The sequence below is a fragment of the Rhodamnia argentea genome, chromosome 6 (genome assembly GCF_020921035.1).
Source record: "Rhodamnia argentea isolate NSW1041297 chromosome 6, ASM2092103v1, whole genome shotgun sequence".
Classification (NCBI taxonomy): domain Eukaryota; kingdom Viridiplantae; phylum Streptophyta; class Magnoliopsida; order Myrtales; family Myrtaceae; genus Rhodamnia; species Rhodamnia argentea.
The window spans coordinates 16243104-16304051 of NC_063155.1; the positions used below are offsets into that span (position 1 = coordinate 16243104).

General features: G+C 40.8%; 5 protein-coding genes across 5 annotated transcripts; 3 read left to right on the plus strand and 2 right to left on the minus strand.

Moving 5' to 3' along the window:
- The first annotated feature begins 30549 nt into the window (after positions 1-30549).
- On the plus strand, positions 30550-33319 carry LOC115751203 (RNA pseudouridine synthase 1). Its single transcript, XM_030688965.2, has 2 exons — positions 30550-30949; positions 31905-33319. The coding sequence occupies exons 1-2, from the start codon at positions 30580-30582 to the stop codon at positions 32612-32614; spliced, it is 1080 nt and encodes a 359-aa protein (XP_030544825.1). The 5' UTR covers positions 30550-30579; the 3' UTR covers positions 32615-33319.
- Positions 33320-34636: 1317 nt separating this feature from the next.
- On the plus strand, positions 34637-39507 carry LOC115751202 (pyrophosphate-energized vacuolar membrane proton pump-like). The gene is made up of 8 exons (XM_030688964.2): positions 34637-35199; positions 36260-36834; positions 36946-37325; positions 37420-37506; positions 37890-38220; positions 38362-38772; positions 38926-38985; positions 39113-39507. The coding sequence occupies exons 1-8, from the start codon at positions 34971-34973 to the stop codon at positions 39317-39319; spliced, it is 2280 nt and encodes a 759-aa protein (XP_030544824.1). The 5' UTR covers positions 34637-34970; the 3' UTR covers positions 39320-39507.
- A 3943-nt stretch (positions 39508-43450) lies between these two features.
- LOC115751241 (calreticulin-like) lies at positions 43451-47483 on the plus strand. The gene is made up of 14 exons (XM_030689018.2): positions 43451-43630; positions 44655-44762; positions 44877-45069; positions 45191-45449; positions 45523-45579; positions 45671-45718; positions 45822-45908; positions 45981-46038; positions 46148-46215; positions 46304-46399; positions 46484-46531; positions 46927-46956; positions 47038-47148; positions 47252-47483. The coding sequence occupies exons 1-14, from the start codon at positions 43525-43527 to the stop codon at positions 47261-47263; spliced, it is 1281 nt and encodes a 426-aa protein (XP_030544878.1). The 5' UTR covers positions 43451-43524; the 3' UTR covers positions 47264-47483.
- Positions 47484-47719: 236 nt separating this feature from the next.
- On the minus strand, positions 47720-49157 carry LOC115751243 (universal stress protein A-like protein). The gene is made up of 4 exons (XM_048280011.1): positions 48740-49157; positions 48526-48632; positions 48298-48416; positions 47720-48019 (listed from the first exon to the last, which is right to left on the minus strand). Exons 1-4 carry the CDS (start codon positions 48915-48917, stop codon positions 47926-47928), a joined length of 498 nt encoding a protein of 165 aa, XP_048135968.1. The 5' UTR covers positions 48918-49157; the 3' UTR covers positions 47720-47925.
- Positions 49158-54660: 5503 nt separating this feature from the next.
- Positions 54661-58605, minus strand: LOC125315506 (disease resistance protein L6-like). Its single transcript, XM_048280668.1, has 5 exons — positions 57830-58605; positions 56492-57629; positions 56112-56381; positions 54756-56012; positions 54661-54669 (listed from the first exon to the last, which is right to left on the minus strand). Exons 1-5 carry the CDS (start codon positions 58501-58503, stop codon positions 54661-54663), a joined length of 3348 nt encoding a protein of 1115 aa, XP_048136625.1. The 5' UTR covers positions 58504-58605.
- Positions 58606-60948: the final 2343 nt, after the last annotated feature.

Here is a 60948-nt window from a genome sequence, read left to right on the forward strand (position 1 = left end):
GTGCTACACATCAAAGTTTAGAGATTTTAGAGATTCTAATCGTTCTTGTTCAGACCGCGATTATAAAGTTTCAAAATAGATTTCATTATTTTTCTTCATGCATTTTTCTCTTCATTATTGAGCATTTACTCAATTGGAGTTTGGGTACTGCTGTATGCTTCGGACCATGTCTAAGGAGAAAGCGATATGCCAATAATCATAAGTTGAGTCAATCTATTTCGAAAATCACATGATAATATAACTAAAACCCCTTGTATTGGAAATATAATTGTAGACGGGAAAATGAAAATTCGTCACTTTTAAAATAGTAAAAATACAAAATCTCCGGATGCTTCAAAGTAAAAAAAAATAAATAAATAAGAGTGGGCTAAGAGCGTGTATGGCAACACTTACGCTTCAGAAATCAACTTACGGCCAAAAGTTGATTATTCTACTTCTACTTAGAAGCAGCAAATGATTTTTCTAGTTCATATCTAGAAGTTGATTTCTTACCGGACTAATTCGTTTGGTAACGGTATAAACTTTCTACTTCAAGAACATTATTAACACAAAATCTTTTATGAAAAATTATTGTCGCATACTGAGAAACATTTTTTATTTTTTAAATTTCTTTAAAAAATAATTTATTAATAAAAAATATTATTTAATTTTTAAAATAAAAATTATTATTTATTTTTTACTCCAGTAGTTGGAGATAGCAACTCAGCGGCCTCAAGCGAAGGGCGGCGGCTGTCGGTGAAGGTCGTAGTGGGCAGCGACGACAGAGGCATGGTTGGGAGAGAGAAGCGCCGAAAATGAAAAAGAGGGTCAAATGAGAGAGATGTTGATGTTGAGAGATTTCTACTTCTGAAAGAGAAATAACGGTTTTTTTCAATTTTTGGAATTGGCTTAAAAACAACTTTGAAAGTAGAAATTTGCTTTAGAAATAAAAATGTAATGTTGCGTAACCAAACAAATTTATATTTCAGAAGTTGCATTACCAAACAATTTCTACTCCATAAGTACTTTTGGAGAAGAAATTTATTTTCAGAAATATTACCATGGTGCCCTAAGCAACAAAATATCCCTTTTGGCACAACTCCTGCATTTATTCCTTGTGGACTGAGGAGAAAGGGCGTACAAGAAGAGATTTGTATTAAGGACAGAGATCAACCTCTTTCTTTAATAAATAAATATGCAACATGGATTCAAACAATAAGTCGGACTCTCATATAGATATGAATGAATCATTCTTTCTATATGGGAGATCTTTACTTACTAGGTGAGAGGATAACAGGTTACAAGTTCTCTATTGTTGTGAAATTCATTGATGAGGTAGTTACTTGGTGATTTGTTGCCTTAGTCCAAATTTTGTCGTCTAAAGCAAAGGCGATAAAATTCTTTGTTGCTGAATATTTATTGCTTTACTCTGTTGCCTTTACATTGACTGATTATTCTTTTTTTTTTTTTTTAAGTTGGTCTTTGATGCTTGAGAATTGATTTTGTAGCTGGCGAATATAAGACTAACAGTCTATTTTGAGTCACAAAAATAAATAAATAATCAAAATGATTGTGGTCACTCTTTTAAGAACTTGTGGCTCATAATATACTGTTATTCTCACAGTCACTCAAAAATTGTTATGCTAGTAAAGTCCTCAGTGATTAGGGCAATAGTATTTTGTGCCCCCTAGACATTGAAGGCGACAGAACAAGGTGAACTTTCTGTAATGCTAGATTGGAAGCTTTTCTTGCTCAATTATGAACACTAGAATTTGAGAACTTCTCCTTTTTCTTTATGTAGAGAAATATAACTTCTGTTTCGTTTTGTTTATAGTACTTGAGCACGTCTCCACATCAGAAACGCCTATAGTATGTATTTTCTTCTTTTTTTACGAAGAGATTACATCGAGGGAAATTTACAATTTTCAATCACTAAATTTAACAAAATGAAAATTCAAAAACGAAGAGCTTTTTAACAACTATGCTTGGCAAGCAAAATTTGTACTTTCGAGTGGTACTTTTTTTTCATGTTTTCACTAATCCATACTTTAAAATTAGAAATATTCCTGAATAAGTATGCTAGTATGCTTAACAAGCGCCAAGATGCTTAATTAAATGGATCATATTAGGCACGCAATAACAATATAGTTATGACTTCATTTAATAAACTGATTTTGAAATTCAAAATTTGCATTCTACTTTTATTTAAATGGTTCATATTAGACACAAAATAACAATATTGGTGGATATCCTCAAATTTCACTAATTAAGATTCAAGGAAAACAACAACTTGAAGAAACATATATTATAGGGTTGCATTTGCTTACAGGCAAGCAAATTACACCGAGTGAGATTAAAATAGTCAATAGTTTTTTGCGATTAAAAAAATGAAAACAGCCTAAAGGAAAGAATATCAAATTTCTATAGTTACAAGGATGAAATAGAGTGGCAAATCATCTCATTTTGTTAAATTAGTGTTGACTATTCGTGTCATTTTGTTTCGTGATCAAAATATTCCAATGTGACTACAAACAGTTAGTTTTTACTGAAAATTTGTGAAAGATTGTGAAACTCCATGTCAATTTTAAATTAACCCTGTCGTTCTATATCATGTTCAATTCAAATTCGTGTTTCTCAATAGATTCATACCCGAATTGAAAAAATCATGTTTTCTTTTTGTATAAAAAAAATATGATCCCAAGTATACTAATGTGAATTTTAGAACACTTTCTAAAACAATGAAACTCCAATGTATATATATGATATGCGTATAAATCAGTCAGTGTTATCTACTTATGATTTCTCATATATGATTGATTCCACCATTTAAATTTTTCTGTAAATTACCCCAGGGATTTATTTTTCTTGAGCAATGTCATTGGTCCGGTTGCCCTCTGCAGAAGGTGGTTAAAGTTGCATTATTACTCATGGAAAGTAACGGTACGGTTATACCAGTCACTCAGGAGTCCAATGAAATTAAAACTGAAATCAAAAAGTAGTTTACCTCAAATTTGTTTTCAACTTCTTGTTCCCTCCAAAGTTGCGTTGCTTCGTCTGCGAGTGGGGATTTTCTCTAGCTTTCTTGCTAGGGTTCTTGAGAGTTTCTGTAACTCTACTTCTGATTCTTCTTGCGGAAGTTTTCTTTTCAGAAGTGGAGGAATTCGATCAGCACAGGAGGTGAAGAAGATTTTTGAAATTGTGGAGTGATATAGAGTCTCGATCAATTCATGCATTAGAGGATTTTCCGAATAATACTCATAATTCGATGGTGAATCCTCCGAATGACGACGGCCATCTGGTTCAGAACTTCAGACCCACAAGCGCATCAGTTTCTGTCCTTAGGATCGGCCAATACCAGGTAAACTTATACCTTATATGCCCATGTCAAGATATATATGAAAGAATTTCATTCTATCATCGAATTGTCTTTCGTGCTTCAAGACACTCTTATGCCATTTATGTGGAAACATGTGCAGATACGGTCTCAAAACAAAACTCATATGACGGCAAGGTGGTACTACGTGAGGAAGCAACTTAACTGGGAGATATTGGAAGATGGTTGGAAGAAGAAAATCAAGATAGATTGGTCGAACATTTCAGCCATAAGAGTTTATCATGGCGGGGATAAAAAAACTCTTGAAATTGAGGTCCAACACATAATCTTAATTACGGTTTTGATCAGTTGTGTTCATGACATAATTTTTAGTTCATATTTTTCCGTGTCATTTTTCTATAGTTGGGTAAGGAAGAAAGAATATCTACCTTGTCAACTTGTCGAGAAGGAAATCAAATTTTGAATTTTCATCATTGTAGACTTTGTTCTCATGTTCACAAACTTGAGTATAGACGTACATAGGTCTAGAACACATTCGATATTCGACGTATGTGTACGTATACAGACATGCTAACATATTCAACTTTTGTTTCAGCTACGCATGCCGCCTAATTTTTATGGCAAGGATGAACTACGCCTCAAGAGGGGTCCCTTGTGGCAGGCGATTTCAGATTTTACTGACGGTGAAGCTTCCACTTACAGGTAACACCGTGTCCTCCAGATCGAAGCTATGCGACCTCTTGATATAGGATGACACAAGCCCTCTAATCATTTCTTATGACATGTGTATGGTGATTTGATTTGTTTTAATTAGGATTCACCATCTTGAGTTTTCTAATAACACACCACTGGAGAGAAACATGGAACCGCTCTTCATCTTGGACTCTTGCGGAAGGCCCTTCTCCGAAAGTCCACTTTTCGTGAGTTATATTGCTGGTGCACCACAAGCACCACCGCCATTGATGAACTCTCAGTTGCTTCAACATCATCAGATTCCTCCTGATCATTCAAGTGTTCCTACATGCTCGAGCAATAGTAACCTCATGCGAGAAACAGCAAATCACTTGTCGCCTTCTCTTGAAGATTCACAGATCTCAGGTACAAAATTTGTTGCCTTCTCTTGAAGATTCATTTGCTTATGAGAAAGTTTCAGTTCATACACTTTCCCTTGGCTATATTTGCTGGACTGTTCTTACCCTTTTCTGTGACAAAAAATAAAATAAAATGCAAGCTTTTCATGTCATTTTGTTTCTGGCACAGGCATTACATTCAATTTCTTGAGATGAACTGTTATATGTAGAAAACTTTGGGTATCTGAATATTTTTAAAGCAATTTCCAAGGGAAACTACTAATTTAGTGGTGACTTCACATATATGTATATAGTTATAAAAAATTTAATAGTGGCTTTAGATTATTAACATAGAATTAAGTACATGTCATTAGTTTGCATATAGTTCTAGATTAGTTTAGATTTTGCCACTTTACTACTCTGTATACTATATGCATGATGCGTTTGTTCTGTTTCCATGCTTTCATATCAAATTCAAAGCTACACAAAACGCAAAAAGAGTGAAACTTACCTGTCTGTTTGTGCCTTTGGGAACCAGATGACAGCAACCTACAGCCGTCATCGCCGTTGCCATGGAGCGGAACAACACTCGATGTAGAACCGAAAGTCGGACATTCAGCAGACAAAGCGACATCTGCGAGTTATAATCCCGACAACAGGAGGCATGGGCATGAGGGATATCAACATGACAACCGCCCCAACATGAGGATGGCCAAGGACAACCCATCATGCATGAGAGCTCATACAAGGAACAACCAAGCCATCTTCAATCAAGTCGACATGGACCGTCGTTCCAGCTCAAGTTATACCCCATGGCAGATGATGTTGGGAAGTTGGTGATGAGGACACGCAACGAGCCACGCGCAAATGATCTTGATGCTCACGATGGTCATGATGGACCAATTGATGCGGACGTTGTTTCTAATCCTCATCAAGAACAATCGTCAAACTCATCAATTCATGCTGAATCACGTCACAAGTGATTACTCACCAAGCCAACACATGAATGGAGACGAGTGAGAGAGATGGGAGTTGTTTCTGTCATAAGGACAGCAATGGTTTAACGAATTGGTTTGTAATGTTCAAGAGAAAGACCTTTTGTAGGTGTGAAATGAGAGAGTACTCCAAAAGGATTTGCCTTTCAGCAAGTGGTGAGTGCACGGTTTAGCTTTTGACTCTTTTCTTTCTAAGTTTGTCATGCGAGTTATTTCTTCTTACCTCCAACGCGCAAGATCTTTTTGCATAAATCACGAATTGAATGATTAATTGTGACTTTGATTTTAAATGGTCTTTTCTTCTTGTTAATTGTACTGTGGCCGTGCAAATACAAACGATTGCCAGAACGTGCCTGGTAAATTATTAAAGAGGACTTGATTTGCATTAAATTTATTAACCCATTATTATCCATCATTTTCTTTAATTTTTGAGCAATTATTCGATATGCATGTGTGAGAGCAGTGCGGCAAAGAAATGTAACGCCCCGCTTCCCTTACGAGCACGTACATCCATAACACGCCATAAGTACTATCCCAGGATATTCTTCATGTACGGCGAATGAAATGAAATTTGCAAGTGAAAAGCGAAAGAAAATAAACCCAACTCCAGTCCATCGTCTCAATACATCCACTTAATGAGATGCGGGGAAAATAAAAAAACTTTATCTATAAAAAAGAATACAAATAAATAAATAAATACAGGTCCGTACAAACTATACCAAAAAAAAAAAACTAACAATAAACACAACCGAGGTCAAGGAGACAAGACGGCAAATCAAAAATGAAATCACCAAGCCCTAACCTAACATCGTCTCCAACAAAAAGTAGCATCAAAGTCAACCAACAACGGAGACTCTAGAAAGTACTAGTGTCCTCGGCTTGACTCACGTCCTCGTCGGGATCATACTCAGAGAAAGACTCCAACCGCACTTCGATTGAATCCTCGTCCATCTCATCATCCTCTGAATCTGAAATCTCTATTACTTCTATATTCTCCTCTCCCACAGGTTCTTTTTCGGGTATATTCCTTGAACCTACAGTGGACGCTTCAACTTCTATCTCATCCCTGGTAGGGTGGCAACAAGAAGGTACAACCCCTTCTGATACGTCTTGGGGCCTCAACCGTTCAGATACGACCCCGTTTACTCTACGGAACCATGCCTCAAACCTATGAGGCTTATAACATGCTTCAGGCTCATCTACCCAAACCACGGTCGTCCTTCTAACATATACTACATCTCCTCCTTCAAGAAACTCCTCAATATACCTAGTCATTTCTTGGGGTTCACCCAGTTGGACGAGCACCATCTTCAATTTCTGAGATCTGAAAAAGAAAGGTCCCACGACAGGGTGAGATTTACATCTCGGTAAGGCAAGTTTTATCCCTAGTTTAGACCGACAGTTCATTCCCGTAAAAGCAACATAAGCTCAATGTGCACAGGAACGTGATGCATACAACAACCATATAAAGTACATGTATAACGATAAGTATCAATTACTCAATCATGGCAATATATCTCATCACTTTACTTAAGACAGGTGCACATAACGAAACCAAGCCATGTCTTCCTTTCTTTCCCCCTTCATTCGATTCAAGCTTGCGTGTGAAATGCCTCAGGCTATGTCCGCGTAATTACGCATCAAACCGTCTTATCGATAAAACCCACGTAAAACGCCTCAGGTTTTCAAAATCATCTCGGACATGTGTCGATATTTGATAATTTCTGTCCCGCGTCACTTACGCATCGGGACGTTGGCCATTTCCACCCCGCGTCTTTACGCATCGTGGTACCACAATTTCTCAAGCATGCCAAGAATTCATCATAATCATGACTTCAAGTTCAAATATAGCTCACCCATAGAGCTAACAATAAAAGGCATGCGAGAACATAAATTTTCAACAAACAAGAGGCAATCAATACATATCAAGGCTATTCAATGAGTCTTTAAGCAATTGGCACAACACGAGATCATATATCAAACAACATCACCGTAACTCACCGAAATTTGCATAATCCTCATCGTATTCACCCAATTAAGCCCAATCGTTCTAGCCAAGATATAAGAACTTGCTTACCTTAAGCTTAATCAGCAAAAAACTTCTTTCCTAGCCCTTAAACACCTCGGCTCCCACAATTTCAGAATACGGTAGGAGGCAGCCTAGAGAAAATCAATCAATTCATCAATATTCCTTCGCCTAAACACCAAATCATCGATCATACACTTCCTCAACATATCACTCCACACCCTAACATGCCTCAATGATCAAATTAAATCTCAATTACATCACAAACAGCCCCCTCTAACTCAGGAAGAACATAACCGAAACAGGGTACCCCCTGTTCTGTTTCAATCCAGCTCAAACAGTCCACAACTCAACCTAATCCTTCAATTTATCCATCAATATCCTTGCTAACACCAAGTTCTATGTATTAAGGGGCCTCACCGAAAATTTTGGCTCAAGGCGACACCGGTTGGTCTTCGTTTGGCGCTAATTCCTTCTGATCCGCCATTGGACAGTTTCTGCTCCTTTGAACACAACAGTGGTTCAAGGTCAAGATATCATTCATTTCGCCCAAATATTTACAGCAACATCATATACATGTTTACTAAACATCACCAAAATTTGAGCTCAAAATTCTTCCGTTTGGTGGTCCAATAAAATACTAGCAGCAACCTACCTCTAGTTGAGTCGGTTTCCGGCGACTTGCGGGAGATTGGCCGTCCTGAATTCCACAGTGGCTTAAACAGTGCACTTCCACCGGGAAAAGTTCGCCAATAGGCTGATCTTCGCAGTGGTAGGTGGCTCACCGGCTGGTTGTCGACTGTTGAAAAGTTGGACGGCCGGGAAGTTGGCGATCAGAACTGGTTGGGGCGGATCTGTTTATGTGCGTAGGGGAGTGAAGGAAGGAGAAAATGGAGGTGATGGTGGTGCTTTTCTGTTCTTGAACGTAAGTATCCAGAAAGAAGAAATAGAAGATGGCTCATTCTCATCCCAAATTCTCTTAGGTGTTAAGTTCATTAATTGAGCACCATGGATTAATGACATTTGGCATTGTACACATAATATCACACTTTCCTTCCAATTTTGCCCCTCCAATTTCAGCTGATATAAAAGGAATAATCAAATGACAAGAATGCCCTTGTCCAATTAATAAAAATAGGGTCGAAGCTCTAGGGGAAAAATCGTCTTTTCACACCCTTCGTTCGAAAATCCAATTTTTTTTTTTTACAAATCTTCATTTCCATTTTTTTTCCATTTCTGAGATCCCATTTCGTGATCGATTTCTCGTCGTCCGTAATTTCAATTTATCTCGAACTAACGGGCGGCTTTTGCGAACATTACACGTATTGACTCTGTAATTCTCATCACACTTAGGAAAATTCAAATCACGGCTATCTTGGTTGTCATGAAATTGCAAGGGTCTATTACTAGCCCCGACGGCTACGATCGTCATAAATTGATTTAGGGAAATTCACAAATCATACGTTGGTTATGCAGCATCACCCGCATCCGAATCGTATAACACTAGCAATGAATTCCTTAATCGTTTTCGGATCGGCCTCGGCTCTAAATATTCCCTCAACGACCCTTATGGTCAAAATGCCGTTTTCGAATTGAATTTCCTAGGTGCACGTATCTCGTCAAGCGTTAGCCTTTCCCATTCGGTTAGTTAACTCGCGATTGATTAGATCCGAGCGAGATATAACAAAAATTCTTCAATGGATATCTTACGGTCAAAGATCTCGAAATGACAAGAAAATCAGATTGTCATAATTCTTCCCCCCTTACAAAAATTTCGTCCTCGAAATTTAGTACACAACTACTATTCAAAAAAATGGGGGTATTGACGCCTCATTGTCTCTTCGTTTTCTCGTGTAGCGCCTTCCGTTCCATGGTGCTCCCAAACTACTTTAACTAGCGATATCGTCTTATTCCTCAAAACGTGGTTCTTACGCTCTTCAATCCCGATGGGCCTTTCCACATACGAAACTTTATCGTCCAGTTCTATAGTCTCGTAATCCAGAATATGTGTCGGGTCCGGCTCGTGCTTTCTTAACATCAACACGTGAAATATATTGTGCACTTGGGACAGATTCGGCGGTAAAGCAAGTCGATAAGCTAAAGTCTCAATCTGTTCCAAAATTTCAAAAGGGCCTATATATCTCGGACTCAGCTTTCCTTTCCTTCCGAACCGAGATATACCTCGCATCGGCGATACCTTGAGGAAGACATGATCACCGGCTTGAAATTCCAAGGGCTTATGTCGCTTGTCAGCATAACTCTTTTGGCGACTTTGTGCAGTTTTCAACCTATATCTGATTACTTTTCTTGCCTCGACAGACTGTTCTACCAATTGCGGGCCCGTGATGCTCCGTTCTCCCACTTCGTCCCAGCATAGAGAAGTTTTGCACGCTCCGCCATACAATGCTTCAAATGGTGTCATTCTAATACATTGCTGGTAACTGTTATTGTACGCGAACTCTACTAAATGCAATTGATTTTCCCATCCGCCTTTAAAATCTATGACGCACGCTCGCAGCATGTCCTCAAGCGTTTGAATAATCCTTTCCGATTATCCGTCCATCTACGGATGATACGCCGTACTAAACCGTAATCTAGTTCCCAAGGCATCCTGAAGACTTTTCCAAAAGTTCGCCGTAAACTTAGGATCTCGATCCAAGGTAATTGTTATAGGCACACCATGCAACCATACAATATACCGCATATACAACTCCACATATTTATCCATTGCAAAATCGTTCCTCACCGGAATGAAGTGCGCAAACTTCGTCATTACGTCCACGACCACCCAAATCGAATCATGTCCTCTTTGACTCTGCGGTAATCCCATAACAAAATCCATCATTACGTGTTCCCATTTCCATTCCGGAATCTCCAAAGGTTGTAATAATCCACCAGGCTTACAATGTTGCGCTTTTACTTGCTGGCAAGTTAAACACTTTGCCACATGTTTGGCTACGTTCACCTTCATACCACTTCGCCAATAATGCCGACGCAAATTCTGATACATCTTCGTGCTGCCCGGGTGAATGTTGTAGTTACTCCGGTGAGCTTCTGACAATATTCTTTCCTTGAGCTCTTCATCCTTAGGGACACATAAACGTCCGCGAAATTTTAATAGCCCATCCTCGGTCACTTGGAAATCATCTTTCCTCTTCGTTGCATCCAAACTAAGAATTTTCTAAACTTCCGGGTTCGTGGATCGTAGAACTTTTATTCTTTCTTGAACTTTTGGTTCAACTCTCAAAGTCGCTATCAAACTCGTTAGCCGACTTATTTCTAATTTAAACTCAGAGTCCCTCAATTCTTCCAATATTGACCATCCTTTGACTATTAAATGTGCCATACTAAACTTTCGACTAAGTGCATCGACAACTCTATTCGCCTTCCCAGGATGGTACAAGATGTCGCAATCATAGTCTTTGAGTAATTCCATCCATCGACGATGTCTCATATTTAATTCTTTCTGAGAGAACAAATATTTCAAACTCCGGTGATTCGTATAAATTTGAATCTTTTCGCCACATAAGTAGTGCCTCCAGATCTTCAAGGCGAAAACAATCGCAGCTAACTCCAAATCATGTGTCGGATAATTTAACTCGTGAGGCCTTAGTTGTCGCGAAGCATAAGCTACTACCTTTCCGTGCTGCATTAGTACACATCCCAATCCTTTCAATGACGCGTCACTATAAATCTCAAAACCTCCAGGCCCAGAAGGTATTGTGAGAATCGGCGCAGTCATCAAACGATGCTTAAGCTTGCGAAAACTTCGCTCGCATTTATCTGTCCATTCGAACTTCGTAAGCTTCTTAGTCAACTGCGTCAATGGCATAGCTATAGATGAAAACTTTTCCACGAAGCGCCTATAATATCCAGCCAATCCCAAGAAACTTCAAACCTCAAGAATCGTCGTTGGTCGAGGCCAATTGATCACCGCCTCGATTTTCGCGGGGTCCACGGAGATTTCTTCTCTAGATATTATGTGTCCGAGAAATGCCACTTTGTTCAACCAAAACTCGCATTTACTAAACTTGGCATATAGCGAGTGTTTCCTCAAGGTCCGCAAAACAATTCTTAGGTGCTTTTCATGTTTTTCATTACTTCTTAAGTAGATTAGAATATCGTCAATAAACACTATAACAAAACGATCGAGGTATTCCTTAAACACTCGATGCATCATATCCATAAATGCAGTTGGGGCATTAGTCAATTCGAAAGGCATCACCGTAAACTCATAATGTTCATATCTCGTCCCGAAAACCGTTTTCGGAATATCCTCTTGTTTAATCTTCAATCGATGATATCCCGTTCTCAAGTCTATTTTGGAGAACACTGAAGTTCCTCGCAATCGATCAAACAGATCATCGATCCTTGGCAATGGATATTTATTCTTAACAATCACTTGATTCAATTGCCTATAATCTATACACTGACGTAAGGATCCATCCTTTTTCCTCACGAATAATACCGGTGCTCCCCATGGGGATGCACTAGGTCTAATGAATCCTTTGTCAAGCGGTTCCTGCAGCTGTACTTTCAACTCTGATAACGCCATCCCGTAAGGCGCTTTCGATATTGGCTCCGTCCTAGGGGCTAGCTCAATTACAAACTCAATCTCACCCTCGGGTGGTAATCCTAGCAATTCTTGAGGAAAAACATCGGGAAAATCTCGCACCACAATTATATTTTCCAATTTCGGTTCCTCGATCGTCATATCAACTGTCGTAGCCAAATAAGCTTGGCATCCCTCATCTAACATCTTTATCGCTTCGAGCGACGAAACCAAAGGAATGGAAGTCCCTCCACGACTTCCCTTAAACTCATAGCTAGGGCGACCTTCCGGATAAAAACGAATTACTCTTTCACCACAGTCGAATACAGCTCTTTGTCTATTCAACCAATCCATTCCAATGATAACATCAAAGTCATATATAGGTAATACCGCCAAGTCTATCATTTCCTCTCTACCATCAATAATTATCTTACAATTCGCGCAACCTAACGACACTATCTCTTTATCCTTTAGCGGAGTAGTAACATGCAAAGTCACATTCAAAGACTTCAAATCCAATCCGACCATATCAGCAAACCGAGCAGACACAAAGGAGTGCGAAGCTCCAGGATCAAATAACGCATAAGCAACTTGGTCACATAAATAAACCATACCCGTGATCACCCGGGGGTATTCTCTGCCTCACCTTGAGCTATAGCATAAACTCGTCCCTAAACTGGCGGTCGAACTACTTCATTCTGCGGGGCAGCAGCTGAAGGTCTTGTCTATGGCCTCGGTCCTTGGGGTCTAGCCATTTGAGCTTGGTTGGGGCAAAATCTCATTTGATGGCCGACTTGCCCACACTTAAAGCACGCGCCCGTCCTAATCGAGCAAGGTTTGTTTCCATGCCTTCTTCCACACAAGCGATAGTTCAAGCTTGATTGAAGCGGCGGTTTGCCAATATCTCTCCTCACGAGCGGAACAAATCGCCTATGATTAGTCATTGGTCTCTTACCCCATTGGTGATTGTCTCGCGGTACAGGGAATTGCGATCCCGATACGCTTGACCTCTTTCTCATATCTCGTTCTATCATCCGGCCCCATTCGTAAACTTCCTTATAAGTTCTCGGATTCATCGCTATCATCTAACAAGAAGTTCGGGCCATAACCCATCTCGAAACCTCCGCATATTTTCTAGAAGATCCTCCACATAACGTGGTGCATGCATAGACAGCCTTGCAAACTCTGTTTCATATTGATCAACAATCAAATGACCCCGACGTAAGTTCCGGAACTCCACTAACTTACTTTCTCGCGCAGTCTCCGAGAAATACTTATCATTGAAGACCTCCGTGAACGTAGTCCAACTCAAAGCAGTGCCTTCGGGAAATACTCCGTTTTTTGTGGCCTTCACCAGTCATTTGCCGTACTATCCAATTGGTACATTGCTAGAAGCACTTTCTTCTCATCCGTACATCTTAGGATTCCAAAAATTTTCTCGAGCTTCTCTATCCATCCGGGCGCTAACTCTGGGTCACCAATTCCATTAAATTGGGGTGGTCTCAACTTCATAAACTGTTCCACTAATTGGCCCATGTCTTGAGGTGTAATGCCATTACCTGGTATATTGCCAACTCCCACACTTTGACCAGCATTTACATTAACTTGTGTATTACTAGTTCCTGTGCCCTGGCCATTGCTACAACTACCACCGCCCTCTGCATTAGTACCCATCGTTGCATTCACCGCAGTTAGGGCGACGCCCACCGCTTAAGTTATGGCAGCATCCCTATCCCGAGCCTGTCCGTCAATCAGATTTCCAATCGGTTCCAAGGCTCTCAATACATCGCTCATTCTAGGATTCTCTGCCGCAGGTGGTCTCGAGCTAGAAACCCTAACACTGGGTCTTCTGCATCTCACAAGTTAATCGCTTATCCTCAAACTCCCTGTAATACTTTAATTCCACCACGGAATAAAAACTTAATTCAACCATTCCAACCTCGGGATTCCATGCCACACAACTAGCAGCATCACTTCAAAACAAATATTCCCAAACAATCTCAAAAGTACAACATTCCAGAATACACAATCATGTTTCGAACTTAGTGGAACAATCAACGCGTCATCAAGTAAGCATTCACATTCAATGCACATGCTCAATACGAAGCTTGATTGATTCAATCATCATAACAATGCCACTTTCATGATGCCAAACACATGCGCCACTTATATGTCATGCATTACCTAACTTACTCTCGTGAACGCTTCCTACGGTCTCGCTACCCGCATTACCCGGATCTCATTCCTCCTTATTACTCCGATCCTCAATCAACTTGGATCGAGCAAACCATGCTCTGATACCATTTAACTAGGATGTAACGCCCCGCTTCCCTTACGAGCACGTACATCCATAACACGCCATAAGTACTATCCCAGGATACTCTTCACGTACGGCGAATGAAATGAAACTTGCAAGCGAAAAGCGAAAGAAAATAAACCCAACTCCAGTCCATCGTCTCAATACATCCACTTAATGAGATGCGGAGAAACTAAAAGACTTTATCCATAAAAAAAATATAAATAAATAAATAAATACAGGTTCGCATTAACGATACCAAAAAAAAAACTAACAATATACACAACCGAGGTTAAGGAGACAAGACGGCAAACCAAAAATGAAATCACTAAGCCCTAACCTAACACCGTCTCCAACAAAAAGTAGCATCAAAGTCAACCTACAACGGAGACTCTAGAAAGTACTAGTGTCCTCAGCTTGACTCACGTTCTCGTCGGGATCATACTCAGAGAAAGACTCCAACTGCACTTCGATTGAATCCTCGTCCATCTCGTCATCCTCTGAATCTGAAATCTCTATTACTTCTATATTCTCCTCTCCCACGGGTTCTTTTTCGGGTATATTCCTTGAACCTACAGTGGACGCTTCAACTTCTATCTCATCCCTAGTAGGCTGGCACAAAAAAAGTACAACCCCTTCCGGCACATCTTGGGACCTTAAATGTTCAAATACGACCTCATTTACTCTACGGAACCATGCCTCAAACCTATGAGGCTTATAAGATGCTTCAGGCTCATCTACCCAAACCATGGTCGTCCTTCTAACATATACTACATCTCCTCCTTCAGGAAACTCCTCAATATACCTAGTCATTTCTTGGGGTTCACCCGATCGGACAAGCAACATCTTCAATTTCTAGGATCTAAAAAAGAAAGGTCCCACGATGGGGTGAGATTTACATCTCGGTAAGGCAATTCCTATCCCTAGTTTAGACCGACAATTCATTCCGGTAAAAGCAACATAAGCTCAATATGCACGATAACGTGATGCATACAATAACCATACAAAGTACATGTATAACGATAAATATCAATTACTCAATCATGGCAATATATCTCATAACTTTATTTAAGACAAGTGCACATAACGAAACCAAGCCACGCTTTCCTTTCTTTCCACCTTCATTCGATTCAAGCCCGCATGTGAAACGCCTTAGGCTAGGTCCGCGTACTTACGCATCAAACCGTCTCATCGATAAAACCCACGTAAAACGCCTCAGGTTTTCAAAATCATCTCGGGCATGTGTCGATACATCATAATTTCCGTCCCGCGTCACTTACGCATCGGGACGTTGGCCATTTCCACCCCGCGTCTTTACGCATCGTGGTACCACAATTTCTCAAGCATGCCAGCAATTCATCATAATCATGGCTTCAAGTTCAAATATAGCTCACCCATAGAGCTAACAATAAAAGGCATGCGAGAACATAAATTTTCAACAAACAAGAGGCAATCAATACATATCAAGGCTATTCAATGAGTCTTTAAGCAATTGGCACAGCACGAAATCATATATCAAACAGCATCACCGTAACTCACCGAAATTTGCATAATCCTCATCGTATTCACCCAATTGAGCCCAATCGTTCTAGCCAAGATATAAGAACTTGCTTACCTTAAGCTTAATCAGCAAAACACTTCTTTCCTAACCCTTAAACACCTCGGCTCCCACAATTTCAAAATACGGCAGGAGGTAGCCTAGAGAAAATCAATCAATTCATCAATATTCCTTCGCCTAAACACCAAATCATCGATCATACATTTCCTCAACATATCACTCCACACCCTAACATGCCTCAAGGATCAAATTAAATATCAATTCCATCACAAACAGCCCCCTCTAACTCAGTAAGAGCAGAACCAAAACAGGTTACCTCCTGTTCTGTTTCAATCCAGCTCAAACAGTCCACAACTCAACCTAATCCTTCAATTTATCCATCAATATCCTTGCTAACACCAAGTTCTATGTATTAAGGGGCCTCACTGAAAATTTTGGCTCAAGGCGACACCGGTTGGTCTTTGTTTGGCGCTAATTCCTTCTGATCCGCCATTGGACAGTTTCTGCTCCTTTGAACACAATAGTGGTTCAAGGTCAAGATATCATTCATTCCACCCAAATATTTACAGCAACATCATATACATGTCTACTAAACGTCACCAAAATTTGAACTCAAAATTCGTCCGTTTGGTGGTCCAATAAAATACCAGCAGCAACCTACCTCCGGTTGAGTCGGTTTCCGGCGACTCGCGGGAGATTGGCCGTCCTGAATTCCACAGTGGCTCAAACGGTGCACTTCCACCTGGAAAAGTTCAACAACATGCTGATCTTCGCAGTGGTAGGTGGCTCACTGGCTGGTTGTCGACTGTTGAAAAGTTGGACGGCCGGGAAGTTGGCGATCAGAACTAGTTGGGGCAGATTGTTTCTGTGCATGAGGGAGTGAAGGAAGGAGAAAATGGAGGTGATGGTGGTGCTATTCTGTTCTTGAACATAAGTATCCAGAAGGAAGAAAGAGAAGATGGCTCATTCTCATCCCAAATTTTCTTAGGTGTCAAGTTCATTAATTAAGCACCATGGATTAATGACATTTGGCATTGTACACATAATATCACACTTTCCTTCCAATTTTGCCCCTCCAATTTCAGCTGATATAAAAGGAATAATCAAATGACAAGAAAGCCCTTGTCCGATTAATAAAAATAGGGTCAAAGCTCCAGGGGCAAAATCGTCTTTTCACATCCTTCGTTCGAAAATCCAATTTTTTTTTTTTTTACAAATCATCATTTCCATTTTTTTTTCCATTTCTGAGATCCTATTTCCTGATCGATTTCTCGTCGTCCGTAATTTCAATTTATCTCGAACTAACGGGCGGCTTTTGCGAACATTACGGGTATTGACTCCGTGATTCTCATCACACTTAGAAAAATTCAAATCACGGCTATCTTGGTTATCATGAAATCGCAAGGGTCTATTACTAGCCCCTACGGCTGCAATCGTCATAAATCGATTTAGGGAAATTCGCAAATCATATGTTGGTTATGCGGCATCACCCGCGTCCCAATCGTATAACACTAGCAATGAATCTCTTAATCGTTCTCATATTAGTCTTGGCTCTAAATATTCCCTCAAAGACCCTTATGGTCAAAATGCCGTTTTCGAATTGAATTTCCTAGGTCCACGTATCTCGTCACGCGTTAGCCTTTCCCCTTCGGTTAGTTAACTCATGATTGATTAGATCCGAGCGAGATATAACTAAAATACTTCAACGGATATCTTACAGTCAAAGATCTCGAAATGACAGGAAAATCAGACTTTCACATTAAGAGTCTCTATAGCGTGTGCTAATATATCAAGCTTTCTTTCAATTATACAAGCCACCTCTTCTATATGGCGAGACCGAAGTGCGCCCCAAGAAGCAAACCTCTTGGAAGCCGAGTTTTGATTTCACTGATGGTCAAGTTTGCTCTTATAGGTATATTATCTGCTCTGATCAGAACTGTGCAACCTCTTGATGACTACCTATTGTCAAATATCCGGTTCGACATAGAGAAGAAAAAAATGAATAATGAAACATGTTTGATTATTCCCAAGTTAATTTAATATGTTAGCAAATTAGCACCACATATATGGTGATTTATTTTGTTTTCTTTTTTCCCTAATAAGGAGGCACTATCTTGAGTTTTCTCGTGGCATACTAGAGAGAAATATGGAGCCACTCTTCTCCTTGGACTCTCGCTTGAGGGAGTTGAGCAGAAGGCCCTTCCCAAGTTCGGAAAGTCCATTCTTTGTTGAAGATGAGGTTGCACCACAAGCACCGCCATTGATTAACTCTCGATTGCTTCATCGTCACCATCAACATCTTCATCATCTTCATCCTCAGCTTCCTCCAAATCATTCAAGTGTTCCTACGTGGTTGGCCCATAACGAACCAATGGGTTTAATCCAAGAACATGCAAGACCATCGGAGAATTGTCAAATCCTGTCTTTCGGAATTTCGCCGACTTCACAAGTTTTGGGTACGTAACAGTTAGAAAATTCCCATTCATTTTATATTGCCTTTTCTTCGGTTTATTTGCTTACCAGAAAGATGCAATTCATGTTCAGAATGCGATTGATAAAAATGTGTGCCGTATACGTACCTAAAGAAAGGTTATAATGAAGTCAGAGAAATTCTACTAAAAGTAACGCATGTATTCTCATCAACCAAACTTAAAACGGAATGTCAGTTTAATTGGTATTTGAAAATTAAAAAGAGATCACAAACAATGGTCATTACTATAGAAGTAAAAATATAAATCACCAAAAATTCCTTCTCAATTCTTCAACATCAGCAAGAATTTGGTTAGATAGTCTTAACATTTTACTACATAAGTTATTACATCTTACTTTGTTTGAGGCAGGACGATAGGAGTGAGTGTAATGTAATTAACAGATAGGCTCTTATTCAGTTTGCATTTGTGTACTTATTATATCTAACCAAAGCAAATCCAAAAGAAAAAAAGTTTCTCTTTTATGTCTTCTGAAACCAGGTTATGGTGACGCACCATCACCGCCGTTGCCGAGGAACGGAACGATCTTCAATCGACAGTTGATGGGACACTCACCAGGAGAACAAATCGTAGCACCCTCGAGTTACGACCCCGGCAAAGGCACGGCGCGCACAGGCCATGGACAGGAGGGATATCACCACAACAGCAACCCCAACCCCGCCGTGATGATGGCGAGCGAGGACCCTTTATGCATGAGTGCTGGAACGACCAACGTTGCTCATGGTGCCCATTGGCGGATCAGTCCAGCAATCTTCAGTCAAGGCGTGGGGCATCATCATTCGGGAACAGCTCCGTCCTCGAATTCCCCGGTGATGGACGCGCCTTCACGCCCAAGTTATTATCCGATTACCAACGATCATGCAGGCCAGAGATATAGCAACAACAGTGAGCCATGCATGATCTACCCGGGGCTTGTGTCTAACCCTTCTCAGGATCATCAAGGTGATCAATTCATGGGGTGTTTGGATTACATCACAGACAATTTCCGTCCAAACGAGCAGATCAATGAAGATGAGATGAGAAACAGTAGTTCTTGGGGTGGCAAGCCACCCCATTTTATGCCTTAGAAGAGTGTGAGGCGCACCCATGACATTGGTTCTATTGTATAAATTCTCCTTTTCTAATGGTGAAGAAATTCAATTTTACTCTCCAATCATGACGATGGAAAGCCTTTCTCGTGTAACTTCTGCTTTATATATAGTCAATAAATAAGTGAAGAAAGAAGCAAACTTTTAGAGGGAGAAGTGTAAAAAAAGTCCTAAACCTATTGTATTAGTGCCAATTCAGTCATAAACCTTTTTTTTATGCCAATTCAGTCCTAAACATTTTGCATTGGTGTCAATTAAGTCCTAAATATTTTATTGATGCCAATTCAGTCTTAAACTTTTTGCATTTGTGCCAATTCAGTTCTAAATCTTTTGTATTTATGCTAATTGAGTTAATACTGCCAATTTTGCCCCAAAAACGCTGATACGGATGTCGATTGTCCTACGTAGTAAGGCGCTAACTTGGACTGTTTTGAAGAATATGCGACAACATAGCTAGAAATCCCTTGTAATGAATATCTAAAAGTTTCACATGGAGAAGAATCTATCGTGACTTTTTAAATAGTACTGCTTGCACTAACAATTGACCAGGTCATCTATATGGATAAACAAGTGACTAGAACCTAAGATATTACTACACACGTGATCTAGTAGTGACGTCCACAAAAGTTATTATCAGCATTGACGCATATCAAGGACAATTATTAAGCATTTGTCGATATAGGACGACGAATGATCGACGATGGTCAACGAGAATATCGATTAGTAAAGGCAACAGGTTACTGAATGGAGCATCAACCACTATACGTACCATCATTCGATTACTAAAGAATCCCTTCGTACACAAATAATCAAATCTATTATCTTTCAGTTATCTTTACTTTCCTGTGCATACCGATGTGTTTCCTAGCGGTAGATTATAGATCCGTGTTGTCAATTAAATGTGGGCATGTATCTCTATTATGGGTGTTGCACCGTCTATTAAATTCTAGCATAGTATTTACGTGTTCTCAAGCTTTTTCGTTGATTAAATTCCAGCATGGTTTGTTATATTTGGTTCCATTGAAATGGCCGCATGTTTCAAGCTTTATTGTCGATTAAATTCCAGCACAGTTTATATACATACACTTCTGTTCGAAATAAAGTTATCATTTCTCTTGTTTAAATGTGATATTTTCTATTGGGAATCTCCATAAAATCTATCTCCTATCATGGGATACATTTAGTGTGAAACATGACTGGCACACCTGGTGGGACAGTGTAGTCGATTTGAGGAGATATGATGAGAACAAGAAATCAACTGGATCCTTAGAATGCTGGCAGTAACAACTCGTGTTCGCATCTTAGTGGTAGGACGCCCAGGGTCATCCACTACACAGCCAGTGGCGGAGCAAGAGCAAGGTGGAAATGTCGGCATCCCAAGACAACTAACCGATGAGCAAAGAAGGTAGTTGGAGCCAGGTCATGTGTTATTGGCCACCATGAGAAGAATGTTCCAGGAACACTAGATGAGACAAAGAATCACATGATGAAGTACCTCATCGATGTGGTTAAACCAGCTATCTTCCACACTTTTCATGAAGTTATGCACGGGCCAGGAAGATCGAGCCATTCAGTCCATATACAAGTAAATCCTACTAACCCTGCACCTGCCGAGCTATGTTCATTCATGTAATGTTGCTCAAGTTACTTTTGGTACTTTACGACAAATTGTACCACCTTCACCACTGATTAGGATTTTACAGAGTGACGAAACGGATGGTACAAACTAGACAAGTGGGGTTGTATATGTTGTCGGGGTGTGGTTCATACTCCGCAATGACAAGAAAACACGTGGACCCGAGAATAATTATTGTTATATATACTCTTTTCCGCTTATAAATTGAGTGATGTAACGAGAAATGCAATGTGCTAATTATATTAGAGTCATTTGCTAGACGTAACCTTAGTTTAAGGGTGAATCAAATCACGTGTCGTTTGCTGTTTCTTGCTTTTACGCTTTACTTGGTGATAACATATTTCAATGAATGAGTCTGTATATTTATGGATATTAAAGAATTCCGTATGAGAGAATATTCTTAGAGATATTTTTATATATTAGGTATGTTATTTGATATTTCGTGATTTTTTAAGATAGATAATTTCCTTGCTAGATTAGCTTATTTCCTTTCCTATACATATTGTTCGGGTATAAATACCCTCCAATTGAGTAAAGATGTAGTCTTTCTTGATTCTCTCTCCCTTTCTCTTGAAGATCCTAGAATGATTTTATAGAGTCCAGGACGAATTTGGCTTTCCTCAAAGTCGTAATGGGATTACCATTGACAAAATTACATTGGAGCACCTAGAAAAATTGAGACACCTTGGACACATAGTGTTCCTTGGGCATATAATGTTTTAACAGTATATGCTCATGATCGTTAGGAAAAGGTTTTCTCGTCAAGTACAGATTTTCAACGTTATTCCAATTTCATATGATGTCTCTGAAGAGACATGGATTCTTATATATTGACGTCGAGGTAATATGCAGATGAACATGCATAAGATTAAAGGATTACTTGTCCTATTGCCAGTCACTGAAGGAAAAAATTATTCCGGTTATCATGTGCCTTTGTGCGTAGTTTTATGCTTCGCAAAACTTCAACTATATGATCATTCATATCAAAAGTACGAGGAATATGCTTGAATTTTACGTACTCAAAAGAGAGACATTCGACCACCATGGCGGTGGTCATCATTGCTCTTGGGGTCGCTTGAGGAGGGCGGGGATGGGGACGGCAGCTTAAAATAGGTTTCCATTTTAAAGCATTTTATATGGTCATATCATCTATCAAGTATTTTGTTGGGCCTATCACCCTTAAAAAAAAAAAAACAAACAAACAAACAAACTTTAGCTCCCATTCCAATTCTATCCTAAACTTTTTTTGTCTCACAAAACTCTCAGCTTTTGGTCCAGTTTGAATTCTGCCCTAAACTTTTTCTTCTTTTTCATAAAATAAAAAAAAAAACACCAAATTTAGGTCCAGCCCAAATTTTACCTTAAATTTTTTTTTTGTCTCATAAAAAAAAACTACAAACTTTTATTTAGCGGAGGATATGTGTAAAACCAAATCACATCAAATCCTATTTCACTTTAAGTTTTGACAAACCGAATTCTTTAATTTATTAGAAGAGAGGATGAGAGCAAGTAACTTATGAAAGTAACTTCAAGTTAATGGATAGTAGCTTGTTCATATGCATACATTGCAGATACGGTATATTTTCAGGAGGGTTCTCAAACATAATCATTCAGTAAATTGATAATCTTCATATCTAATTCTACAGTCTTGAAACTAGATTTGAGCTCCACGGCTCGTGCCACAAAGCAAACCGGGTCGTTTTACAGTTTCTTCTAGGCAGTCACTGCAATCGGGTTTTGTCGATGCTCCACAGCATGCTCCATGACCAAAGCAACTATTGTACTGAACATAGAAATCGTAAACCTCATTTGGTACATATTGTTGTAGATCACTCAGAACATCATCTAGATTGTGGGAATATCGGTCGAATCCACCCCAAAACGTCCTTGCACTGCAGATATAGTTCACCCTTCCACCATTGTAATTGCACTTGTCAACGTTGCAAGAACAAAACAACCAAAAGGAAAGGAAAAGTTTCATAATATGGTGAGATAATGTATTCATTGGTTGAGCATTCTACACCTTCACTTTCCTCTTTAATGGTTCTCAAGCGGTTGTGTGTATATAAGAGAAACTTCTTCCTACTGGTTTTGTCCACCAACTCGTCCTTACTCAGGGACAAAAGCTTTGAGAACATCAAAACAAATTATTGATAACGACTTTTTCCTCTCGTTTAATATTTTTTTCCCCAGGAGCAATCTACAAAAACAATGTAAAAGGTAGGACAAATCGATTGACTTAGTCTCTTATTACTACAGCCACTTCCATGTTTTCATGTGATCAGACTTCGTAGTTATCGATTAGAGTCATATTCCGCTTGAACTTCTTAAACAGTTTTTTATCCCTTTGTTTGAGCAATTTAGATACTCTTGTCGCCTTCAGGAAATTATTGGCCTTCAGATCGTTGTTTAATGTTGTGCTTCAAACCATTAAAGTTCATGTCAGACATTTCCTAGGTTTTGATTGGGAAATCCTAACACCTGTCAATAGAAGTAATCGGCCTAATCCTGCCCAGGTTAACCTAGGAGACAACCATAGTGGAAAATTGGTAAAAAGTTAAAATGCTCGGCAAAACATGCCGTTGCCAGATGTCAAAATCATAAAGCCAGTTGACCTCGTACCTCCCGTTTGATAACGTCAAGCAAGTAGGGATGGTGCCTCAACTTAACATGGCACCTGTCCCATTTAGGCCCAATGTTGTTATCGACAACCAAGGTAGACCAACCGTCTCCGTCTAGGGGGCATGAGGGTCAGCGTCCTTTGGCAGAAGGAGCGGTTCTTCTCAATCCGGTGTATATTCTCCAAAGGCCAAATCTAGCAGTTGATGTTGCGAAATTGGTACCGTAACAGAAGCGGATCATGACCTTTGCAATTATATCGGGAGCTATAGAAATTGATAGAGAAATAAAACAAAGAATAATAAAAGACACAAGATATACGTGGTTTGGTTCAAATGTCGGAACCTACGTCCACGGGAAAGCCAACAACAAAATAATCCACTAATAAATCGGAAAATTACAAGATTACAACCATTTGCGCTCAAGTATTTCCCAATCCTAGATTATACACCCGATGCCCATAGTGTTTAATAACTCAACTCGATGGACTCAACGGGACGAACAAACCTCTCCGAGCTCTAGACTCTCATCGTCTCTTGAGCTCTTGTTCTCTTGCCTCTCTCTTCATAGAGGTCTTTGCTCCTTATGGGATAGGTGAAGGACACAAGAAAACACCATCATTAGATTTCTTATTGAAAAAGTCCATGAAGATATCTTACCTTTCAGTTCTCACGTTCACTATAATTCATGGGGAATCTAATGATGATGGATGGTGGATGGGCACCCACAAGCAATAAGGAAAAGAAATGGACATGCACTCTTCTGACCTTCACTTTGCTCTTGTCGGCCAAGTGATGAAAAGCTAGTAAAGAGACAAGAGCATAAAGGCAAGAAGACAAATGGAATCCCATCTTCATTGAACATGCACTTCTTTAATGCTTGGATTTCTATATCCTTCATTCTTTCTATCTGAAAACAAATCTTCTGATTTTGCTTGTCATCCCTCATGAAGAGAAAGGATGTGCGTATATTGAGCAGTAAATACTCCACGTGTGTCAGGTCCCGTAAACGGGCTCAAACTCGAGACACAATTTTAGCAGTTGACAACCAGGTTAGACAACCACTTTTATCGGGAGGGCAGCCTGTTCAAGTGATCCCTGGTCGAGATCTCTAAAATCACGTTTGGGATACGATTTAAAAAACATCATACTAGCGTACAGAAAATCATATCCAAATTAGATGGACACAATAACTTACCTGAGAGGCTTTAAGATGTTTGATTTTAACCTCTTCTACGGCGAAGACGGCCAATCGACATTTAGACGTATTAGCTGATTTACTGTGTTATTTTTACATGGTATACGTCTTTGCCGACAAATGCTGTCCGCTCTTGGGAACAAATGAAAACACATTTCCATAAGCAATTCTATAAGCTCGTTCGTCATTTCCAACAATCGACAGAGGCAATGAGACTTGAAAATCTGCTTTTCATATAATACTTCACCAAAAAAAATGAGTAACCTCCTCATGACACAAATTGTTGTGGCTAGTGAATATAACCTAAAGGGTGGTAAATGGGTTATTCAACAAATTTGGTAACTTTTCTAGATAAAGCAGAAATTGCTTGCGCATTGCTTCTATCAAATAAAAAAAAAAGGCAATTGATAAGAGATAGAAATAGATGTTGGCGATTTATAGTGGTTTGGCTTGGGATAAGCTTATGTCCACTCTTCGAGACTAATAATCACTAATAAAGCTCGAGCTCACTAGTAGCTCTTGAGATATTACAAATGTAGCTTGTGTTGCTCCTACCAAATTCCGCTTCTGCCCGTGGCGTGGTAGTTCACACTACCAGCAATACACGCACTACTACAAGGCTTTGTTCACTTCTCAAAAGATTAACGGACAGTGTATGGCTCTTAATAAGCAAAAACAATTGATCACGAGGTGCATGAAGTATTGTTGCGGTACTCGGTGTTCGTCCCTATCTGTCTTGTCGCATTGGTTCTTCTTATAGACGACGATCATCAAGTTGACAGATCAATGTAGCTGTTATAGATCCCAACGATGAAATCACCGGAGATTCGGTAGCCAATACAATCGGATCTTCCAGCAATCTTGTTATTTCTTTAATAGACAGTCTTGAGCAATTGAATTCCTAAATTCATACTTGTGATTGGCTACTATATTCCTTGGAAGGCCCAACCACAATCAAGGAATGCTTGGTCTTCATTATGACAGCCGTATAGAAGAGTTCTTCCAAATTTGATATAAGCAGTAGCTTCTATTAGCTTCCCTTGGTCCTGCTCAGTGGTTCAGTTGACAATTCTTGTATCTATTAGCCTCTGTCTATTTTTCCTGAGTATGCATGTGAATTAGACTTTCACAGATCTGTTCACCTATTGATTTTTCAAGTACTCACGAACTTTCTGGTCTCTTTGATTTGTTCTTTCATTCTTTCAAGCTCTTTTACATGTCGTCAGGAATAGATTCAATAGTGTCGAGCCATCAATAGATATCTGGACAAAAATAACACTTGCATCTATCAAATAATAAATCATATAAGATAGCTCCGTCATTATAAATGTACTAACGACTGTTTTCAACCGGTATAATATGCGCCAATCAATCGAACACCCTTTGCTTTGAAAATGCTTGAACGTGATCAATGAAAGAGGATCATGGCTGGAGGGTACATCATTGATCAATATCTACCGATTAAGAAACCAAAACAGTGTAATTGAAGAAGAGGGAGTATATAACACTGACAATAATTAACGGAGGCTAGCAAAACACAAAAGACATACACATGCACATGTGAGGTTTGACACCTATATGTGGAATGTGCAAAGGGGCTTAAGGCTCCTATTCCAACCAAAAATGGGGTCCCAATGTAGTGCTAAAGCATATCGAGTAGGCATAACATTAAATGATGCAAACATCACTTCAATGATGAAACGAAGGGTTCGCAAACACTTCACCTCTTATAACCTTCATATAGAAAAATTATTTAACACAAATATCAACAGCGAACCTTGATTTCACGCTGCTCAAACCAAAACATTTTCAAAAAGAGAAGTTTAGGCCTAACTCCACTAAGAGTTTTAGCTCAAGTCCCTAGTGGATTTCTGGCCTTCCTCGAGGTGAACCACCAAGGGAAAGTTAATGGATTATTAGGCGAATATGAACAGTTACTTATCAAATAGATGGTGTTGTCGTCCAGCAGGGACTCCAAGTCCATATATCAATCACAACTTGAGGACCCGATTTTAATCTAATTTTCTTATCTTTTGGAGTCACCACTAGTCGGTTATGAGCCACTTAGACACCAAAATAAGCCACAGGAGTATGTTTTCCTTATGTAAACTAGAGATTTTGAATACAGAGACTTAATTATGCTATATTAATCTAACGCGTTTCTGACATATTTTCTCTTTATTATGAAAATGTTATCTCCTACAGTTTGTGTCAGCTTTATCCTAAACCATCAACACGTGATAGGTAACATACGAGGACGCAAACATAATGTAATACTCAATAAATATTAAGTAAATTAATGAAAATTTTAAAGAACTTGGAATGCATGAGCAAGCAGAAGCGAGCCCCTATGTATCGCTGATTGAAACGAGGAGTCTACAAACTTTAGACTCGAAGGGAGACATGCAAATGATATATGCAAAATCATAAGAAATGTATCAATGTCATGCATGATTATGCATGAATTTGCGATTATGGTTGCTATGCTATGCAACTTACACTAATCTTTTTTTTTTCTTTCTGGTATTTTCTCATTAAATTAACATAATGAATACGCAAATGAGCCCCTAGATTACTACGTGATCAAAACCTAAGTTGTATGCATAAATGATTACTAAATGACATGCATGAATTATTGCATGACATGCGTAGGCAATATTAAGCTATATGCACTGGAAAATGCGATCTATCTGAGAAGCTTGTTAAGATTAATTCCTAAAGCTATGTGACGTACTAAATAATATGCAGCATGCAACATGGATATTGTAAAGCTAGTCAAGAATTGATTCTATAATTAGAGGCGATTTAACTGAGATTTTAATGAAACTGTTTTGTGTATTCTAAATCTACATGACAACCTAAATTAACTAGAAAATAACATGTATTATATGAATGAATATAATCTAAAATAATGCAACATGCAAGAGTATACGATGAAAGCACGAAATCTGATGAAATGAAAATGCGGACTATTTGATGGAAGCACAGTGACAACGAATAACTTCAAGAATTGTTACTGTGCATCAATGATTAAGGAAATTATGCAATATCATAAAAAAAATCATACTTAATTACCAAAGAAATGCAGTAGTAATTAAACTTTGACATTATGATGCAGAGACACTATTCTTGATTAATCCTAAATGCAAATTACTATACGCAATGCATGAATATCATAATCGAGAGTCCTATTTTTAGGCTTAAAGGTCTAATGCCCCATTTCTGTCATGTTTTAATACAGGGTATGATGCAAGGGATATTAAATCAACCTAAAGTTAGACAACAATATAGTATGCACTAAATCATGACTTAAAAGTTTTAAATCTAACCCATTATTCATGTAATTCCTAAACTTACTTTAATTAGAAGTAATCGAGAAAACCCCAAAAGACGATCCACGACCAAGGGAAATGGCAGCCAAGCTTCAAGGGACCGCCGGCTCACAAAGAGAACTGCCAGTGGAGGATTTGAAGGTCAGCAGTGCTCAGGCTTGGCGACGATAATGGAGCCGCGATTGAGGACGAGAACAGAGACTTGCAAGACGTGGGAAAAGTGTGGGAAAAGTGTCAGAAAAGTCTCAAACCTATTATATTTATGTCAATTTAGTCCTAAACCATTTAGTTGTGCTAATTTAATCCTGAACTTTTTGATCTAGAGTCAATTCAGTCCTTCCGGCTAATTTTGGCCATATATTATTAATGTGGACGCCGACCGAACTACGTGGCACAATCGGTTCCGACATAGATTTTTTTTAATAATACTTTAGTAATTTTCGTACTTTTTATAATTTTATTTTTTTTCCTTCCTTTTCTCCTCTTGCTTTTTTCTCTACTTTCCTCCGGCGGCCGGCAAGGGCTGGCCTCACCTCAGCAAGGGTGGCCCTCGCCACCATAGGTGACTGTCGGCCTTGTCGGGGTAAAGGCAACCTTGTCGGCAATGCCCGAGCAAAGGTTGGCCTCGCCCCGGCCTTGGTGATGCCTAGTGATGTGGCCCTGTCCTAGGCGACGCCCAACAAGGCCACCTTGTTCGAGCGAAGTCGTGAAATTTCTTAGTTGCTTTTGTCAGAGCCTTGAATTGTCTTATTTTTTTGTGTATTGTTTGTATGAATCCTCTATTTTTGACCGAATAAGATACTTAAATTAGTGCTAGGTTCAGAGCTCTCTTGATATAAGTAATGGATCTCCTACGACCTGTTTGGTAACTCTTTTATTCTCTGTTTTTCTATTCTTTTGTTCTCCAGAACAGAAAAAGAATAGAAATCCATTTGGTAACATCAGTAAATTTTTCTGTTCTCCGAAATAGAAATTGTTCTGCATTTTTGTTCTTTTCATATTTCGAGAATATAAATTTTGTGCAATTACCATATACATTCTTCTGTTCGAAAACTGTTCCCATGATTAGAATAAATAAAAAATCATCCCTGCTCAGAAATTATTTTCGAGAACAGAAACATTACCATTTGCACCCTCAATTTCCCATTTTAGATCAAACAAATTATGACTTCTATATTCTAGAAAATCAGGATCTCTCTCTCCTACTCCCCATGTGACCAAAAATTTGCATGAATTAGGCCCTATTTGCTTTCCGAATATTATTAAAGAACCGACTTTCTCACTTCAGAACGCCCATTGCACGATGGGGATTTCGGCCACAGTCAGGAAAATTTATGGCTTGGCCATGTTTTATTGATAGTGGGATTAAATGGGCTCATTCTTGAAAATTAAAGTAAGATTTGGGCCTCCCTCCTTACCCATTCAGCACTTTGAACTGGCTCCCAAGCAATTTATGCCTGGACTGATTTAAATGCAATTTATATCGACATACGGTTGAAAATTTATCAGAAAAAAATCTTAAATTTATTAGAATATAACAATTTAATTTTAATTTTTTAATTCATTCCTAAACCTTTTACATTTGCGCCGATTCAGTCTATGGATTTTTTTAAATAGTATTTTAATTTTTATTTTCAATTTAGTTCGAAACCTTTTATTTTTGTTAATCCTTTTCATATCTTTTTCTTTTCTTTTTTGTTAGGGCCGACAAGAGATCGTAGATCACCTGTCGAGGCCCGGCGGCCACCGACGGCCGCTAGAGGCAGCTAGGAGAGGGCTCGCGACCCTCGCCCAGCCGCTTGTGAGGGTTCGTGACCCTCTCCCAATGGCCAGCGATGGCTCCTCTCACCCAGAGTTCGGTTAGGACCGCGAGCCCTTGCGCTAGTGGCTAGCAAGGGCTCGCAGGCTCTCGCATAGTGGCCAGCGACCTCCTATAAGCCCTAATTAAAATATATAAAAAAAAAGATAGGAGACAAGTTATTAAAAAATTAAAGTAAAAATTAAAAAATTCAAACTTTGAGCGCCAATAATGCTACATCGGTTCCAATCGGTCAAAATTGATCAAACGGATTGAATTGGCATAATTACAAAAATACTTAATATTAGAGTGGTAAAAATAAAAATAAACTAAAATGATATAATTGTAATAAATTTTGGACTTTTTTGGTAATTTTTCCCCGTACGGTTGCTAAATGAAAAAGCTTCTAGTGTCCATAATGTAGGTACGAATCACGTCGATGATTTTGTTTTTCAGGGATCGAGATCAATCCCTGATTTTGTCGTGTGATAATTGATTAAATATAATAGTCAGAATTTAGGATTAATAGTTTTTTTTTTTTTTTGGTCAGAGGATTAATAGTATGTTCGACAACAGAAAATCGATCCTTACTAATGAAAGGCAAAAAACGATGCGTTTTAGTCTGTCTGTCACCGCCATCACCACCGCTACCACCACTAAACCCCTCTTCTCCGATCTCTCACCTCGCCTCCGCCGTGCGACCGCCATGTCGCAGTCGCATCCGATTCCCCCAACTGCCACCGAATCTCCGATTAGTTACCCCGTGCCGCTCTCTCCTCCATTGACGCCCTTGTCGAAGCAAGTAGAGCTGGCCAGAGCCATGTCCGCTTCCTCCAAATCGAGCGCCTTCTCGCTCTCGAGGAGTCACGTGGTTTACGAAGACGAGTGGCTCGTCGCCGTGAATAAGCCTCCCGGAGTTTACTGCGAGAGCGTCCTGGCCTCGGCTCCTCGCGTCGTTCTTGGCGATTCTGTCGATTCAGGTAGGTTATCAATAGGCGATTTAGTTTGAGAAGCTGCATCCTATTTCATATTTGTGCAGATTGATAATTCTTTTCACGGTCATCGACCTGCTTAACGCGGTGAACCGGTTGCTGATTAGCTTCATATCGTGGTCGAAATTCTACTTTGTTTGCTGATTCTTGGATGTCAAATGCGAGTTTCCCGAAATTCATTTTCGGGAATGTGTAGTTGCAAAATTCGTAATGGGAAGATAAAGTTCGATTCTATGCTTTAGTTTGGGAAAAGGAAATGCACAACCAGAAACTTTGTAACTTTTACTTAAGTTCAGTTTGATGGCATTGAAGCGGTTCATATAATTTCTTATCCTTTATTTGGGAAGATAGTAGCAATTGCATGTCCTTAGGCTTAATTCTGCTATAAGTTGATGTGGATGTTTTGAATGGTATTGAAGAATCCTACTCCGAAGCATATGAATTGTTGCTGTTTCAGGTGTGGTGATGCATGAGTGAATTTTCAGCTTGATGTCGCTTGGCCTATGTCGGTTAGCTTTGGTAGAGGGTTAAATTTGAACCCAGTTCGTGGCTTTAGCTGATTTTTATTCAGTTCTGGCCATTTTTGATGAGATAGTTGGAGCAGATTTTAAGGCTGATTCAATCTGTCTTTCTCTGTTCAAGGATGTTCTTGTCATAGAGAATGATTACTCCTTGATTCCTGTCTGACTGTGCAGCGTAGCTCTGTCGATTTAAGTTCCTTGAAACGGTTATTGTTGCATGATATGTGCTCAACCTACTTAATTGGTGAATATGGTTAAGATGGAGATCGAATTTATCTTTAACTCTCATAGTTTGAATACTTAGGATGCACCTACATTCTCGATTTCAAGTTATGTCTGAATTCCTTGACAATTGCATCGTGAAGTCGATCAAATGAGTGCCCAGAATCCAATATTGACAGCTTACAGTATTCTGCTGTCAGGGTGCACCGAAGCTGTGCCTGAGCTCCACCTTGCTAATCGACTTGACCGGGACACAAGTGGTATTATGTTAATAACCAAATTGCATAAAGTAGCTTCTAGGCTTGTGAAGGCATTTACTGAGCATAAGGTGAGAAAAACATACATAGCTCTCTGTGTTGGATTAGCGCCGAAGTGGGAAACAATAATCATTCGATCAGGCCATGGTCGGTCAAAGTTTGGAGCTTGGAGAGTCTATGGAGCACCAGACGTGGGACGGACACTGCCAGGTGGGTCTGTGGTCAGGGACATGGAAACATCATTTGAGGTATTGTCTGTGAATGGCCAATTGAAGTCCAAGGAGCCAATTAAGCACGGAAAAGATAACGAAAACATCATAGTAGTTGAAGAGAAATCCTCTATCGGGGATAATGAAACGAAGGATGTAGTTTTGGTGAGAGCATATCCTCGGAGTGGTAGGACGCATCAAATCCGCTTGCATTGCCAGTATCTTGGGATTCCTCTAAGAGGTGATGTGAAATACGAGGGGGTGTATGAGTGGGAAGGGCAAACATATGACTACCACGCTCTTCACGCCGAGAGCTTGTCATTTGAGCACCCAGTAACGGGCGTGCCCCTGATGTTTCAGGCACCTTTACCTGCATGGGCTGCTGAGTGCTGCCCTAATGAGATCCCACCTGCTTTTTCTTCAAATGAAATTCATATGGGATGATTTCTCTAGAAGAAAAACTGACTAGTTTTTTTTTTTTTTTAATTAATTGCACCTGCAAAGGTAGGTTATCTGAGGCAAAGAATTAAGCAATTTGATTATACGCATCCCATCATCTGAAGTTATTCCTCTCCATTTACCTGTCGGAAGATTAATCTCATCGCAGTCCTAGGAACACTGTTCTAGCTGCTCAGCTCTTAATTGTCCAAAACATGAAATATCTCCATTATCTTTGCTTATATGGAGGAGAAACAGCTAGCCTTTTTTGGACAATCTCCAATCAAGTTGGGATCAATTTTACCATAACGTACGGTTAGGATCCCCTTGTATGATTTTTTTCATGTGAACTGAAAGAGAACTTGTAAAGCCGTTGGTAAGTGTACCTTGTGCAACTTCATTGTTCTTTATGTGAAAAGGATTGATACGAACGGGACATTTTTGCTTAGAGAAGGTGATGCTTTGAAACTGTACTGTCTTTTTAATGGAGGACAACGATTTTGATTCAGTGTCTTGAGATATTGTCTCTTACATCATTGTCTTGATGGAGCTTCGTTTTTAATCTCTACCCTAGAGCCTGATTGGGCCAAGGCTTAATTTCCTCTCTAGATGTGTGGTCCATGCAACCAGAAATTTGTGATGCTGCGGCATTCCATTCTTGTTCGTTTCTGCCCATTATTAGATGCTCCGAGTAGATCTTTTGGGTGCTGATTTGACTGCCAGATTCTAACTTTGGAATGTTTCTTGTCGTTCTCTTGAGTAATGGATCCGTGGCGCATTCGTTATGTTACTTCTTTGGTTAATTCTTGGCGGATGAAGAAAAGGTGACCGATTTCGCGCGTCTCCTCAGGGCCATGTGAAATGCCCATCGCGAGCTCATTAGAAATCAAACGATCGAAGGTCGCCGATTAACACAGGTCTTTCACCTGGCAATCTGTTTGATTTTGTGCGTGATTTTGCTTGTTTCATGCAAACTTGAAAGCCCGGAAAACCCGCCGCTTTCAAGTGAGGAATCTTGAAGGTGGGACGCGGCTGTTGAGGTTTCTGCCATCCGACGGGTCTCCATCAATGGCCTTCCTGGATAAGAATGAACTCTTTGAGGCGCTCATTGATCGGGGAGGTTGCAGTGTCCGGTCCATTTCGCGAACTTCCGTCCGTTTCTGGATGATTACAGCTTACCAGCTTCTTTTCGTTCTTACGGACGGGCGAAAATAGTGAATTGATGAAGTACATATGCCTTAAAAGTTTTTCTTCTCATTCAAGAGGGCTTTGACTTTTTCAAATTCGTACGCACGAGAGATCTCCTTGTACAACAAGCGAAATAAATGCTACTTTTAAGAGGATTAAATTCAACTCAGCCATGCCTTATGACGAAATTGACTTTGTTGTGTCTTCTTCAATGTTATAATGAGTTCATGTACATACACACATATATATACACATATATATATTAAAAATAACAAATTGAGTACAAATAATTTATCCTAACAAAGCGAAATGAAAACGGTGTCGACACCGAAGGGTGTTGCCAGGAAATCGTTGTTAATTTGTATTGTATGTCGTATTCTGACCGAACATGGTGTCATTCCATCTTCTTAGGATGTATGCATGTGTCCGTATTTCTCATTCATCTTTTGTCTTCTTGAAGCCATCGCGACTTAATCCACATGAATTGCTTGCTTTCCCACATCGAAGCAACCAACAGTTATATTCTATGCACGAAAGACGAGTGCTAAATCACATTGCAACCAAAAGAGAGAAAGGTCCATTCAACAAAGTCATCCAGTTTTCTCATTAGAAAACGCTAAGAACCCACACCTTCACGCGACTTTCTGCCTCTTCTTTTTGTCCGAATGATGCTGTAGCTGTACAACGAACTTGCCTGGACGCTGCAGCGAGAACGCCGGTTCAAAACTCTTCACCCACCATTATTGTCCAAATAATTTACACTTGCAGTCTGCACATTTTTTTAAAAGGTTCTTGTTGATCGACCTTATCATTCACTGACTTGGCCATATCTTTCTCGCTAAGCTAACCCAATGTGCAGAAGTCAGAGATGACCCAATCATACATCCAATGAATTAAACCTGCCATTCAAACCAACCAAGTGCAAAAGGACAAAAGGAATTGCACCACCTATTAATCAGAACTACCGGTTTCCATTCCATCGGATTCTAGCGGCCATGAAAAGCTTCTGAGATACTTCTGGATAAGCCAGTTCTCAGGATCTGTAGATTCTGCTTTAGAGGCCTAGAGGGTGTGTGCAGAAAGGGTCCTTTTTTTAAGAGCATTCTTTTGAGCTGAATGTGCTGAGAGAGACAGGCTAGAAACTCATTCTGAAAGTTGCTGGGTTTCTCTCAAAATGGCTGTGTTGAGTGAGTCTCTGACGCAGATCCTGATACCTGCTGCCGCCTTGATTGGCATTGGCTTTGCTCTGCTCCAGTGGCTGGTGGTCTCCAAGGTGAAGGTCTCGGCTGATTACGGCAAGAAAGATGGGTACAAGGACAAGCTGATTGAGGATGAAGAGGAGGGTGCTGAGAACGCCGATGCCGTCATCAAGTGCTCCGAGATTCAGAACGCCATTTCTGTCGGTAATGAGCTCTCTCTTTCTCCCTCTCAAGAGAGTTTGGATTATTCGTGAAATAGTAGACTTGTCTTTAGTTAAAGAAATGATCGGATTACGGTGCTTCTGACGTAATGGCTCTTTCCTAACTTGATTACATCATGTAAATTATTTCTGTCTTGTTGTTTTTATGGTCGTCAGCCATGCCCCCTTGAGATGTAGTGAGTTTTTTAACTCCTAAACTGATAAAATTAATATGAAATAACTATTCTCAGTTCTCTTTTTACACCCCAGATGGAGATTGTTATCGCTCAACTTTTGAAGGATATAAGACGCATTTCTTCGATCTTTCGACTTCCCATGCCGACTGATCTGATTTGTTCGTTTCTGTGATGAGGTTACACTCTAGGAATTATTCATCGGACACCTAGTGGCTTTACGGTAATCATTTGTGAAATCTGATTCATTGTGGCAGATCTCGTAGTTATTGAAAGTACATCTGATTCATAAAGAGTTCAGCTTCCACGAAAAGGTGGGAGATGTTGGGACAAAACGTCTGGTTGTGACTATGTCGTTGTCATTATAGAGAGCATTATCTACGTTGCTAATGTCTGCTTGGTCAGTGAGGATCACAAATCGTTCATAAGAAGGACAAGAATAAAACGGAACAGAGCAGTGTCTGAAATATGCAACTGAATCCTCTGATCTATCCTAAAAGTTATATGAAATGAAAGTAGGAAAACGATGATGTCTATTGACATAAGCACGATCAAGAAATGTGTTTTCTTGGGGTCATACAGATAGATCTATATGTATATGTGGGTTACTTAATAATTGCTAATTATATACCAGAGACTACTGGTGGTGGTGATCTGTTTCACACCCTCCTCCGGGAGACTTGTTTGTGAAATATGAGACATTTCTCCGATTCGTGCCATCTATCTTGAAAGCATTTCATGTGTCAACCATTAATAACTTTCTACTCTAGATTCATGTCCTATGGATGCACCCAGTTAATTATTATTTGCTATTCCGATATTTTGCTAACCTATAGTTTCTGCTATTTGATCCGTTTCATACTATTCTAGGGGCGACTTCTTTCCTATTTACCCAGTACAAGTACCTCGGCATCTTCATGGGAGCATTTGCCGTCGTCATTTTCCTCTTCCTTGGTTCAGTCAAGGGGTTCAGCACCCAGAGCGAACCCTGCACTTACAATCCAGGAAACCTCTGCAAACCAGCTCTGGCCAATGCAATGTTCAGCACCATCGCCTTTTTGCTTGGCGCGCTCACCTCCGTGCTCTCAGGTTTTCTTGGCATGAAGATTGCAACATATGCGAATGCGAGAACCACATTAGAAGCGAGGAAAGGTGTTGGAAAGGCATTCATTACAGCTTTCCGCTCAGGTGCCGTGATGGGATTTCTTCTTGCTGCGAATGGTCTTTTGGTTCTTTATGTTTCCATTAATCTGTTTAAGCTGTACTATGGGGACGACTGGGAGGGACTTTATGAATCCATCACGGGCTATGGTCTTGGGGGTTCTTCAATGGCACTTTTTGGAAGAGTTGGTGGTGGCATATACACGAAAGCAGCTGATGTGGGTGCCGACCTTGTTGGGAAAGTTGAAAAGAACATCCCTGAAGATGACCCGAGAAACCCAGCTGTAATCTACCTTCTCTTGCTCTTTTAGATACCATTTAGCTGGTACTCGATATGTAGAACTGTTTTTTCTTGACATCTTCATGTTACTAAGCCTCAAGACGAACCTTTGCAGGTCATTGCTGATAATGTGGGTGACAATGTGGGGGACATTGCTGGGATGGGTTCCGATCTATTCGGTTCTTATGCAGAGTCATCTTGCGCTGCACTTTTTGTTGCCTCCATTTCATCCTTTGGGATAAGCCATGACTACTCAGCCATGTCTTATCCTCTGACCATAAGCGCAATGGGCATTGTAATTTGCTTGATAACTACACTTTTTGCTACCGACCTTGGTGAGATTAGACAAGTGAGCGAGATCGAGCCGACGCTAAAGCGCCAACTTTTGATCTCAACCATCTTGATGACTGCTGGCATCGCCGTGGTCAGCTTCTTCGCTTTACCATCTGAGTTTACTCTCTTCAACTTTGGTACCGAGAAGGCTGTAAAGAACTGGTATGCTTCCTTCTACTTGAAATACCATAACAAAAATTTGAGTTCTTTGCCCTTCTTTTATGTCCGTAGCGCTTACATGGTTATATGCATGCAGGCACCTCTTCTTCTGCGTGTCGATCGGCCTGTGGGCTGGGCTAGTCATCGGATATACCACCGAGTACTACACAAGCAATGCTTACAGGCATGTTTCCTTAAATTAATGCTAACCTGCTGGTTGCAAAAGCAATCTGATTCATTCAATACATGGTCTGTAACTTAAGCAATGAATTTGAGTTTATCTATATTAACCAATTCCAAATTTGATGTAAGAAATGGTCCAAAATAGTTGCAACTGTTTACTTTTGGCGGAGAGTCATTTGTTGTGATCAAGAGAAACTGTGAAGTGGTTTCAATTGCTTGAATATACCATGTTACCATATGCAGTGTCCATTGAATTTATGAGAGCTTTTCTAATATCCTACAAATTTGTCACTAACATATTGAAAGAATCAACAATTTACGTGCATGTTCGAAACCGGAGTTTACTTCAATGCTAAATGGGTTAGTATCCCATGTTTTATGCAGTCCGGTCCAGGATGTAGCCGATTCTTGCAGGACTGGTGCTGCGACAAACGTGATATTTGGCTTAGCTCTCGGATACAAATCTGTCATCATTCCCATATTTGCTATAGCCATCGCCATCTACATCAGCTTCAGTTTGGCTGCAATGTACGGAATCGCCGTCGCCGCATTGGGAATGCTCAGTACAATCGCCACCGGTCTCGCTATTGACGCCTATGGACCTATTAGTGACAACGCGGGCGGTATCGCGGAAATGTCCGGAATGAGCCACAAGATACGCGAGCGAACAGATGCTCTAGATGCTGCAGGAAACACCACAGCTGCAATTGGCAAGGTGAATAGTCATCCGAATGTGACATGAGCAAATTCTCCCGCACACAGCATGAATAGTCTTAAGCTTCTAATGTTCACATTGCCCTGTTCTTCTTCATGTCCTAAGAAAAGTTTTCTGGCATTGATTGCCTTTATAAAATAGGGCTTTGCTATCGGATCAGCTGCTCTTGTCTCTCTTGCCTTGTTCGGCGCCTTTGTAAGCAGAGCAGGCATCAAGACCGTGGATGTGCTCACACCAAAGGTCTTCATAGGGCTCATTGTGGGCGCCATGCTTCCCTACTGGTTCTCTGCCATGACAATGAAGAGCGTTGGAAGTGCTGCTTTGAAAATGGTCGAAGAGGTCAGGCGCCAATTCAATACAATCCCAGGGCTCATGGAAGGAAGAGTGAAACCGGACTATGCCAACTGTGTCAAGATCTCTACCGACGCTTCGCTGAGAGAAATGATCCCTCCCGGCGCTTTGGTCATGCTCACCCCACTCATCGCCGGAACCTTATTCGGTGTGGAGACTCTCGCAGGAGTTCTCGCCGGTTCACTTGTTTCGGGTGTGCAGGTACATATCGAATTCCAGTGTCTTAAACTGTGAATCTTTACATAGGACTTTGGTCCTCTTTTGTCTAGGTTTAGATACTTGAATTGTTGGTTTTACCAAAATCTGACTCCGCAATTGTTCTTGACAAACTTTTTGAATTGGTTTTCTTCATAGATTGCTATTTCAGCTTCCAATACTGGTGGAGCATGGGACAATGCTAAGAAATACATAGAGGCAAGTTCTCGACTGTCTAGAATTCAAGCTCTTTTCCGCATAGCATGCACGTATAGGACACTTCGATCAAGTATAGATTCTATCAAAAATCGCATATCTTTACCTGCTTCCAATAAAATTGTTGCAGGCCGGGGCATCCGAGCATGCGAAATCGCTTGGTCCCAAGGGGTCCGACGCGCACAAAGCCGCTGTCATCGGCGACACGATCGGCGACCCGCTCAAGGACACGTCGGGTCCTTCGCTCAACATACTGATCAAGCTCATGGCAGTCGAGTCGCTGGTGTTCGCTCCGTTCTTCGCGGCCCACGGGGGGTTGCTGTTCAAGCTGCTGTGAGTTGGCAGCATCACTTCACTTGGCTGTCTGAGGTTCATATATATTTTTGGAATGGAGTGTATAATGAGCTAGGCCACCACCCTGTAACTAGAAAACTTCATCTGTAATTGGTGCACCTGATTTATCATGAATTGGCAAACCCATCACCCTTATGTATTCAAAGAAAAAGAATAAGCAAGTCTATCAGCTTGTCTCTGTTGATGGAAGTTCAGTGCTTGCTTGTCTTGAAAGTTCTGTGTGTCCTTGTTTTGCTTGATTTTGTTAACTAGTTAGGCCATTTCAGTCCCCAACTCAGATTTATATAGTCTAGTCGAGTACACTTACTTAGGCTTCGTTTGTTTCGCCGAAAATGAACGATTTCAAGAATATATTCTTGAAAATAAAGATATGAAAAATGAATAACAAAACATATTTGCATCGTCCAAAGAAACGTTTAGATATAAAGAAAACATTCTTAATTGACTAATTATTTCAAGTGATACAAGCAATTATTTTTAGAAAAATATTCTTCAAATTAGTTGATTTCCCTCGGACAAACGGGGCCTTAAAAGGAGTGTAATCGATTTATTCTTAACTTAAGAGGACAAATGCTTCTAATTTTCGTTCTTTTAGAGCGCGTATGGTAACGTTTCTGTTCCCGGGAATAATTTATGAGCAAAAGAAATTTTCTGATTCTATTCTCGGAGATAGTTTGTGAGAACAAAAAATCAATTAACGTACACAAAGGAGTTTCTGTTCTTTTTATGACCCGAGAATAAAAGGATAAAAAAAATAGAGAATCGAAAACGTTACCAAGGGATTGGATCCCGCTCAGAGGATCGACATTTTCTTTAGCATTCGTGATTTCCCTGATTACAATTATTTACATGATACATGTCATTTTGCAACTTTTCTTTGGAGAACGCGATTCCCTTTTCTTGTCAGGTCCTAAGATTCGGAATATTCTTTTCGAAAATAGCAATAAAAACATCATAAATTTATTGTCTTGATTCCAATTTGGTGCTAAAATTTATATTGAATCAATTTAGTCCTAAATATTTTATATTTGTGCCATTTTAGTTCATTCAGCAAATTTCGACCAAAAATCGATTATGTGGATGCCGGCTATCCTACGTGATATGACCAACATTGACATGGATATTTTTCAGTAATATTTTGAAGTTTAAAATTTATCTGATTTTTTCTTTTTGGTTTCATTCTTTAGTCTCCTTTTCAGCTGAGGGCCGAGACGATGCCCTCGCCTGATTTGGGTGTTGCAGCTCTCACCCAGGCCCGGTGAGGGTCACGACTTCCTAGCTAGCCCTTGCTAGCTATAGTGAGAGCTTGCGAGCCCTCGCTTATTGGCTGGTGAAGGCGTTGCAAGCCTTGCCCGTAGCCAGCGAGGGTTGCCAACGGCCTTTAGCAAAAAAAAAAAAAAAGTAAAGAACTAAAAAGAAAAGAAAAACAAAAAAATAATCAGAAATTAAAAAATTTGAAATTAAACTATTATTAAAAATATCCACTTTAGTACCGGTCAACAGCCATGCCACGTAGGACGGCCAGCGTATAGTTAGAGATTTTCAGCCAAAATTGGTCGGATGGGATGAATTGGCACGAATATAAAAAGTTTACAGTGAAAAGAGCAATTTTCCTTTATCTATATACGTGTAAAATCTATTGGTCATAGGATGCGCAATATTTCACAAAAAGAGTAATCCTAAGTCAACTAAAAATTTCATTTGTGGAACTGGTAGAAAAACATCTAAATGATCGGGACTTTTGTTTACACTTTCCACTTAGTACATAATTTTTGTAATCTAATAATTCTCCTTCCCCGCCATTACTGTCCTCAATCAAAGGTTAAGTTCGATCGCATCTGCATCCAAAACTCTTCTCCGACAACGGCAAGTGACGGCAGAAACCTGATTCCAACGGAACAAATCCGACAGACCGCGTCCTCGCTCTTTTCATTACAATGATCCCCGCCGAACGCCTGATCGAACCACAGAAAGCACTCGCGGGCGACAGCAAGTAGCTCCCCTCAATTTGGCTAAGATGTGGCCTCCCATCATAGACTTCGAGCTGGATCAGCACTTGCATTCAACTTTGGTATCAGTTTTGAGTGAAAGTGACCGACCCATGTAATGTTAGCCTAGAAAATGACCATGGAGTGCCTTCCAATTCAAGCATTCCCCACACATGCAAAAAGGCCAAGCAGATGCAATCAAGAGATATGAGTGATTGGCTTGACTCTCAAGCTGTACATTATTATTATTATACATGAAGTTGGTGGATGATTGATGATTCCCTTTGTAACCACCAGCATATTCCCTCAAGACTTCTTTGTTCTTTGGCTATCCTAAGAGCCCATTCCGATGTAGAAGCTTCTTCTTCTTCTTTAAGGCTCCGCTTATTTTACGAAAAATAATTTTCAGAATTTTTTTTGTTTGAATATTTCGGCATTTTGTTCTAAAAAAATAAACTAATCATGAAAAACATCCACCATCCGTAACAAAACACCTTTAAAAGTTGAGTAAATGATTTCGAAAATATTTTCCTCCATCTTTCTTTTCTCCCCTCGTTCATACTCATTTTTTTTTATTTTTCTTTCTTTTTTTCCTTTTATTTTTCTCTTCTTTCTTCTTTTGCCAGTTGCTGGCCCTAGGTGAGGATGCGATGCTCAATCTTGCCTAGCCTCGGTGGCCTTGGGCAAGCTCGTCCTTGGCTTGTGACGATTGGCAGAGAAAGAGAAAGAGAAAAAGAAAAGAAAAGAACTAAATAAAATATTATTAAAAGTACGATTTTTGTCCAAAATTACAAAAATTGTTCACGTTAGCACCGAACGTACCACGTAGGACGATTGGATCCACGTAAGCAATTTTCCAACAAACGACCATGCAGAAAATCAAATAAAATTTTCCTTACTAAACTATAGACAATGTTTCACAATTCATTTCATGTCTCCCAACACTGGAAAATACTTTCATTTTCCTGAAAATGACTTTGCTGGAAAATACTTTTCAAAAACATTACATTTTTTGCGAAACAAACAAAGTTTTGCGTGCAAAACCACTCACGCATTCTGCATGAATTCCATGAATCGCTCGACGGGTTGGACAATTTCTCACAACCCATCAACCTATCATCTTCACCAAATTCATAATTCGGGACATATTTTCTACTTTTTAGAATTCGCATCTTGAGCTAGAGATAGGAACTTTGAATGCGAATATTAGGGGAAAGAAAATAAATGGACAGAGAAAGAGAAAACTGCTTCAAGATGGAAATCGGTTTAGGGAAAGAATTCGAACGAGCATAGAACGAGAGAGATTTAGATTCAAATTCAAAGCACGCCGGAGATTTACATGGTTAGAGCTTTATCTTATTTGGTTGGGAAGGATAGAGATTGATTCAAATTAAACTAAATGTCGCGTGGATGCAATATCTAGGAGCAAAGAAATGACAAAGAATATAAATGTGTGACAATTTAAAAGATCGGGTTTAATCGAGCAACATATGCTTTATTTTTCTGTCGCGATTTAATTTGTCGGGTCTAATCCAACGACATAACCATATCGTGCTAAGACTCGACGATATTATTGATTCAAAGCTGAGAAATGTCCTCTCATCGGATATACTGTGAATCAGCATGAAGTCAAAGGAAGATCTCCATGATTATCCAACTCTTAAAAAGCGTTAGAGGCACTTGAAAAAATTTAGAAAGTCAACAATGTCCTCGTTCGATCAAAAAACAAAAACAATGTCCTCGTAACTTTTATTTTTCTCCTTCTTTGAGGGGCTGAAATGAAAAATTCCCATAACGAATGGTGCTAAAATTGGAAAAAAAAAAAGTAAAAGTCAATTTAAATTCCCTGTGATCTTTTTTTTCTCTTTAAACTTTCTACTCTAAAGAATATGATCAACAGGTGCAGATAAGGCCCGGGGGGGAGGGCCTTTGAGTCATTGCGCATGCCATTCACGCTGGCCACTCCCGACACGCCACGTCATCCCAATGACGGCCGTCGATGACATGGCGCGCTCCCATTGGCCGATCCGACCTGCTCGCACGTCGACGACGTCGCTCCGCCTTCGAAACCTGCTGCGAACGAAACTCTCTCGATTATTATTTTACTTTCAACGTGAAAACCAATGGAGAAAGCCGCTATTTAGCCCTCGCTCCTTTTTCATTTTCAGGGCACAGTCTCTCTCTCCCTCTCTAGAAATCCATGGCGATGGCGAGGTCGAAGGGCCGCCAGCTGCTTCTCGCTCTCGCGCTCTCTTCTCTGGTCGCGATCGCCTCCGCCACGGTCTTCTTCGAAGAGCGCTTCGAAGGTGAGAGAGCTCGTGCATTCTCCCTCGTCCTTGCATTGCACTTATTGGTAGTTTTGTGCTTCGTATCGTGAAATTAGGCTTCTGAGTTTGGCTTTTGCCGTCTTTTGCGGCAATTGGCGTGCGTTCGCGAACTGTTGTTGGCGTTGTTGGAAGTGCTAGCGCGAGATCTGATAGGTTAAGGCTGGTATGTGGCTTGAGCGGTGAAGTCACTGGTCGAGCTCGGGTTCTGTCGACTAGATCTGTGAGAGTGTGGAGATCTTGGTGTGGTGAGGTTTGTATCAACTGAGTTTCGCGCTTAATTTGATCTCGATGATCTTTTGACGGGGTAACCTAGAACATTTCAGTATGATTGAGATAGAGTGGCTGTGTGGTTGTTGACTTCTCTCCTTCGAAAGTTCATCTACGCAATGGTGTAGTTCTGTCGCGAGATCCTTCTGTTGACTATTTGATGTAGGTGTCGTATGTTGGGAAAATCCGTTCTAATGGTTGCTAAAGTGGTGCACAAGACTGACATTTGATTTTACTGGTGATTTGAGAATTGATACGGACTGTAGTATGAATACGTCAATGTCAGCCGAAATTAGCAGTTCTTGTCGAGTGCCCTCCGACTATGGGAATTCCATACCAATGAGCTTACAGCAGAGCTTTTGAGTTCACATGCTACTTATTATCATTTGCATAGCTTCAAGTTATTTTGTTTTTCCTTTATGAGTGAGCTCTCAACCAAAACAGGACGGTGTTAAGAAATTCAGAATACTGATTGGAATGTAAAACGAAACTGAGATATATATCGCAATGCAGTCCGGGGTTTTCCCTAGCTGTTGGCAGATGATTAGGGATTCATTAAAGTCAGAGAGGAGGAGCTTTCAAACTTGTTTTTTTTCCCCTGTGATTTGAAAATGTAAAACTAGAAAGACGTAGGTTATATCTCATTCAGATAATGCATATTCTTTGCAATTGCAGTAAGATTTTTCTTTGTACTTATCCTCCTCCATTTGTCTGCATGTCTGGTTATCCACAAAAGATGGATGGGAGACTCGATGGGTTAAATCTGATTGGAAGAAAGATGAGAACATGGCCGGAGAGTGGAACTATACGTCTGGTAAATGGAATGGAGGTCCTGATGACAAAGGTACTTCGAAATCAACTTTTCCTTAAATGGACTTTTCATGCTTGATATTTATTTTCATTATTTTATTGTTCTTATGGATTACTTTTAGCAGTAATCTCTCATTGCTTTCTGCAGGTATCCAAACAAGTGAAGACTATCGGTTCTACGCTATATCAGCTGAGTACCCCGAATTCAGCAACAAGGATAAGACTCTAGTCTTCCAGTTTTCTGTAAAACATGAACAGAAACTTGATTGTGGTGGTGGGTACATGAAGCTACTCAGTGGGGAGGTTGATCAGAAAAAGTTTGGTGGTGACACCCCATACAGGTTTTACACTAGAGCGGATTGCATAATCATTTTGTGTTCTATTTGTTCGATTTCTCGCTGTCCGGTTAATTGAATGTCCTCTGTTTTGTGCTTATTTATTGGGTTGTTATGTTCAATGCAGCATTATGTTTGGACCAGATATCTGTGGCTACAGTACCAAGAAAGTTCATGCTATTCTCACTTATAATGGATCTAATCACCTGATCAAAAAGGACGTTCCTTGTGAGACAGATCAGCTTACTCATGTTTATACTTTTGTCCTTCGTCCTGATGCTACCTATACTATCTTGGTTGACAATGTTGAGAAACAATCCGGTAGCTTGTACTCTGACTGGGATCTTCTTCCCCCAAAGCAGATCAAAGATCCTGAGGCGAAGAAAGTAAGCTGTTTACTGAATGCTCTGGTTAGTTTTCATTGGGCTATATAATGACCTACCTGGCTAATGTTGGCAGCCTGAAGACTGGGAGGACAAAGAGTACATTCCTGATCCTGAAGACAAGAAGCCAGAGGTATTGATCCTTCATTCCTTAACACTGCTAACCCCTTAAATGCAATATTCCCTGCAATTCTTTTCAAATGACATTGTGCATGTGACTACAGGGGTACGATGACATCCTGAAAGAAATACCAGATCCTGATGCCAAGAAGGTAAACCTGCTGAATGATGATTCTGATTTGAAGCTGATCTTCTACTATGCTTTGATGAAATTGATATAGACTAGTTAGTGACTAATCAAGATCATGATTTCAGCCTGAAGACTGGGATGATGAGGAGGATGGTGAGTGGACTGCCCCGACCATGGCCAATCCTGAATACAAGGGTCCATGGGAGCCAAAGGTATGAAATGTTCTTGTGAGTCATATTTCTGGACTGCATTAAGAAATTCTCTTGATCGTGCATGTTTTGCAGAAAATTAAGAATCCCAACTACAAGGGGAAGTGGAAGGCACCAATGATTGATAACCCAGGTTCGTAATCGCTACTTCCTTTCTAAAGCTTAGATATGCATCAATGGTATTCTTTTGTTTGCTCTTGTTTGAAAGTTCTTCGAATTCTAATCTTTTGCACTTTTTATAGACTTCAAAGATGACCCGGAGCTTTATGTTTTCCCCAACTTGAAGTATGTTGGGATTGAACTATGGCAGGTACATTGTCTGTGACCGTGATATGTTATATTTGCTAACAGTGTTCCAGGAGCTCAAACTTCTTTTTACTAAATGCTTGATTTGTCAGGTCAAATCTGGAACCTTGTTCGATAATGTCTTGATATGTGATGATCCTGAGTATGCCAAGAAGGTTGCTGGAGAAACATGGGGCAAGAACAAGGATGTATGTGGTTTCACTGTTTTTAACTTGTACTTATTGAAATAGTACGAGTATAGACTATTTATGGTCTTCATTTTTTCTTTGCAGGCTGAGAAGGCAGCATTTGACGAGGCTGAGAAGAAAAGAGAGGAAGAGGTAACATAGAGCTGTTATAACTCAATACTTTTTGGGAAGTTGAAGCAATAGTAGAAGTTTTAAGATTAAGTTGCTTCATTTGTTAGTGCTACCTGAATTATCTGACAATACTTTCACAAACAAGCATGTGAAGTTATATTGAAAATCATTGAGTTGACAGGACATCACTCTGCATTTGTTCCTGTGATGCTGGGTATTATCCGTATGCATATTTTTTCCTGCATAGCTTAGGGTTCTTCACCAGACCTGTAATGTACTTGTGTATGTGTGTGCACGTGCCCGTGTTTGCGCGCTTGAGAGAGAGAGAGAGAGAGAGAGAGAGAGAGAGAGAGAGAGATGTCATATTTCCATTGGTTTGTTCCCCTTTTTCTGACTTCTGTTTATCCCTTTTCCAGGAAGCCAAGGATGAGCCAGTAGATTCTGACGTAAGCATTTTATTCCTGCTTGTTAAAGATTCCTGATGCTATTTATTTGGACGTTTCTAACCATGCACATCTTTTTTCCAGATTGAGGATGAAGATGATGATGCCGATGCTGACGATGCTGAAGACGATTCTGATTCCGAAATCAAAGCAGATGAGAGTGCTGAGTCTGCTGACTCCAAGGACGAAGCAAAGGTATTAATTCTTCACTCGACATGGTCAGGAACTTAGTTTTGCTGCACCTTTTTTTCGTGTTTTTCACATTCACTCATCTTCATCATTTTTTTGCTTTTCCCAGGATGAGTTGTAGAGAGGCAGAGCAATAAAGCTGACCAGTTGGGTTCGACATAAGCCTGGTGCCTGAAATTTTTTTTCTTTTCTATCTTGACAGTATAGATGTAGGGACATTTCTTTAGAGAGGGAGAGAAATGTAGGGGGCTGCTCCCAAGACCGAGTTACTGATTTGCATCTATATCCTTTTTGACTGATTGAGTTTTTAGAGCAAAGGAGAATGTCCATTTTCGTGAACAGTCACGCTCGTTAAAATAGGCTGGATCTGCTGCATATGGTTTTAGATAATGTCATCGTTTCCTATCGTTCTTCTGTCTTTCTTTTGGTCAGTCTCCATGCTCAATTCACATCAGTTTACTAATTTCTGCAATCTGCGAACCGCAACCTTCGCATTCTTCTGCATGTTTTCGGTACTCCTCTTTGTTGCCAAGAGATTTAACTTGGATATACGCCGCCTGATGATTAGGTCAAGCACCACCAAATCCATTTCATGAACAAATTCTACTAAGAAAAACCAATCCATGTTACAAGTCATAAACTCATCAAGAATGTGCATCTCGGTATGAGGACACAAGTGGCACGTGGGCAATGTAGGAGTATACACAATGAAACTTGACAAAGCACCCGAAGACAAGCGTGGGACCAGGACACAACACGAGCACCAACTTAGCAGATTGAGTTTCAGTTGTTCCCGCTGGATTTGGGCCTCTTCACCACTAGCACAGGACACTTCACATTCTGAGCGCAGTGGTGGCTCACGCTCCCTAGAAAGGCCCTGCCACATTTCACTAATCCCAACTGAGCATCGATTAAGAGACCGAACCTTGTTATATTCTATCACTTCGAATAAGTCATTAAATCGTCAACCCAATCGCTCCAAGACTTACTGATGGAATCTCAAGATAAGAGTGCACACATAATACATGCCTTCTCTCCAAATTTATCAATTACCAGAGTCGTTTTAAGGAGTTTTGAGTAATTTAAAGGAGAACGAGAAACGGGTATTTGAAGTACCTCTTGATATTCGACCCAAAAAAAAAAAAAAAATAGTACCTCTTGATAAGGCCGTAACCATGGCTTCCCATCACCAGAACATCAGGCACCAACTCCTGTGCCACGCGGCAGATCACATCTCTTGCATCCCCATTCTCGACTCTCGTCTCCACCTCAACCTGCCCCCCAAAACAAAAGCACCCCCGCCCAGGTCAACAAAGCCCACTGATCCTCAGATGTCTCTCTTATTGAAGATTACTAAATTTAATGCCCAGATTAGGAACTCACCTCACCAAAATCCTGGCAGATCTTCGTAGCCTTGGCCATAACGCAGTCGGCCATTTCGTTGTTGCACCTCTCCATGGTGGCCACTACGTCCGACGAAAACAAGTACCCTGTAAACAGAACCAAAAAGGAAAATATAAAAATAAAATAAGAAGTTGGAAGCCAATCTTAGGTCTCGGAAGCAAAAGAAGACGACCGTCTCGACCCTTGTTCTTACCTGTGCCGTCGAGGGACGAGTAGGCAGAACGAAGAGGCTTCGCGTAGAGGAGGACGAGGGTGTCTCTGGAGTTGTCGGAAACGAGGTTGCTGAGACACCACGACAAGGCGTACATGCTCTCCTCGCCCCCGTCCACAGCCACCAGTATCTTCCTCTCTTTAACTACGGTCTCAGCCATCCCCCCCTCTCAAGAACACCAAGAAAACAAGAAAATGCTCTCTCTCTCTCTCTTCTTGGTACGATGTATGAACAGAACGACGAACGAATATGATGTGTTGCTCGATTCAAGGTCTAGGCTCTATATATGTTATCTATTGGCTTTGTGCTGTTTAAGAGCAGATTGAGGTGAAGGGGCTTTTCCGGTTTCGACTGTCAGTGGTTTTCATTTTGGAAGACGGTGGGCTCTCCTGTTTCCCATTTTTCTGATGACTGGAAATAAGAGAAGAATGATATAATTAAGAAGCTGAACCGTTCTTTTTTTATTTTATTTTATGTTTTCTTGATTGGGAATTTTGCTGGATAAGCTCCGAATGACGTGTCTTGAGGATTTCGACCAACCGTGCCGGTCAAACCTAATGACACCAGAATTTGGATTCAATGGACCAATTCTATGTTCTCTTTTCTCTAGACCTATGGAATATCGAGTTTGATGAGAGAGAGAGATACATCTCGTGCAAATTTTTTTGAGCTCTAGATCTAACTAGAAATAAATTTTTTTCTATTTCTATTCCCTAGACGAATTTCTAAGTAGAGACACACATTTGACAACGACACAAAAATATTTATTCTTGGAATAGAAATTTGTTTGATAACAACATAAAATTTTTACGGTTGGGTGACCGGCGAACGGCGATAGAGACACGAGAGAGGTGACGGGCTGTTGATGACGAGGGCACGAGAGAGGCGACCGACGATCGGCGAATGGCGATAGGCGGCCGACGAATGGCGATCGGCAAGGATTGGAGACGGTGACCGGCGGTCGGTGACGGGGACGCAAAAGAGGCGATTAGCGGATGGCGATCGGTAGCCGGCAACTAGCTAGTCAAGGACATTTTCATCCAAAGATAATTTTAATTATTTATATTTAATTTTATTCTTTTCTTTTTTCTTTGTTCTTTTTTTTTCGTTGCTGCACTTGGCAAGGGCTAGATAACCCTTGTCGGCCATTGGGCGAGGGCCCGGCAACCCTTGACGGGTGCTAGTGTGAGTCTTAGCCCTCGCCCCTATGCCTTTTGATGGTGGCTTGGCTCGGGGTGAGGGTTACCTCGCCTAAGTAAGGGTGGCCTTCGCAGTCTGCTTCAAGGGCGGCCTTGCCCGGGTGAGGCTGTCCGGCGATCCTCTACGAGCATCATCGGAGATAAGCAATGTGCGAAAAAGGAAGGAAAAAATTTAAAATAAAAAAAGTAAAAAAGGGAATGCGCTTATTCAATTCCGTCTGACTCGTTTTTCGAGAATCGTCCCCACCCATCCCCCCCTCTCCTTATCCACCACTAATGAGTAATATATCTTGCCACGCCGATCCATTCTTCCACGAGCTCTCCCAACACCTCTCGATTCCCCTCCCAAAGCATTCGAACATTCCCAAAACACCCCTGCCATTCTCATGCCGTTTCCACAAGACGAAGGGCGTTTCCGTCATTCCGCGTCCCGTAACGACAACGGCCCTCTTCGCGCTTTGTAATCGCCCCGCGACTGTTTGAACTCTCCACTCAAGGGCCTTGGTTTCGTCCCTTTCTTCTCTCCATCTCTTCGTCGTCTTCTTGGTTCTCTCTGACCCGCTCCAATGGCTCTGCAACTTTCTCTCTCTAGCCCCCCTCGCACCGTTCCAGCCGCGCTAAACTAGGATACGTCAAAACTGAAGTGTTGACTTTTTTCCTGGTCCAAAGTTGGGATATATTTACTCACAAGGTAAACTATATTCGAGAGTAGAGGACAAACTTAGCAAAGAAAAAATTTAAGGATGAAAGAGATATTCATGGAAAACTTCCGTATCGATTCAAATAATACAATCTGAATCTGGTCCCCATAAAAAAAGAAAAATTCACAATCAAGACCCAACCCTATTGCTTCTTCTCATTCAATTAAAATCCAATAAATCATTGGATAGTCAACTAAATCACAGAGAGGCTTCTCGATTCTCCACATATAGGTGAGGACAACCTTGAACCGGGGTGTCACGCCCCGATCCCCGAGCCCGCAACAACCCTACCAAAACGCCTCTAGTCAAAATGGACGACGTCCCAGGCACGTCATCGACCCATTACTTTTATCTTTTATTAGCGCACGCGGAACGTGTAATTTCCCCAAACAAATATAAAATCTACATGAATAGAAAAGTAGGATGTCAAACAAACAACCACATCAATTAACAACACACGATCATTTTTATTTAATTATCTTGTTAACCCTGTACATACAAGCCCTACCTCGGGGCCACTTTCTACGATCCTCAAAAATATCAGTTCATGGTTAGGGGTTAACACCACTCCATGCTACTAAAAAAAACGGCTCCTCACTTTTAGCTTCCCACAGCTAATACCTGAAAAATGGTTAACAACAACGGGGGAGATATAAAATCTCCGTGAGTCAACGCCTAAGTTCGAGTAGGACATTGACTCGCTCAAGGCAGCCTAAACATACGGGATAATATCGATAGCAGAATAGCGTGCGACTCACGCCACGCTATATCTATCACATGACCAAGTACAATATCACAATGAATCATCAATCACATGCAAACTTACCCCGCCTTGGTCCATACGACGAACATTTCATATTATAACAGCCAACAATATATAAACCAAAGCGTTCGACCAGAACACTCATCACGATCTCATACATAATGTATCACACGTGTTCCGATTATTAGAGATCATCGGACCCAGCGCACACGACGGGTGTGGCTTAACACTACGACCGGCGGTGTTTAACACTACGGCTGGCGGTGTCTACTGGCATGACCAGGCTTCGTCCCTTACTTCCGACGACGGCGTCCGATAGTCCGTAAGATTCGTACGACCGGCACGACACGGAACTACCGGGAATCCTTTTAGGGGCATCGGTCCTTCACAAGCTGCGACCGGCGTCTAATAAGTCATGTCATTCCGTACGACCGGCACGGCACGAACTTTCGTACGCCCGGCACGGTATAATCTCCTCATATGACCACGCAAGCACACGAGACAATCAAGTCAGCTCTTATCTTTGCATTTAATTCAATGCACTCACAAGCAATCATGCTCAAAACTTGGCCCGAGGTCATTTTTATGTTCAAAATTCAGTCCACACGTGGCCACATAGTTATACAAATCATCCACAAGATTTTGCAACCATAAACAGGATAATCACTCATATCAATCCGGACAAATAGCGGTAATTACATAATCACCAAATAATAATACAATAAATGTCCAATAATAATAATAATAATAATAATAATTATACAATAATAATTAATTAACGTAATTAACTATCTCAATCACGTTTAATTAATCCAACATGATTAGCTATTCCGGACTTCCATTAATAATATTAAATCTATCCTTAAACGCAGTTAATTTCCTATTCAGAGTTTAGGGGTTAACTCACAACTCCTGCGTTTGATGTCGAGTCGGGCGCGAAGCGATGTGAGTTCGAATTTAAATCCACATTCAAATTCGCGGCAACCAACAGAACTCACACGTTGGATCCTCGAGTTGGCGCGGCGTTACGGGTTCGATCATCGGTCCGAGTCGGTTCAAGCTCACGGGTCGGCCTCGGTTCGGGTCTCGCGATTCTTGTTCACATTCCCAAGGAGCTTCGGATGGCTAGGTGGTTCATCGTCGGGACTAAGAAGAAGTCGGGAGTGATCGGGCGGATGTCGAGGACTCAAAGGCGTGGGCGGCGTTTGGGAAACTCGGGACAGCGGCGTCGGGAAGTGATCGGGATGGAGCACGGCGGCCCGGACCGCGTCAACTCCCCGTCGTGGCCCGTGGGTAAAGCGGCGACTCCGGGTGAAGCGAGGGCTAGAGGTGGAAGGCGACGGGATGAAGCAGAGGCGCGGGTGGCGGAACCGCAAGGTTAGGTGGCGGATCGGGGCCGGCGACGGCCGGATCCGGGTTGGATAGAGTTCGGCGCGGCGGCACAAACCACGCCGGCCCTTGGGCCGGCCGACTCGCGAGTATCAAGCGGACCAACGGCGTCGAACCGAAGTTGGCACGGCGCAAACTATGTAGCACCGACACGCCAAACCCCTCGGCGTGTCGGTGTCGGACACACGTCGGACTCGGACACGCGTCCGATACGCTCCGACACGCGTTCGACACGCGTTGACGGTCCGACACGTAGTCAATGCCGGCGACACGCCGGGGGACACGCGAGTCGGTGAGGAAAGAGGGAGGGGAAAAGCGGATCCGAAGGGCGTAGAACGGTGGGGGAAGGGGGAAGAGCGTTTCGGGCCATGAGAGAGATGAGAGAGGGAGCCGGTGACGCGAGCGCCCAAGCGCAGAACGGCCTTCGTGTGCGCCTGGAGCGGAGAGAGCGAACGAGCCGGAAGACAGAGCGAGTAGCAAAAATCATGGTGGTCGACGGGGTTGGTTTCGCGAGACAGAGAGGACCGACGAGAGAGAGGGGGTGAGATTTTTTCAAGAAGTGAAGAGACGAGAGGGGGGGCAACAGAGAGGAGAAAGAGAGGTTTTCGGGGGTGTTTTCAAAACAGAGGAGAGGGAGAGAGAGAGCGAGAGAGAGAGAGAGAGGAGGAGAAAGGTGTCGGAGATTTTTTAAAAAGTAAAGAGAGAAGGGGAGGTGACGTGAGAGAGGAGAGGAAGCGTGCAGATAACAGGATTTATTTATTTATTTTTTTATTTTCTAGGTTGGTTGGGATCAAATTACGGAAGTATTCATGGCATGAGCTTTCTTTGGATTATAAGAACTCTTTTAGTAAATTTTCTATTTTATAAAAAATTATAAAAATAATAATATATCATGCATATATAAAAAATATTCATTTAATATATAATGTATCATAACGTGTCGAAATTTTCTATTTTTTTAAAAAGGACGTGTCGGCGTGTCGTGTCGTATCGTGTCCCGTGTCGTGTCCGTGCTACATAGGGCGCAAAACGACAGCTGGGTGGTGGTCGTGCAGATTTTTGGGGGGGGGCCTGCTCGCGCGAACAGAAAAAGGAAAGAAGAAGAAGAAGAAGAAGAAGAGGGGAGGGAGGAGTGGGGTCACGTCGTGGGGGAGGGGAAAGCTGAGAGAGAGAGAGAAAAAAACGTGGGGAGGGGAAACTTGGGCAGGAAGTGGGGGGAGAAAAGTCAAAAAAAGATAAAACTTGGGGAAGAGGGTGATTGAGGTGGGCAATGATGTCAACTTAGCTAAAGTGGGGTGGCTGCACAAATTGGGGAGGGGAATTTCGACGGAAAAAGGGAAGAGAATTGGGCCCACATAACTTTTCAAAAATTCCTTAATTCCCTTGTCTCAAGTGCATAAATCCCACGGCAATTTGGTAATTTAATAAATAGATATCGGACGGTCACTTGACTCAAATGACTGAGGGTAAAAATGATATTTTCGCATTTAGGGCTCGGACAAAATTAATTCGCGCTCGACGAGTCTGTGGTATTACAAATCAAAGTTTGACTATTCAAACTTGACTTTTTCTAACGGACGTTTTGGAACGACCAATCATCCTCTCTTAAATCCTCAAAATCCAAATTTACTTTCCACGCTGGAATTTATAATTTCCTCACAAATGTTGAAATTTCAGGACGTCACACGAGGTGAGCCACCGGACTCATTTTCATTTGTCCTTCGATTTCTTAACCACCATATTTCAAATTTTTGCCGTACGTAGAACTTACAATTACATGGCAAACGTCGTCGCGGCCCAAACCCGGCCTCGGAGTCGGGGGGAATAATAAATTGAAACCCTTGAGGTCGCTCAAGTGCCCTGAACAAAGAAACAAAACGAGAAACAAAATGTTAAAACCACTCTGTAACTGCAAGAGATGGTCTCCAAAGCAGAAGAAAGAAGACCTGCCTCAAATATCGACAAATAATCCCCCATTCACAACGATTGCGGTCGGGCAACAGCTCGCAACGGATGACATGGCCACATTTTAAATCCATAGTTGAGGTGTCAGCCAAACACTCCAACAACCCGCAATCGCAAATCCACAACCTCTTTAAAGATTCCAAGTGGTTTAGACCTTCCAGGCCTCTTAGCTTCGGACAATTTGTTACTTGGAGCTGCTCTAGCTTTCTCAGTTTCGATAGATCGGACATCCATTCAATCGAACTACAACTGTTGACATTGAGGGAGGAAAGGGACCCCAATTCCTCAAGGCCGTGAATCGCGACTTGCAGCTTGCATTCCCTCGGAATTACCTGTTGCAGATTCTTCATATGCGACGGATCAAGTATTTCCGGGAGGAAGTCACACTTATCCAAAGTTAAAGATGTCATTCTTTTCATTTCCGACTGAAACAGTGCGTCCAGTCTTCCAAACGAGCATCCCCACATGTAAAGTTTCTCCAACTCCGGAACAAATATACTAGAGAATTCCGGCATTGAACAGCTACGGAATTCCAAGGTTGACAATTTTACCAAATTGGAAAAATCTAGCGGTTGTGCGATCGCCACATTTACAAGTTTTAACTCTCTTAAACTAGACGGGAGCTGGGGGAGGAATCGCACATTTGGGGAGCCCAATGTCGGTGTTTTCAGCTGAGATGGGGTACCGATGCTAGTAGGAAGAGGACTGAAACTCTCCAGCTCCCATGTCGGACAAGTCAAACTAGGGGGAAGCTCCGGCAACCGTTTAATATAAGATCCGGCTAGCTTGAGTTCTTGGAGATTAGAGAGGCGATTCACCGCCGTGGGTAATCTAGATATTTTGGTCCATGACAAGTCTAGGATTCTCAAACAAGACAATCTCTCAATTTCTTCGGGTATTTCGCCGGTCAAGTTCTTACATCCTCCGGCGTCTAAAAGTACAAGCTTATCCAACTGCCAGATTGCACTTGGTAATTTTGTTATCCCCCGTGAGCTGCTGATCCCGAGTATTGTCGGTTGCTTCAGATTGCCGATTGAATCGGGTAGATGACTAATACCTGTCATTAACAAATCCAACTCGATCAATGATTGTAACTTCCCAATCGAGTTCGGAAGTTCCTTTATCTCCCCACAACAACATAATATCAACCTCTCCAAAGACACCAGCGTGGATAAATCCGGTGTTCTCGTTAATCGGTGGCAGTGGCTGAGATTTAGTACTTTTAATTTACTTGCCACCTGCAAAACAATTTCATAAAACATTTATTGATAAACGACCTACAATAAATAATGTAAAGAAATGATTTACGAATACAAGGAGTGGGACTCATATCTTACTCTGATCCAGTCAATCCTTTCCTCCGAAATATCGCTGCATGAAAGGTCGAGAACGGCTAAATTAGTCGGATGAAAGTTTTTCGCCTCAAACTCAAGAGAGAAATCACGGCAAGAAAGCCATGTCAAACTGGGGAAAAGACGATTGAAGTCTCCAGCAAGGGACACACTTTCTCCGTGAAAGAACCTCAGCTTCTGTAGATTAGCAACCTCGTCACCCGTTAGAATGCCTTCACGATGTCCAAGTGACAGTGCTTTAATTTTGGTACTCCCCTGACGATGGAAACACCAAGAAGTCCACAAAGTGAAGGTCAAAATAAAACAAGTACAAGAATAGTCTACAACAATCCCCAGGAAAATAAATTATTACTCCCTTTTTATACCTCTTTACCCTTTAGAATGCTCCAAGTTTCTTCAGGATTCCATACTCTGCTGCGTTCACTGGGATCTTCGCAATTCTCTTGACGAACGATTTCTCTTCCAAGGTCCCGTACTTGGTCATGCATCCAAAAAGTTTCGTCGTCTTTGATTTTTATCAAGGACTTGAGACAGAGGACCTTAATGGTAATGTGTGGGTGGTATCCACAGGCATCCCACATGTAGAAAGGGTATGTCTTATCATCTTCAATAAAAAAACAAGCTATATCCAAAAATACTTGCTTTTGCTTATAATCCAACTTATCGTAAGATATCATCAATTTACTTTGGACTTCATTGGGAGGAGCATCTTTTAGCTTCTTCAATGTGGCTTCCCAGAATTCTTTCGACTCATTGTTAAGGGATGAACCCGTAACTTCAAGGGCTAAAGGAAGCCTTCCCAAAGTGGAGACAATCTCATTTGAAAGGGAGAAAAATTGATCTCGAGGAGAGTCTCTTCTAAAGGCATGCTTACTGAAAAGCTTAAGAGCGTCATCGAACTCCATTTCACGTACTTCGTAAGAAGTAACTTTTGAAAACTTTTCTACGGGGCATTCACTGCTTGCTTCTCCCTCAATCCTTAGGACACTTTGATCTCTAGTAGTTGTGATAATCCTACTTCCCATACCGAACCAATCGCCTTTTTCTGCTAGACTTTTGAGTTGCTCTTTCCCATCCACGTCATCCAGAACAATGAGAACTTTTTTACTGCCAAGAACTCTCTTGATCATGTTGATCCCCTCATCCACGTCATGAATTCGCTCAACGAAAGAACGAGAATCAAGAAACTCGGATAGCAATTGTTTCTGCAAATATACCATACCATGGCGTTGTGACGACTCTCGGACATCTGAAAGAAAATTGCAGTCTCTGAAGTAAGAAGACAGCCGGTTGAAGACGCACTTGGCAAGTGTTGTTTTGCCAATCCCGCCCATTCCGTGGATTACGAGAAATTGTACGCTGTCAGATCCCACATCCAACATTTTGATAAGAGCTTCTACACGATCATCAACTCTAACTAGATTTCCAGTCACAATCTTTTTATTTCCGGCGTTCAGCTTATCCAACACAGTTCCAATTACAGATTTTATCAAATCCGCTTGGCTGCAACAAAGTAACTACCATGTTAAGAATGTATTTTATATTGCAAAACTACTCCCCAGGAGACTCAATTGCCCATACAGTTTGCAGAGATTACACGAAATAATCTAGCCGTTTAATAAGTAACCGTTTCATTCTAATGTTCCTTGAATGGAGAGGATAGGAAATCTACAGAAGACAATAGAAAAGTTTAAGACATTTACCCTTCATCTCTTTTCCAGTTCCATCCCTTGACCTTGTCCACCTCAATAAGAGCCTTTTTCCATGATTCTACTTCAGTGCAAAACTTCTTCTGGTGCTTCGAAAGTGCTTTGCTGTATAAGTTTGTTTTGAGTTTGACATCGTCAGGCTCCACATCCAGGAAAATCGGCAAGATCTCTTTATTCCCGTTCGATTTGGAGGCGCACTCAACCATGTGCGCGAGCTCTCGAAGGCACCAGTGACTCCAAGCATAATTCTTGGAGAAGACGGGGATGTAGATCTTGGAGTTCTCGATTGCTCGTAGAAGTTCATCGCCGATCCTTTTACCGACGTGGAGGGATTCACTGTCTCTAAAGACGAGGATCCCGGCATCATCCATGCCATGGTAAAGAAAATCGGTGAATTCATGGCGGGTGTCCGCTCCTCGAAAACTTAGAAAAACCTCATAGGAAGGTCCTGACGATGCCCTCGAATTCGTCTCTTTCGCCAGCGTACTACGCTTCTTCGAGGTCGGGCGGAGACGGATGCAGAGGTATATGAGGAGAGCGATGGAGAGCGCGGAGAGGCTGAGGATTCCAATGAGGACGCAGAGCTTGAGGCTGGGGAAGGGAGTGTTGGAGCTGAGCCCGTGAGGTAGAAAGCCGTCGAGAGGTTGGCGTTCGCCGGAAACTGCCATGTTTCCGGTGGAGCGAAGAGCGACTGCGTCGAAAAGGCTTAAGGGAGTACGTGAATGGGTGAGAATTGAAGAATGAGGGAGCTCTGTTCAGGGAGAGCGAAAGGATCTTCTATGTCGTTGTTGATCTTAAATTCCAAATTAAGAATTTAAAAAGAAGGTAATGAGAGGAGGTCATGAATACTCAAAGTTGCAAGGGAAAGCAAGTCAAAAGTCTTCCACCATCTCGCTTGCTTAGCTTTTCTTTTTCTTTTTTCTTTTTTCTTTTTAAATCCAGTCTTGCAATGCAAAATATTGTATGAGATTAAATTGTAAGTGATGCGACAAAAAAGAAAAACCAATCACAATATATTATCGAAACTTCTGTTTTAGAGCAGGATTCAATATCGGACTTGAACAGTTTCTCTCAATTATTTTAAGAAAGCTTGACAATGTTATTTGAATTAGGTATACATCAAACTCGTCACTGAATAGTAAATATCTACTTAAAATCCTAGCTATGCTCCTTTCCTATCATGGTTTTGTTAGTACATAGACAAACAAGATGGAAGTGAGTATTGTCATAATACTATGCATGATGAATTTAATTTGCTGATAAGGCTCCGACATCTTAACTATAGGTGATCGAGAAATATTTCACGTACAATTCTACGGGGTCTTAAAACATCATGATACCATAGCGAGCCACATTGGTTACATAGCAATAAAATTTTGGTTTTATAGCAAGAACAATTAATAGTCATGCATTTGGTTTTCACACGATGTAAAATGAAGGCTTGAATCGAAAAATGGCATGCGGGGTACGAAATTATTTAGGAAATTCTTGTCTATTAGTCTCGCTCAAAAGGTGTGTCGAGAAAATAGAATGCCTTCTACGAGCCACCCCAGAAGCTTCCTAGAAGTTTTCCTGGGTCAATTGATGGGTTGTCGTCATGGAAGTTTCTATGTCCCATACATTTAACGACAAATTCGAACTCTGAGAGCCAAAGCCTTCAAGATAGAGGATACAAAGTGAAATCGGGATACAAAACGAAGATGATTTTTGAGCTTTTCTTTATTTTAATCATATAATTGAATGATTTTTAAAAAAATCCAATCATTCTTTGCATCTACATCAAGTACGACTCTCGAAGGAATCATCATCAGCCGTCCGATGCGAATACCTGCTTCCAAGTCAAACCTCGTCATACAATCAGCGGGGCCCAGGAAAAAGCATATTAAACGAGGTGGGTGTCACCATCATTGAGGGCCACTCAAAACAACGAGAGAAAGCAAAGTCAAAAGGTCTTCCGCCATCTTTGCTTTTGCTTAATTGCAAAGAGAGAGGTGAAGACAAAAGCCGACAAGACCGACTCGAAAGGAAAAAGGGAGGAAAAAGGAGGAAAAGACTTGGGAGCAAAAAGCAAGTCAAAGTCTTCCACCGCGTTGCTTTGCTAAGTTCCATCGGGGGACGAGAGACGAGGCAGTAAAAATCAAGCACAATATAACAATTGTATCGAAACTTGTATTTTACGGTGGAACTCAGCATTAAGTCGCACATTTTTTTTTTTATAGGCCTAGCATCCTAAAAAAACTTAATCCAGTCTCAATTCTAGTGCAATTTTTTTTTGTCACATAAAAAAACTTAACTTTAGGTTTAATTACAATTCTACCCTGAATTTAGGCCCAGTCTTAATTCTACTCTAAGTTTTTTTTTTCTCGTAGAAAAACTCCAGCTTTAAATCCAATTTCAATTTTACCCTAAATTCTCTTTATCTCTTAAAAAATCACAAATTTTTAGTTAATTGCTCCCATTAATCCTCCATCCAAAATCGTCGTTAGTGATCTTATGTGGAATTTTCACGTTATTGCTATAGTTTTCCGACAAAATTCAAATCCAAGAAAACATTTTTTAGAGATAAAGTTTCATATGAACCCAAACGTCTTCTTAGATCTGAAATTCGAGTAAAAACTAGAGCAATTAGTGTTGGCTTTCTTCAATTGCTCTTATTCTTAGGAGAGTCTTCCTTTCATCTCGTTGGGGGAACTTCGATTTTGCACTTAGTCTTCAATCTCTCGTGCTCGGGAGTGTTCCATTTCTCGGGGCTCGGGATGCTCAAACAACTCATGCTTAGGAGCTTTTCATCTCTTAGTTGGAATTTTAGACATAAGGTTAATAGGACATGTTTGTAACTCGAGTAAAAGTTGATATTTTTTTCGTGAGACCGAGAAACTTTTAGAGTAAAATTGAGATTGGATGATCAAATTGGGACATAATCTAAAATTGTGGAATTTTACATGGGACAAAAAAAAACTGTTTACGGTAGAGCTGGAATTGAATATAAAATTGATGGGTTTTTATGGGACAAAATATTTTTGTTAGGGTAAAGTAGGGAAGCCGTTTTTCTTAGGTGTTTTAAAAAATCTAGATGTCCGATAATAGTATTTAAATTCAGTATACTTTAAATT

Coding starts and splice junctions, on each gene's coding strand:
- LOC115751202 (XM_030688964.2), top strand. CDS start 34,971: ATGGCTGTGTTGAGTGAGTCTCTGACGCAGATCCTGATACCTGCTGCC. Junction 38,221..38,361: donor CCACAGCTGCAATTGGCAAG/GTGAATAGTCAT, acceptor TTTATAAAATAG/GGCTTTGCTATCGGATCAGC. Junction 38,986..39,112: donor ATGCTAAGAAATACATAGAG/GCAAGTTCTCGA, acceptor AAATTGTTGCAG/GCCGGGGCATCCGAGCATGC.
- LOC115751241 (XM_030689018.2), top strand. CDS start 43,525: ATGGCGATGGCGAGGTCGAAGGGCCGCCAGCTGCTTCTCGCTCTCGCG. Junction 44,763..44,876: donor TGGAGGTCCTGATGACAAAG/GTACTTCGAAAT, acceptor TGCTTTCTGCAG/GTATCCAAACAAGTGAAGAC. Junction 46,957..47,037: donor ATGAGCCAGTAGATTCTGAC/GTAAGCATTTTA, acceptor TCTTTTTTCCAG/ATTGAGGATGAAGATGATGA.
- LOC115751243 (XM_048280011.1), bottom strand. CDS start 48,917: ATGGCTGAGACCGTAGTTAAAGAGAGGAAGATACTGGTGGCTGTGGAC. Junction 48,633..48,739: donor CTCGTCCCTCGACGGCACAG/GTAAGAACAAGG, acceptor TTCTGTTTACAG/GGTACTTGTTTTCGTCGGAC. Junction 48,020..48,297: donor GGTTACGGCCTTATCAAGAG/GTACTATTTTTT, acceptor GAAATGTGGCAG/GGCCTTTCTAGGGAGCGTGA.
- LOC115751203 (XM_030688965.2), top strand. CDS start 30,580: ATGCGTTTTAGTCTGTCTGTCACCGCCATCACCACCGCTACCACCACT. Junction 30,950..31,904: donor TGGCGATTCTGTCGATTCAG/GTAGGTTATCAA, acceptor TTCTGCTGTCAG/GGTGCACCGAAGCTGTGCCT.
- LOC125315506 (XM_048280668.1), bottom strand. CDS start 58,503: ATGGCAGTTTCCGGCGAACGCCAACCTCTCGACGGCTTTCTACCTCAC. Junction 56,382..56,491: donor GCATTCTAAAGGGTAAAGAG/GTATAAAAAGGG, acceptor TTCCATCGTCAG/GGGAGTACCAAAATTAAAGC. Junction 56,013..56,111: donor AAAGGATTGACTGGATCAGA/GTAAGATATGAG, acceptor ATTGTTTTGCAG/GTGGCAAGTAAATTAAAAGT.